The 71,622-nt window shown below is 38.1% G+C and overlaps 3 protein-coding genes and 3 long non-coding RNA genes across 17 annotated transcripts; 4 read left to right on the top strand and 2 right to left on the bottom strand.

Annotated features, from left to right (window-relative positions):
- Positions 1–18,936: 18,936 nt before the first annotated feature.
- On the top strand, positions 18,937–23,689 carry LOC110682996 (mediator of RNA polymerase II transcription subunit 20a-like). 6 transcript variants are annotated; one of them, XM_021859333.1, is made up of 6 exons: positions 18,937–19,174; positions 19,909–20,035; positions 20,176–20,251; positions 20,347–20,520; positions 21,206–21,295; positions 23,019–23,689. In XM_021859333.1, exons 3-6 carry the CDS (start codon positions 20,192–20,194, stop codon positions 23,259–23,261), a joined length of 567 nt encoding a protein of 188 aa, XP_021715025.1. In that variant the 5' UTR covers positions 18,937–19,174; positions 19,909–20,035; positions 20,176–20,191; the 3' UTR covers positions 23,262–23,689. The 6 variants fall into 6 exon arrangements, with proteins under 6 accessions (XP_021715025.1, XP_021715024.1, XP_021715023.1 ...); XM_021859332.1 differs by having other exon boundaries at positions 18,945–19,174; positions 20,109–20,251; XM_021859331.1 differs by having other exon boundaries at positions 18,957–19,174; positions 20,342–20,520.
- Positions 23,690–27,408: 3,719 nt separating this feature from the next.
- Positions 27,409–28,009, top strand: LOC110682950. Its single transcript, XR_002503513.1, has 3 exons — positions 27,409–27,469; positions 27,556–27,606; positions 27,706–28,009. It is a non-coding gene; the product is annotated as an uncharacterized LOC110682950 (long non-coding RNA).
- Positions 28,010–28,164: 155 nt separating this feature from the next.
- On the top strand, positions 28,165–30,585 carry LOC110682995 (DNA-directed RNA polymerase III subunit RPC4-like). The gene is made up of 6 exons (XM_021859327.1): positions 28,165–28,616; positions 28,698–28,750; positions 28,871–28,931; positions 29,149–29,231; positions 29,320–29,553; positions 30,154–30,585. Exons 4-6 carry the CDS (start codon positions 29,199–29,201, stop codon positions 30,220–30,222), a joined length of 336 nt encoding a protein of 111 aa, XP_021715019.1. The 5' UTR covers positions 28,165–28,616; positions 28,698–28,750; positions 28,871–28,931; positions 29,149–29,198; the 3' UTR covers positions 30,223–30,585.
- Positions 30,586–31,196: 611 nt separating this feature from the next.
- LOC110682994 (cytochrome P450 CYP72A219-like) lies at positions 31,197–33,761 on the bottom strand. 2 transcript variants are annotated; one of them, XM_021859325.1, is made up of 5 exons: positions 33,442–33,761; positions 32,696–32,916; positions 32,389–32,633; positions 31,917–32,310; positions 31,197–31,790 (listed from the first exon to the last, which is right to left on the bottom strand). In XM_021859325.1, exons 1-5 carry the CDS (start codon positions 33,713–33,715, stop codon positions 31,311–31,313), a joined length of 1,614 nt encoding a protein of 537 aa, XP_021715017.1. In that variant the 5' UTR covers positions 33,716–33,761; the 3' UTR covers positions 31,197–31,310. The 2 variants fall into 2 exon arrangements, with proteins under 2 accessions (XP_021715017.1, XP_021715018.1); XM_021859326.1 differs by lacking the exon at positions 33,442–33,761 and adding an exon at positions 33,022–33,431 and having other exon boundaries at positions 31,198–31,790.
- A 2,779-nt stretch (positions 33,762–36,540) lies between these two features.
- LOC110682993 lies at positions 36,541–40,179 on the bottom strand. 6 transcript variants are annotated; one of them, XR_002503534.1, is made up of 8 exons: positions 38,871–40,178; positions 38,387–38,468; positions 37,875–37,988; positions 37,719–37,796; positions 37,546–37,620; positions 37,244–37,409; positions 36,934–37,044; positions 36,541–36,783 (listed from the first exon to the last, which is right to left on the bottom strand). It is a non-coding gene; the product is annotated as an uncharacterized LOC110682993 (long non-coding RNA). The 6 variants fall into 6 exon arrangements; XR_002503530.1 differs by having other exon boundaries at positions 37,234–37,409; positions 38,871–40,177; XR_002503531.1 differs by having other exon boundaries at positions 36,934–37,409; positions 37,719–37,799; positions 38,871–40,179.
- Positions 40,180–55,111: 14,932 nt separating this feature from the next.
- Positions 55,112–57,792, top strand: LOC110682992. Its single transcript, XR_002503528.1, has 2 exons — positions 55,112–55,612; positions 57,178–57,792. It is a non-coding gene; the product is annotated as an uncharacterized LOC110682992 (long non-coding RNA).
- The last annotated feature ends 13,830 nt before the right edge of the window (positions 57,793–71,622 follow it).

Genomic DNA, 71,622 nt, shown 5'->3' with positions numbered 1-71,622 from the left:
CACTTAGTAGAAGCCTTCTTGATTCCATTAATCATTCGCCCTCTAAAGAGCTTTAAATAGTACATGCATAGAATCTCTAGTGAACACTGAGATGATAGTAACACAATAATGAGATCTAAGGCCTAGAAAACATAAAGTAAACTCTAGGAAAGCATTAAAAAAAACATCTAATATGTCAAAAGGAGTCGAATTCTAACAATTAGCAAGTAAAATCTTGTAGGCATAATATTCCTATTCCACACAACTATGTGAAATTTTTACCGTAGACGCTTGTAGCCTAAAAGTAGGATCACTTTATTGGTTGAGAAAAATTAAAAAAAAAAAAATCAAAATCAAATTTAGTACAAGTTGTACTCCGTAGTAAAAAATTCATGCTGTTGCACATGAGCTAGTAACCAAAAATGGCATATTGATTAGTTGAATAGGTTTGAAATCTTGAATATAAGCTACTAGTATTTGATTATGATCTTCGAATCTTGCACATTTTAAACAACAATTATCTTGAAGGCCATTATGACATTATTGCTATAACAAGGATCTGGTGTTAGCCTTACTTTATGGCCTAGCTTGTATCTACGTTACTTGCTTACCACTTACGTTGCACTAAACTATAAAACTAGTTTAATTTCAAAACACTAGTTGAAAATAATATGGCAAAATAGTGGTACGTAAGTGGGTTAAGTAGTGTATGGGTGGCGTTTCTCAAACGTATGTTTAATACATTGACGTTTTAAAGGCAGTGAGTAGTATTTGACAAAGTATAGTTGTTAAAATTATACTGTAATATATCTCGAATACTAATACTATCAACCTCTAATACCCTCTAAGATAGGCTCAAACTATCTAAACCATAGTCAAATTGAAGATAAGATGTACAAGTAACTAACAATGAAGATTTTATAGGATTTAAATGCTCTAGGCAAGCATCTAGAGCACAACAACGAAATTGCACTGCGAATTTCTTTCTTTGTTTGTCGCCTGCACAGAATAAGACTCAAAAAGTAACTTTCTGGTCAATATATAGCAATAACACATTTATGCTCCTTTATCTATATGCATTTGCACAATTGTAAGCTTAACTGGATCAGATGCCAAAATATATTTATTTGGAAAAATAGAAACTAATAATTCTACCTTTGCTATTTCTGCACAAAACAATCCCACCTCTTCGAAATTTTGAAATAATCCTACCTTTTACCCCCATCTGCTTAAAACAAGCCCGTTTACTTACAACTTGTAAAAAAAAAAGGAAAAAAAACAAAATTCTATCTCACTTCTCCTACATCCCCACCTTGACCACCTTTTCTATGGAAGAACACCCATACCATCACCGCTCCATAAGCACCACCTCATCAAGACCACCACAGGGAGGTAATTGGGGAAGAGGAAAGAAAACAAGTTTTTATTATTTTAAATTAAACTCTATTTTTTTAATTCTTTATTAAAAAAAAAACAATCAGAAGGTGACACGTGGCAAGTCACCTTTTGAAACAGGTTGTTAATTTCACAAACCGGTTATAAGCTTGTTTTGAGCACATGGGGGTCAAAGGTGAGATTATTTCCAGATTTCGAAAAAGTGGGATTATTTTGAGCAAAAATAGCAAAGGTAGGATTATTAGTTTACATTTTTTCTATTTATTTCAATAATTTGGAAGTTCTCTTTTTTCTTTCACCGCATTACACCAAACATGTTAGATTTTGTGAATCTCCTTAAATGGGAGAGTATTCGACATTCCATTGATCAAATTATATAAACTATAAAGATTACAATATGACTAGTCATTACAAGAATAAATCTTTTTAACGACTCTATTGTACCAAACATGTGTATGTAGGTAGGTGATGTTAAAATTACTATTAGTAAAAAAAAATCTTTGTAGTTTTGAATTGAAGTAATATAACTGCCCTTTAAAATTACAATTATCGTACCAACCGAAAAAATTAAGGGTTAATAATAAGAGGGCACCCAAGTCTCTCACCGTGAGAAACAAAATTGTATATCTCACGGTGCCAAGTCATTGATTTTTGTTAAAGAATTGAAAAATTACTGAAAATTAAATAATACTAGATAAAATCCGTGCGATGCACAGTTTATTTGAATTTTTTAAAACATTTTTTTTTTTGTATTTATGTGCTAAAATTTGTTATATATTTAAATAAATTTCATAATATTAAAATAAAATAATTTATATTTAATTAATTTAAACTTAAAAATCTCATTTGCCAATTTTGCTTACGTGGCATTTGAATGATTTAATTCTAAAAGAAATTAATAATCTTTTATTTAATTGGCTACAACTTAAATTTATAATCCTACATGGCGCGCTAAGAAAATTAAATCCTATGTGGCTCTCTAAAAACTCGGGAAAAAACTCCTCTTTATATATGTATATATATTAGATTTTTTGGTCTGTCAATTAACACCGTTAAGGCAGAAAACCCAGATCTTCATCTTCCTCTTGCTAACCACCATATTCTTCTTCCTCCTATGAACCACCACCACTAAAAATAACCACCATATTCTTCCTCCTACGAACATCACCACTGTAAAGACAACCATCTTCATCTTCGATCTTCTCGCGATCCCACACACCTTCATCTTCCTCCTTACATCGACACCAACGACAATATTCATGGCGGCTTCCCCGCTAAATTAAACGAAAATCGGAGTAATTCAGGGTATGGTTAACCCAAAGGGTAAGTGGTATTTCCCTCTTCCAATAATTTCACCATTGAAGATAAGTTTTCCCTAATTTGTGATTCATCTCCATTAATGGCCAAGCACGAAGCTGACGATCATCCAACTTCTCCGTTTTCTCTTGTTGATAGAGTAAAAGTTGAAAGTTCACAAACACCCTTGGTTTTATTGCCTGAAATGTAGAAATTACCCTAAGATAAACAATTCATGTTTCTCACGAATAGAAACTTGGATTTTCTCTAATAATAACGACGGCTTAATACTCGTAAAACATTAAAACAAAACAAGACAAGTAATAAGAAAATATGGTAGAACACTATAACCACAAAGCTTATGTTTCAAGATACAAATCCTTTGGACTAGACCACATCGATCCAAGGAAGGAGAATTGGTATTCGTGATACGAAAGAACTCCATTACTCCCTCAGGTCGGAAATTTGGTTGGATTCACGCAATGGAGCTTGCCCCAATTTCTCAAGATGAGAAAAATGGCAAAAACATAAATAATGGCAAAAAAAATTTAATATTTTATTATTTTTTCCTTGCTGAGTCATCTTCTTCCTCCTCCTTCCATTTTTATCCTTCCTTCTTCAACCTTTCGAATCATCCATGGAAGACGAACTCCATCACCATAACCAACTCCATTTCCAACACCACCAATACCACAACAAACCCCAACCATAACACCACCATATGCGGCGGCCTCGCCGTCGAATTTAACGAAAAACCCTAAGAAAAATATATAAATTAAGGGTATGGTTAACCCCAAAGAGTAGGATTTTGCCATTGTTTGAAATTGTTCCCTCCATTGTTGAAGAAATATTCGATTTTCATTGTTGAAAACTGCTCAAAATTCATGGTTGAGGAGAGAGAAGTTAAGAGCAGTGGGGTAGTTTTTTTTACCAAAAATGCCAAAATACCCTTTTAAGAAACATACAATGTTTCTCATATTAGGAAACGTGTATTTTCTAATTATTTTTATTTAAGGGTGGTAATTTAAAATAGGAAAAATTAATAAAAATTATCCAAACTATTGACTTCCTTCTCATTTTAATCCCAACTAGGATCTAAATCAGAATAATCCCAACTATATGGGGTTCCTTTTCAAATTAGTTTCAGACTTTTGTTAACCTACTAATTAGGTAAAATGAGCAACATGGCAACATATTATTAGTTACATTATTTAACATTATTATTAAAATAAAATTAAAAAAAAAACCACCACATGCTTTTACACCCAAGCTCCCACCACCACCCTCTCACACCTACCCAACAAACTCTATCCACTAAAACCACCTTTACATCCACTCCAAACAACCAAAAGTATCTTTCCAGCCAATCCCATCAACCAAAATCAACCTTTCGGCCACCCCAGCCATCAATCATCATCAACCACTGAACCACCAACAACAATGACCATCAACCATAGTTTTGGCCCCTGCAAAAACCACACCGACCAACGACCGCAGAACGGGGATAGGAGAGAGGATGAAGGTGATTTGGGAGGGAGGAGAGAGGAACGGGGAGGGGGACAGGGTCGGGGAAGGAGAAGATGAAGTGGAGGCATCGAAGGAGGAGGAGATGCGAATAGGGAATTGGGGATGTATGTGGGGTCAGGGTGGAGATAGCTAGGCTAGTGGTGGGGGTGCCGCAATTGGGAGGGGGGAGGAGGTGGGCTGATGAGGTGGTGGTGGTGGTGTGGCAGTGAGGACGGAGGTGGTGTGGCATACGGGTAGGGAAGAAAGAGATAGGGGGTAGTGGTGGTTGTGGTTATGGAAGTGGCTGAGGTTGTAGGTGAATGATGGGTGATACTATAATTAAATTAAATAATAAAAAGTTAATTGTCTTAAAAAAAAATTAACTGGTATTACAGGTTGTAGGTAAGAGGGACTAATTTGAGAAGGACCCTTAATAGTTAGGAATATTCTGATTTAAATCTTAGTTGGGATTAAAATGGGAAGTGAGTCAATAGTTTGAATTATTTTTGTTAATTTTTCCTTTAAATAAGTGAAAAAAATAGGTGGATATATTGTGTAGAGGGATGATAATACTCCGTATAATAATTTCAGTTTATCAAAAATAATTTTAGTTCAATAAAACTAGAGGTAATCCAAGTTGATCTCCTAGATAAACTTGGATGGTTTACCACATAGCAATTTTGTAATAAACTTACATTGGGTTTCGCAAAAAGACAATAAAAAAAATATTTTTGAACCCATGTATTTGTCTTTGTCTATCTGGCATGGGACAAGATGTTAGATAAAAATAACAAACGATTTATAGATTTTACCATTGTACCCCACAGGGGTTAAGTCAAGGTGAGTTAACACCAAGACCAAAAATAGTAAAATTTAGGAAAAATTTACAACAATAATCTCACATTTTACAAGTCTTCTTAAAATAGTCCCACGTTTCAAAAATCTGGGAATAATCCTACCTTTTAGGAGTATCTTCTCAAAATGGTCCAAGTGACCTTCAACCTAAAGAGTCGGTAATTATTGTTTTTTTAAATTAAATTATCAAAAATAACAATTAAATTAAATTATAAATTGAAAAAAAAAAATACAAAAACCACCACACCACCAGCAAGCTACCCCCTCCCCCACCCCTGTCAACAGCCCCCCTCCCCCATCTAACCCGCCGCCTAGAATTGCCAACCCCCGGCGACCAAGCCCCACCATCGAACAACCCCCTCCATTTTCCCTTACATACCCTCACCACGAAACCCTAATCCCGCAGCCTCCTCCTTCCTTCTCCCACCTGAAACAACCCTAACTCCAACGCGAAACGGCGAGGGGGGGTCGTTCGGGGTGGGGAAAAGGAAGGTGGCTATTTCATGATGGTTTAAGGGACGAAGAGGGTGGTCGGTTTTTTTAGGCTGGGTTGTGTGGCTGTGTCGTGGACTCGTGGTGGGATAAGGGAGGAACGAGGGTGAGGGGGAAAGAGAGGGGGCTCGCCGGCAAGAGTAGTTGCCTATGCGCCGGCAGAGGGTGGGAAAGAAACCACCGGCGCTGGCGTTGGGGTGGGGGACCTGGGTTGCGGTGGGTGGGAGGGGTGGTTGGTTTTTTTTTTTTTTTAAAAAGATTATTTCTTAATTAAGTTTAATTATTTTATTTTCTAATTTTATATATAAAAAAAAAGAATGTTAAGGACCAATTAGAACAAGACACGTGTCAAATCTACCTGATATATTACCAACAAACAAGTTAAGGACTGTTTTAAAAAGATACCTCTAAAAGGTGAGATTATTCGAAAGGTGAGACTATTTTGAGAAGACTTGCAAAAGGTGAGATTATTGTTGTAAATTTTTCCTAAAATTTATAAACTTTGGTAAAATTTTCGATTGCTCATGAGAGAAGGGTTCTAACGGTTCAAACAAAATTGCGATAATCACGACATTGTGGTGGCTGGGATACGGTAGTTTCGCGGCCATCCGATTGGTATACGGTGGTTATTGAAACCCCAACACTTTCATCTCAGGAAAAAAAAAAGCCATCAGAAAATGTTTACCCACACTCCATCATAGTGGATTGAAATTCTATTTAGGAATTAATTTGGAATGCAGCAAACGTCACAAAAGTTTGAATTGACAAATGTCTTAATTACTCATAGATCATATAGGTTTCGCGTTCATTTTCCCCAATTGCATTAAAATTTCCACGACAACCATGACTACAACTCATTTCGCCAATAATTTTAACTAACAGATTTTTACTCAAATAACAGCAGTTGAAACTACATTTCAGAATTAACGACGTCTGTCATTGGGTCAAAAGACAATATTTTGCGTTACCTGCAAACTACATTGGCACCCCTGACTTACAACACGGAAAGACCATTATACCCCTAGATAAACAATCTAGGAGATGAATCGGGGTTGCCTCATAAACCTAAGTTCTGATGAGTATAATCAGTAACTTTTAAAAACCAACTAGGGTGGCGAGCTAACCTTGCTCGTAGAGCTTTTTCAATTGTTGATTACATTAGTGAGGGAAAATATATAAACAAATAATTTAGGAGTATAAATAATGTCCACACATTATTCTAAATAGTTTATTTTTTTAAAAAAAAAATTAGAATAAATCAAAATGCCTTTTGCGTGAATAATGTCCACCTATAAAAGAGGTATTAAAAATTGAATTCCAATCAAAATTGAAAGAGGGAAAATAAGGGACATGCTTATGTGGGATATGCTATGGCTAAATAGTCAATGAAGGCAAAATAAAAGCTTATATACATATTGTTTGGGTCCAATTCTTCTCATCTAATTGGGCCAATTCCAAATAATTCTACTCAAGCCCAGTGCAAGGTTCAACTCTCCAAAAGCATGCTAAGGTCAACAAAAGCCCAGTCAACGTGGTCAGCCCACCTGACTTAAGGACCCAATACTCCTCAATTGAGTTAAGGTATAAAAACCATCAATTACATCATTTTACATTCATGCAACAAAAGCCTCAAGCACTAAAATCTCTTGCATAACATTCTCTCTTAACTGAACTGACTTTAGCATCGGAGGGATCTTTCTCGGCTACCACCCCCGAGGCTAGTTTACGTGTTCTTTGCTGTGCAGGAAATCCTCGGCTCCAGTGTTCTTTGGACCGAGACCAGTCTTCTCCACCTCAAAAGGACCCATTGGAGGTCCCATTGTTTTCATATCGAAACAATTTGGCGTCGTCTGTGGGGAAGATACAAAAAATCAAGCCAAAAATCAATCACTCCTAGCGAAAAACATGACTAAGAGTGGAAAAAGCACTAACAGTGCTAGAAAGAAGGGTGGTTTTACCCCCTTAAGGAAGGACAGAGACATGATCACGGTGAGGGAACATCTACCGATTTCGCCGTCACCGGAGCCATCTTCTCCTTCCTCGAGAGCTCCCAATTCTCAGGAAAGGGAGGCTTCAAGAGACTCTTCCTCGCACCACACTCGACAGCCAACAGTTTCACCTAGGCCGAGTGGGTCTAATGCGAGGAGTCCTCCACCGAACAGCCTGCATTCTCGGTCCCAGCCGAAAGAAACCCCTCTGTCGGGGCCCTCTACGAAGGAAGTGGCTAGGGTCGCGGCGGTGTGCATGGAATTCCTTAAGGCTCAAGAGGGTCAACTCCCACCAACGCCCCCCGAGTCTTCACCTCTTCAACCGAGACACCTGAGAAGGAGAATCGGTCAAGAAAAGGATGGACAAGTTCCATCCTACAAGGAGCTCGAGAACAAGTGGCAGGAGGACACATGGAACACCGATAAGGAAAGGAAGAAGAACCCTCACTTCTTTCACCATTCCGAAACTCAGGACTCGGTGAGTTTCCGAAGCAGCAATACTACCTCCACATACAAGGAGTCTGCTCGCCGAATTGTTCATGAACGCATAGGCTCAAGGGAGGTGGACATGCATAGCTGCCTCACCTTCCCAGAAAAGAGCGGGTCATACCTCAAATTGTCTCGGCCAGAGACGAAAACCACTTCCAACTCTCTAAGAGGGAGAAGCGAGGTCCATTCGGCCAAGCAAAAGGGGAAAGCCGTAATGGTCCCTACAAGCTCTCCCTTCCAAAGTTGGATATTGGAAGAACATGTGCCGACGGTGAAAATACCGGCGCACATTACCTACGATGGTACCTCAGACCCAAAGGATCACATTGCCTCTTACGAGGGGCACATGTATCTCAACCCCAGGTCCGAGACTACCTAGTGCAAGTATTTTCCAACAACCCTCAAAGGTGTTGCACAGTCATGGATCACCAAGGGGGTGAGAGAAGGCTCTATATCTGGTTGGAAAGACCTTTCCAACAAATTTAAGAGCAAGTTTTCTATGGTTAACCGCCGAGAAAAGATAACTACAGAACTGATGAGTCTGCAGCAAGCCGAGGATGAAAGTCTCCGCGATTATCTGACTCGCTTCAGCAATGAGTCGTCCAGAATTACAAGTCTGAACCAAGGCCTTGCCGTATTTGCACTACGGAATGGTCTGCAAGCTGGAAAGTTCCTGGACTTCATGGTCATGCATCCCTCGCAGACCTTGGAGGAACAAGACGAAATCTCAGTACCAATCAGGGGCAGGGAAAGCTAAAGGACAACTGTCTGAGGGCCTAAAATCGAGGAAAGGGAAGGCCAAGGCCTCAGAACCGTCCTCGTCTGCCGAGCCGAAGAAAGAAAGGATCGCCCCCTATGCGGGGAGTTACGATTCTTACACTCCCCTTACTCTTCCTTGTGCTAAAATTTACAGCACGACAAGAGACGAGGGGAGATTCAAGAAGCCTCGGCCGCTGCCACCGTGGCATCAGCAAAAGGGCAAGGACCGATGGTGCGAGTTCCACGAATCTCCTGGACATCGCACCGAGGACTGCCTCCAGCTGAAGGACCAGATCGAAGATCTGGTTCGAACGCTATCTGAAGAAATACCTCGCGGATCGCCGTGAGGAAAAAAAGCCGAGAAAGACTCTCAGCAAGATCTGGATTTTCTTCGAAAAAAAGGACAAGCAGCAAGACAAGGACACCCTTGATATTCTTGCCATTTCCGGGGGAACTTCTCGGAGCGTAGTGAAACGTCACTTAAGGGGTTTAACCCACCAAGTGAATCATGCCAAGTTTCGAGCTCCTCAGTCTCCGATGCTGAACATTCTGTTCATAGCCGAAGAATGTGAGGGGGTGGTGTACCCTCATGATGATCCATTGGTGATAGTAATGGGCATTGCAAACCACAACTTCTGGCAAACCCTCATCGACGACGGCAGTGGGGCGAATATCCTCTTTCGGGGAGCATTCGACCAGCTGAAGTTGGAGGCCAAGCACTTAACTCCGGTACCCTACCCGGTATCCGGATTCAATGGTTCTTCATCATATCCAGATGGGAAGATCCTTCTTCCTGTCACCATCAGCAAAGGTCGAGCAGTGCGGAGCATCATGGTTGAATTCCTAGTCGTGGATGCCCCCTCTGTGTATAACGTGATCATGGGGAGACCCCTCATTCACGACATGCAGGGAGTTGTCTCGACGTACCATCAAACGATGATATATGTTTCGGACGAGGGACACTCCGAAAAAATAAAGGGCAGCCAAAAGGAAGCCCGAAGATGTAACCACCTCAAGCCATCCAAGGGTCGCCGCGACGACCAGGATGATGAGGAGGAAAAAGAGCGGGACCGTTGCGCGAAAAAGCGTAAAGGCTTAAGTGTTTCAGCCCAAGGAAACCCAGCAAAAGAAAAATCTTTGGGGGATGAAAGGGCTAGTTCTTCGACCGAGCCGAAATACTCAGAAGATCAGCAAGAGTCTGGAAAGCCTGATGATATTGTCAGCAGGCCTGAATCCGAAGAGTCCAATGCCAAAGCTTAGGAACTAAATAACCAGACAGAGTCAATAGAGTTGGCAGAAGGAAATTCTAAAAGGTGTGTCAGCATCGGACTGGGACTTGAACCAAACGTTCGTCCTGAACTAATCCAACTCCTTCGGAACAACAAAGATGTGTTCGCATTCTCGGCAGAAGAAATGTCCGAGATTGATCCGAACCTCATCTCTCATAAACTTAATGTCGACCCATCATGTCGGCCCATTAAGCAAAAAAAGCGGAACTACTCCGCCCAAAAGAACCTAGACATCGCAGCCGAAGTCAAAAAACTCTTAGATGCAGGGTTCATCGAACGTTGTCAATATCCGAAATGGATGGCTAATGTGGTGATGATGCAGAAGGCAAATGGAGAATGTGCGTTGACTTCACGGATCTAAATAAGGCATGTCCGAAAGACTTCTATTCCTTGCCGAGGATTGATCATCTAGTCGACTCGACAAGTGGCCATGCCCTGCTTAGCTTCATGGACGCATTTTCTAGGTACCATCAGATCTTCATGCACCCCGATGACCGAGCAAAAACGGCATTCGTTACAAGTTCCGGGGTGTACAATTACAAAATGATGTCCTTCGGATTGAAAAATGCGGGGGCAACATATCAAAGGCTGGTTTATCAGGTATTCGCCGAGCAAAAAGGCCGTAATATGAAAGTCTATGTTGACGATTCTATCGTTAAAAGCAAGGAAGAAAAGTACCATGTTACGGACCTGGCCGAAACCTTCGCCACCCTTTGTAAGCATTAGGTGAAACTGAATCCAAAGAAGTGTGTCTTCGGCGTGAAGTCAAGCAAGTTCCTCGGCTTCATGTTCAGTAACAGGTGGATTGATGTTAATCCCGCCAAAATACAAGCTGCTCTTGATCTCCCCGAGCAGAAGACAAAGAGGGATGTTCAGCGCTTAACTGGCAGAATGGCCGCCTTGTCCAGATTTATCTCTAAAGCCTCGGACAAAGGGCTACCTTTCTTCAAACCGCTCAAACTCCCAAAATCAAAAGAGCTCATCTGGGAAGACGAGCAAAAGCAAGCCTTTTAGCAACTTCGTGAGCACTTGGCTCAACTCCCAACACTGGAAAAACCAGCTGAAGGAGAAACTCTATACTTATATGTGGCGGTTAGTCCGACCACATTAAGTGCGGTGTTGCTAAGGGAAGAAGAAAAATTTCAGCGGCCGATCTATTTTGTCGGCCACACTCTGACAGATGCCGAGACACGCTACCCCCTACTCGAAAAAGTCGCATACGCAGTAGTGGTAGCCGCTTGGAAGTTAAGGCCCTACTTTGATTCCCATCAAATAGTGGTCCTAACTGATCAGCCGCTAGAAAAAGTCCTCGGCAAGGTGGAAAAATATGGTAGACTAATGAAGTGGGCTTTCGAGTTCACCGAGTTCAGTATCAATTATCAGCCGAGGGCAGCTATCAAGGCACAAGCCTTAGCAGATTTCCTAGCCAAGTGTTCTTATCAAGAGAAACTCGACAAAGAATAAAAAAAATTTGGATCGTTTTCACGGATGGATCTTCCACCGTGAATGGTTTAGGGGCAGGGGTCGTCATAGCCTCTTCCGAAGGCAAATCTTTTGAATATGCATTAAAATTCTCTTTCAAAGCTTCAAACAATGAAGCCGAATATGAAGCAGCAATCTCTCGCTTAGAGTTGTGCATAGCACTGGAGGCCGAGCACGTCTGTTTAAAGACAGACTCTCAGCTTGTCGCAAATCATATCCGAGGTGAATATGAGGCCAAAGAGCCCTCAATGATAGCTTACCTCGCAAAGATCAAGACTGTTATTGCGAAGCTGAGAACTTTTGAAGTCGAGTTGATCCCAAGGGGTCAGAACGCACAAGTCGACGCACTCTCCAAACTTGCAAGTTCAACTTTAACTTAGTTGAAGCGATCCGTATATGTGGAGGTGCACCGAGAAAGAAGTGTGGACGAAGCGATTGACATATGCTGCGTTGCACATGAACCAAGCTGGATGGATCCCATCCTGGCTTACAAGCTTCGGGATGAACTTCCCGAAGACCAAAAGTTAGCCTATAAGATAAAAAGAATCAGCTCAAGATTCGTTGTCTTCGGAAGGGAACTTCTGAAAGAGTGCTTTTCAGCCTCACTATTGAAATGCGTGGGTCCAACAGATGCAGATTACGTCCTTCGGAAAATTCATTTCGGCATCTGCGGAAACCACATAGGGGGAAGAACCTTAACTCATAAAGCACTAAGGGCTGGGTACTATTGGCCAACCACGATCACAGATGCAAAGGATCTGGTTCAAAAATGTGAGAAGTGCCAAAAGTTCGCACCAGTTATCTATCGGCCATCTCGAGATCTTCAGCCAATCCTGAATCCTCTTCCATTCGCTCAATGGGAATTGGATATATTGAGACCATTTCCTTATGCTCCTTATCAAAAAAGATGGTTAATAGTCGGTATAGACTACTTCAGCAAATGGATCGAAGCCGAGGTTGCTTCGAACATTACAGAGCAAACTGTCAGGAAATTCATATGGAAAAACATCATCACTCGTTTCGGGATTCCGAAAGTTTTTGTATTTGATCACGGGAGGCAATTTGATAATCTTCCGCTGAAGCGGTACATAGACCAGTTCAGCATTAAACTGGTATATTCTGCAGTTTGTCATCCGCAGAGCAATGGTCAGGCCAAAGCGGCAAATAAGCAAATCCTCAACGCTCTTAAGAAGAGAGTTGAAGACCAAAAGTCCAAGTGGATAGAGGAGCTTCCCGGAACTCTCTGGTCACTTCGGACAACAGAAAAAGAGGCAACGGGGTGTTCACCTTTTGAGTTGGTATATGGATCCGAAGCTGTGCTTTCAGTAAAAATTGGCTCAGAAAGTCTGCGAGTAAATCTCTTCTTAGCCGAGGAAAATGAGCAACTCATGAAAGAATCCCTTGACTTGTTGGATGAGATCAGAGATTCAGCTCGAGATAGAATGGCTACATATAAGCAAAGAATCAGCAAATTTTACAGCCGAAGAGTCCACCAAAGACTTCTCAAAGCTGGAGACCTGGTTCTTCAGAATGCTGCTGCTGTGCAAAAAGGCCGCATTCATGGTAAACTCTTAGCAACTTGGGAGGGGCCCTATGAAATATATGATGAGCTTCAGCCAGGCACGTACCGCCTTTGGGAATTGGATGGTATTGAGCTGAAAAACCATTGGAATGCTGATGTACTCAAAAAATACCATGTGTAAAGCCCCTTGGGGAAGAAATATCTATGTAAGTACATCTTTATTATTAATGAAAGGCCTCTGAGCCACCATTTGTTCAAAATTTAGCAAGTTTCTATTTTTTCTGTCTTCTATGGTTTTTACAAAAATTCAAGGTTTTTCGTTCGGCGCTGACCGAGGTACTGCGTAATGATGCATCGTACTTTGGCAAGTCGTAAAGCCTGCCAAGACGAGGATAAAAGATAAAATCTGAAGTTTTACATAGTGATGCCTTGTACTTCGGATGAATCTGTTCCTCTGGGCAAAGAGGCCATAGACGCATCCGAGACATAGCCTAAAAAATAGGAACTGATAAAGCCCCGAATTATTGCATAGTGATGCCTTGTGCTTCGGGTAAATCAGTTCAGGGTAGTGATTGCATTTCCGAAGCACTGTACTTCAGATAGATCACTTCCTTGGCATCGTGTTTCGAATAGTCGTTCCCTCGGATGAATGGAAAGGGTCACAAGAGTACTGCTCTCAGAGTCTATGACTCTAGAGCAAGAAATCAGAGCTTTTGAAAACAAAAATAGAAGAGAAAAGAAAAATGAGTAGAAATTCCGAAGCTGAAATATTATCCCAGAATGCGCCGGGGAAGTCAAAGTAATTATCCCAGAATCCTGAAGACACCATCTTCAGATTTCTGGGGGGGCAAGAGGCACTCATTTGGCAAGTTCCTAGCCGAAGCTTAGTACTTGGAAAAAAATTTCACAAGTTGAAGCATCTGAGTAGAAAGAGTGAGGTAAAAGGAATGCAAGCAGAGATAGTGCACACTCATATAAAGAAGTTCTCAATCGAGTATATCTCCAAGCCGAAGTTCTACACTTAGAGAAATTTTTAAGAAAATTCAAGAAAAGTAACTAAGAACAGAAATAAACAGGCAGTAAGGGAAGAAAGCTGAGAAACATCTTAATTTCATAAAGTGAGGATTTCAAATGTCAAGAACAAAAAGAAATTCTAGAAGCGGAAGCCGCCCACAAGCGGAAAACACAGCTGCCGAAGAATGTACTTAAACAAAAACAAAGTTTGTACAATGCAAGGCTAGCTGAAGCAAAAGAGTAAGGTAAAAAGCAGTTGTGGCATTAATTCAATTAAGAGCATGTAGATCTGCAAGATTCTGCATACCACTGCCCGAGTCCCTATGCTTCGGCGTTGGTTGGATCAGAGCTGGGAGCTTTCGGGGTCTCGGCAGCAGAAGAGGAGGTAGGGTGAATAGTGTCATTCTCTTTGGCCGCATCCCCATCCTCCTCGGCCTCATCTTCCTCGGCTTCAGCCGTGGCGAGACCAGCAAGGTAGGCATTTTCAGCTGGATGAGCGACCCACATCTTTGGATGGTTTGGGATCGTCGCCCACTCATCAACTTGGTCCCAGTTGATTTCGGGATAGGCATGGAAGGCCAAGCGCCAAGCAACATTGAACCCATTGTCAAAACCTTCTTCATATTGTGCTCGGGTGTAGATGCAGACCTTTAGTAAATCATTAGCAGCCGAGAGATCTGCCTTAGCCATTTCAGCCTCTTCTTTGGCCTTCGCAGTTTCCTCAATCTACGCCGCCAACTGATCCTTTAATTCTTGCCAACTAGACCTCATGGCAGACAGGTCAGAGTCCTTTGCATCTAGATGGTTGACAAGCCGCTGAGTCCCAGCCTCATGATTTGCCCACTCCATCTCAAAATCCTCGGCCATAGCTTGCTGAGCTTCTGCCTCTCTTTTCATCTTCTCCTCAATCCGAGCTTTGAAACTCGGAATGTCAACAACACCATACTCCTGAATCAAGGCATGGCCCTCTTCAATCCAGGGGAAAACGGTCCGCTCAATCCCTTGGCAGAAGTCTCGGAGCTGAGCATCCACCTCCTTCATCCGAGACAGGCTAGCAAAAGATTCCTCTTCTGCCTTCTTGCATTTCAGCTCATATAGCCGAGCTCGATTCTCAGCTTCCTTTGCTTTTTGCCTCAGCTCTTCATTCAGGCCAGCCGCCAGAACATTATTATGAACAGCCTATCAAGTTGGAAAATGCATTAGCCGAGGAAAAAAGATGTAAAAAAAGAAGAAGAAAGAGAGAAAAGGAAAGCAAGCTTAAGGTGAAGGGTTGGTACTTAAGACAAGTGTTTAAGTATAAGTTACCTGCATCAGCAGCTTCTTGTTCTCAGAAAAAGGGTCTGGCAACCTCACCAAAGGTTCGGTCACCCTCGTAGCAGCGCGAATGGACCACCTATCAGCTTTCTCTAGCTCAGAAATGCTGGACAAGTCACCAAAGAGCTTAATGGCTGAGTCTCGGTGAGAGTGCAAGCTGTCCCTAACAGCTTCAGGGACTACTAACATTGGGGTAGCCTATAACCCCATCTCTGTAGATTGAAAGGTCTTGAAAGAGTTCCTAGCAGATGATGGAATGTCAAACGCTCTAGGACCCTCAACTCTTTCATCAGCCTCTTTGAAGTCATTGGGTCTCCCCGACAAAATTTGCACATCATCATCCTCGGAGGGCTGCACAATGAAGGTGTCAACCTCTCTCTGGACTTCAGCTGTAAAATCCTCAGTCGTATGCCGAGGAGACACTGATAAGACAGGGGGAGTCCTCTGTTGCACTTCTTCCTCCTGATGCTCAGGAGGAGGAAGAGTCTTTTCCTTAGCCACCTTGGCCTGGGTCTCGGCCAGCCGAGGTCTCTTATTTGCAGGCTCAGAAACCGGGAATTCTCCCGGATCTACAATGGCTCTCCTCAACCTTCTCCTCCCAAGACCTGCCATCTCTTTTTCTGAAGAGTTGTCAGAAGAAGATGGTTTAGCTTTTTCAGTGTCCTTCTCGTTTTCTTCTTCTTCGTCAGACTGCAGTAGAAAAAGCAAGGGGGGCAAGGGGTGATATCAATATCATCAATAAAAATAAAATAAAAAAAGCAAACTCTCTCAAATCCGAGGCTTGACACTTGGACAATTTTCACAAAAAGGAAAGTCTAAGCAGAAAGAATAAAGCAGCTAAGAAGCAAAACAAAAAACAACAAAAGAGAGAGAAAAGCCTATGAGCTGAAGCTTAATACTTAGGCAAATTTCACAAGGTGAAAGGTCTGGGTAGGTAGAATAAGTTAGCCGAATCTTAGTACTTAGAAAATTTTCAGAATCATTTCACAAGTTGAAGGTTCAAACGAAATTCTAAGTCAAAGGAGAAAAGTTCAAAAGCATTTAAAAAGCTTACTGAACTCCTTAACAGCTCCTTGTCTGAAGCAGTGAGAACATTCGGCCCAGCAACAGATGTTGACTGCTCAGCATTCTACTCGGAGTTAACAGCAAAAACTCCGGCCTTCACAGCAGCTGCAGCGGCAACAATTTGCTCTTCGGGACCCAACAGAAAGAAGGGGTCCCTCTTCAAATACCACGACTTCTGAACAAAATATTCAACTAGTTTAACGATTTCTAGCTGATAAGGGCGCAGCGCAGGAGCCCTGGCAGATGGGGGAGTGATGGCAGGGTCGCGCCTCGTCACTTTCCGAGTTGCGCTAATCCCAAGTCGATTGTATTCCAAGCCGCAATTTCCTTCATGCAACACTAAAAAACCATAAAGAAAGCAAAGGGTTATTTTGCATGAAGAAATAAGGCTTTAATAGAAGAAAAATAAGCTAAGTAAAGACTTTCGGCCCCAGCCGAGGTTCTCACCATCTTGAAACTTTCGGCTGAGGCCAACAGCAGCCAATATCTTCTCTTTGAAGATACTCTGGTAGCAAGGGAGCCAGGTCTCTGGCACCCAGACTGTTCAGCTAGCACCCCTTTCATTTGGCTCTTTCTTGAAGAGTTTCAGCAACTCCTCTCCTCGGCAGAAAATTCATCGGGGCCGAGGATGCTCATTTTCGGATCAGGCATTCTCAAATGCCTCGGCCCCCCGTAATAGTTCAGAATGTCCTCCTCAGCAAGAGCCTGAACCTAAATCCATTGACCCCTCCAGTCCTTGTCCGAAGTATCATTCAGCCAAGTGGTCAAATACCTTCTCCGGGTCTCTATCCTCCACCACCCAGGTCCATGGTGCTCATTGGACTGCTGGTTCGGCACCAATTTGTGCAACTTTCGAAAGACATGGATGCTCGGTTGAAATCCGTAGAAGAGACTGACCCATAAAAATGTCATAACTCTTCGGATGCTGACCGGGGTTAATTGGCACAGAGAAATGTTATACCCGTTCAGCACCTGGATTAAAAGGGGTGGAGGGGAAATCTAAGGCCGAACTGTAGCTGCCTGGTGTATACGCCGAGATAACCAGGTGGAGGCCTGTGATTTCTATCTTCAACTACGGGCATTTGACACCAATACCCGTCTTCCTCCATTATGCCGTAGAAAATTTCTATTTGCTCGGCGAAGTGATAGAGGGAATCCCAATTGACCCACCAGTCATAGGGGGCAACAATCATCAACCCGCAATTTTCGGGCGGATTTTGCCATTCCTCGGCGCCTTCAGGTAAACGTCGAGGCCCATGCCTAGAGCCACTGGCTGAGGTTGTGGCCTCTTCCCAACCTCTGTACGACACTGAGGTCAGGGGAATTGCAGCAATAGGGGGCTCTTGAGGGGAAACCCTGTTTTCTCTTCTTGGAAGCGAAGAGTTGTGGTTGTGGCTGAGAGGGGGCATTCGCTGTAAAGGCTGATTGCGCCGAGCACCCATCTCAGTCATCTGAAGATCCTCCTCATCACTCAAGGATCCCTCTCTCTCAATTCGACTTCTAACCATTCTTTACGAAAAAGTGGATATTGGGAAAAAGAGGAAAATGCTCAAAACAAGAAAATTCCGAACAAGTTTTGGGAAAAGTTACCTTGACTAGACTCGAAATTTGCCGATATTCAAGTTCGCAGCAACAAATTCTAATTTCAGCAGCGGAATTGCAGAGATTAAGAGCGACGAAAAGTTAGGGTTTTTCAGTGAGTTCAATGAACTTAGGAAAATTTGTGTGTTTGTGAGAAAATGATTAAGGAAGGTGGTGAGGGCGCTTTATATGAGGATTTCAAGAATCAAGAATTCTAAAAGCGTTAAACCGCCAAAAACCCCACGAATTCTCAATTAAACACAAAGTGTCACACACGTTCCAAGTTAAGTACCCACTAAACCCTCTATCTTCCCTAATTAATCTCCTTAATGGAAGTTAAACATCATTAATTGCCTAGATTCCTTCAAAATTCAAGTTGTCATTATTTGTCCTCTCAAATTCGCAAGTCAGACCCAACTCGTCATTCAGCCGAATCGGGTCTGGGGGGCAAGTTGTTTGGGTCCAATTCCTCTCATCTAATTGGGCCAAGTCCAAATAATTCAACTCAAGCTCAATGCAAGGTTCAACTCTCCAAAAGCATGCTAAGGTCAACAAAAGACCAGTCAACGTGGTCAGCCCACCTGAATTCAAGGGCCTAATTCTCCTCAATTGAGTCGAGGTATAAAAACCATCAATTACATCATTTTACATTCATGCAACAAAAGCCTCAAACACTAAATCTCTTGCATAACATTCTCTCTCAACTGACTTTAGCATCGGAGGGGCCTTCTTCGGCAACCACCCCCGAGGCTAGTTTACGTGTTCTTTGCTGTGCTGGAAATCCTCGGCTCTAGTATTCTTTGGATCGAGACCAGTCTTCTCCACCTTAAAAGGACCCATTGGAGGTCCCATTGTTTTCATACCGAAACACATATTAATGTGGGTTAATAGGTAATGCACATTTTGAAGGATATACGAAATACGAGTAATTAGCAGCAGCAGCACACTGTTCATAAGAATAGGTAAGAAAATATTTTTCTATCAAAAATACGGGAACAAAACTTAACTGAAAAACTGAAAGAAGAAAAACTTAACTGTGAATGTATTCTCACCTCTCTCAATCTCTCCTCCGTTAAAGCGTATTCCAAGTTCACCAATCTCCATTGAAGGCGCTTCTGAACTATTTCCTCCATTTAAACAACTTTGAGGTAAGATGTTTTTCTTCTTTGTTTTGATTAATCGTTGAATATCACTCTCACAATCTAGGGTTTACGTTAATTTACTATCAGTAAAGTCAATTTAGGGTTTTTCTAAGGTTGATTATTGAACTTTTGGTTATGATCAATGAAGTTACGAAAGATTATAATGAGCAATTTTGTTGATATTCTTGAGCTAGAAGAATTTTATGTGATTTTTGGAGCCTAATTTGATAATTGTGTCAAATTTGGTTGATTATGTGTATCAGGCTTTAATTTATAACCCTTCTATGGTAGAATGGAAGTATGACATTGAACCTATTATTCGCAAGCCTTTTTACAAGACGATGTTTATCATAAACTATTTAATTTTTTGATCTTATTTAGATGTCAATTTAAAGTGATTGATATAATTCCCCCATATTTCTGTTTGTTATCTGATATTGTACTTTGACTTGCCAATTTGCCAGTATCCCCTTATTTTTTGTTGATTTTTGTGGTGTTATCGTCTCCATATTCGTACTTGTGCATCCTAGCCGTCAACCCTCTATTTCCAAGTATACTAAGTGCATTTTTTTGTTTGAAACTTAAAGGGTTTCTTATGCCTCACTCGAAGAGGTTTCAAGTTTGAATTTTGTGATATGGAATAATGGGAATTATGGATAAATGTTGCTACAGATGCAGGATTCGATTGCACCCCTTACCTTTTTTGTTCAATTTATGGATGGTATGAATTGATGTTTTAGAGTTCAGACTTCAGAATTTGGAAGGCAAGTGCAAGAAGCTTGCTCAGTGAAACTGTGGTGCTTGAAGAAAAAACACACGTGATTGCATTTACTTCCATCTATTTGCCTTTACTATGGCTGTGAAATGGTATGCATTCATATACATTTCTATTCATTCCTTTTCTGTTTAAGTTCGGTTGGTCTGAAATCTGCGACTCTAGGGTGCTTCACTGGCACCCCAATGCAGGGAGTACAGTGAACACTCAAATAATGAATGAAATCTCCCAGTGTGTTGAGAACTTGAATGGTGTCAAGGAAGGGAGGTGGAAATCTGTGCTCACCTTCTACAAGCCCATCACTCGAGGTCTATTTGTTATCCCTTTTTTTAATCAGTATTTTTTCATAAAAGTAGATTATCATTTTTTTAATCTAATACCTGTTGATTTTCCATCAGATCAGGCGATGGCAGCTGAATATCCCCGCGATTATCTTGGTTTCTCAATTCCAGAGCAACCCAACAAATACTACTTTATAATTCGTGGCCAGCGGATTGTTCTTGAAGCAGATTTAAGTATACAAACAATTATGGATAAGTTGCAATCATACAAGTCAAGGGTGTCCCTGAATTTTGAGGTTGGCTTCATTTTTCCGTTCCTATTGCTGCTGGAAGTTTGTTTGAAAGAAATACTTATAAAACTTGTGATTGATGGGATTAATGTGTTATTGACCTTATTGTTTTCTACCAAGACTATTCTTGTCATTGGCTAGGTGGAAACGTGGAATTGTAAATTCTAAGGAGAGTTCTAGTATTATTGCTATGGAGAATACTGTGTGAATTTCTATGTCGTGGAAATTGCTATGTAGTGTTTTAGCTGTTTATTTCTCCTTTGATGTATTAAAATTTGCAGGTTTTGTACCTTGGTCAAGGGTCCATGTTTTAATGGCAGGCAGCTCTCTATAGTGATGCCTGAAAATTCGTGTGGTGTTGTTGGGTTGCCAGCTTGAGAAGTTTTTACTTTTAAACTTACAGGAATACAGGATTATATGACCTTGTTACCTGAAATATGGTAGCTTAAATTATCTATTTTCTAAATTATCTATTTTCATAAATATTGCTTCAGTGATAATTGTGCTGTCTGTTTCCTTTGAAATCCATATGTTGTCTAGGCTAATGCAAATTTACTCATGTTGTCGACAGGAGTTTGTTACATATAGAATTCATCTATTTGCTTGATGTGTTGCATAACTGACTGGCTTTTTTCTTCTTTTTAATGGTCTTGACTGCTTCTGAACTTGCTCTTTTACTGCATGTGTGCAGGGAATCCAGTACCAGCTTGGGGACTTCCAAGTGAGAGTGGGAAAGGTTGCTCCTAGTCATTCTGAAACTATGCGAGGAATAGTCATGGAGGTATTTATTGCCATAAAAAATCAATCAATTTATCTGATTTGTTCTTGATAAATCATTATCATTATGCTAACTATGAAATGTAATCATGATAACTTGCTTCCTGTTCATTTCTAGATAAGCTGGTATTGTCTAAGAGGTAGTGCGTGAGATATTGTTTATTAGCCAAATAAACTAAATTCCCCCTCCGTTTTTTCACACAAGTTTCCTTGTGAAATTTTAGGAGAATTGTATAGGATGCTTGAAATATTTTGGTGGTGGGGCTTGTTGGAGAATTAAATATTACTACGTATGAGAAAGTAATAGTGTGTTTAATAACTTAATCAAAAATAAAGAATGTGAGAATAATGAAAATGATGTTGGAGTATGGACCTTGAAGAGAGGAAATAGTTTAAAATGTAGTTGTGGGGACCAAAGAAGAGACACTTATGAAGGTGGGTGTCTTCCCATTTGTATTTGACTGGTTTCCAGATGCAAGATGACCTTTAATCAAGTTTATAAAATGAGCTAATTGGAACAACCTTAATAAGTTTTTCTAGGAAAGTGGCATAAGTTCATCAATTTGATGGTGCCTGGCAATCTGGCATCATACTTTTGGTTCAAAGTGCAATAAGCCAATATGTAAAGCTGGATATTATTGGTAAGGACAGAACCACAGATAGAACGATGTTTCTTCACTGTTAAATGAAATAATGTGACTTTGATCTCCCAAAAGGAGGTCGGAAAGATGAATATTATGTATGTTTCCTAGATGTGAAGTGGGATAAGTAACAATTTTTGCTTAACTGTACTGTACCCCCTTTGCTTGATCACTGCTGAGATGATACTTAATGCTTCAGATACACAACACCAACATAACCACTTTGCCATATTGCAGTACACTATTTTTTTCAGAAACTGAAAGAAGATATTTCTGAAGTTGTGATGAGGTGTCATGCCATTTTAAATACTTTGTAATCATTATTAAGGTACAAAATTTCTTCTATTGAACAACGCACATAATATGAATATTGCTTCTCTACAGTGAGAAAATCTTGTTTGAAATTTCTTCTCTTGATTCTAAAGACAAGTAGGGTAAGCAGAAACAATTGAGTATTTTCTACAGGCACTTGTTATTCAGAATCCTGTCATGTGTGCCATTTCTCTGAACAATTTGAGCTTAATCCTTCTACATCATCCTGGAATATCAGAATGTAATCAACTTATTTAATACTTGAAAATTTCTTTTCTGAATGCCTAGCTTCATTTCTTAAAAGTAAGCTCCTGGTTGTTGAATGTGTAAGTCTGTCCTTCATTATATTTACATGTCCCCCCCCTTCCTCCAGGGTTGTGCATTTTTTTATTGTCTATGTTTCTTTTTTCGAGTTGTCCCTTTTTATTCGCTAAATTACCTGTACAGTTACAAGTTTCGTGGTTTGCTCCACTTCCAAGTCCCACACACTCATTTTTTCCTTGTACTTTCTGAATAAAAGGTGATGGATTAATAGATACAGTAATAAAATCCGGAATGATACTTGCAGTGTGGTTTCATGTACCCCACACTTTATATGTCTTGAAATTATTTAGCCCCCAGTTTATCAATGATTTGTTTGTTTATTGATTGATGAGGAATATGTAGTGGTTTTTAGGTATGTTGATATCTTGTTCTCTGCCATGGGTCAGCTTGCTTGTTTTCTACTGAAAGCTCATTGTTTGACTATCTTCATTTGTTTCTCTGTTTTTACAGGTTGAGTATCTTCCGATTTCTTCTATTGAAAAATCCAGGCAAATCCTTCAGGACTTTGTGGATATTTGGAAAGATACATTGTCAAAGAGGTTGCTACCAGGTCATTTTATTCATATCGAACCCAACTTTGGAGAGTATGGCTTAGGAGATCAGTATACCGCTGAACATACAGCAGTTCAGTATGCCACTGTCATGGCGCAACTGATTGCAACTGTGCAAACAACACAAGCAGTCAGAAATTAAAACCTTCATTATTCTGTACATGTTATATTATAACTTTTGTTGTAGTAGATGTGGTTCCCCACCTTTAGATCCAATTTTCTGTAGCTCGCAGCAGTTCTCACTGTGTTTTTTTTTTTTTTTTTTTTTTTTCATTTTTTTACCTCAAACTTCATGTTTTACTGCTTCTGATGAAACTGTGAAGATATGCAGGCCACTGGAGTTCCGGAGGGAAAAAGAAAAAAATGAGAGGATATGCAATATGATGATTGAAAAAGGGGTTTCTTTCTTGTGCCGATCTCCAGATTGTTGTCATATTAGCTTTTGCATGTATGCTTGTAAGATCATGTATTTTTGTGAATGCTATGAATAATAAATTTATACTAAAGGCGAAACCAGAAATGACACTTGTTATTTTCTGGTTAAAAATTTTCCCGCCTTTGTTTTCTTTCCATGTTTTTTTTTGCCAAATTTTAATGACATCCATTTTGTAACTTACAATAATACTTATTTCTATTTTGACAACGTATTTAATCCAATTATACTCAATTAATTTTGTTTTTACATGTATTCTACTGTATCTATTAGGAAACATTTAGTTACGAAAATACTAATATAGATTAAAAATAAGATATTGTAATGTATTGTAATATCAATCAATCAATAACTTTATATTAAAGGCGAAACTAGAAATGACACTTATCATTTTCTGGTTAAAAATTTTCCCACCTTTGTTTTGTTTCCTTTTTTTTTTTTTTTTTTTTTTTCCAAATTTTAATGACATCCATTTTATAACCTGCAATAATACTTATTTCCATTTTGATAACGTATTTAATCTAATTATACTCCATTATTTTTATTTTTATTTTTAAATATATTACTGTATATACTAGGGAACTTTTAGTTACAAAAATACTAACATAGATTAAAAATAAGGCATTGTAATATATTATTATCCAAGATTATTATAATATTATCAAATTTTTTTCTCCAACTTTTATCATTTGATAATAAAATTTATTTTAATTAAAAAAGAAAAATCATTTTGGTAGCATACTTTGTGTAAATCTTAAAATTATTATATATAACTTTTATAAGAACAACCGAACAAAATCATATATATTGGAAATTTCAATCTAATTACTATAAACATTTATGTGATTATTTAAAAAAAAAAAATTAAAAACCCCTACTACTCACTAAAAATATATTTAAAAAAGTTGATTACGGAATACTAATTATCCTAAAGTAAAATAAATTCAACTAAATTTTCATATAATGCCGATCAAAGTGTGTAACAAAATATAAGGGTAAATGTATATGAGTTTGTATATGGGTACTAAGCTAAGCTAATATTTTCATTCATTTATATAAAACCTTATAGCTTCTAATTTCTATTACTATTTTATACAATCTAATTCAATAACCTTTAGATATTTGGTATAAGTATAAATTAAAATTCAAGTTAATTTGTTACAAATATTATTTTTGGTAAAATTATTGTTGAATTAACAGCATTACTTATAATTTATTTGTTGTAAACTGTAATTATGACCGTACATGGCACGGGAGTTAACCTAGTTTATGATAAAGTGATAATAGCGCAGACCCTTATAATTTTGAACAAAAACATTGCATTTACTGTGTAGGAGACACTAGGAGACTCAAGACCATTTTCTTTGTTGTCATATCATTTGCGAATTTTGGGCTTTCAACCATCAACCAATTTTACAGTTGATTAACTCAAAAAATTCTTCATAAATAAGATTATTACTTCTATATTGAGTATTCAAAATTCGAATATGTTGCTAAAACCCCACTTATATATATATAGGTTAAATGCATAATCCTTTAAAATATTCTGTATTCCTTTTGTTTCAGATTAAATGCAATATGTTGACAGACACTTGGGAAACCTGGGCGAAGTTCTTGGAAAATTGTCTATAAATAGCAAAGGGCCACAACGTAGAAGACATCATCAAATCAACCAATAAAAGCATTTTATTTATTTAAGCTTTCTTAGCACTTTTCTTAATTTACCCCTGACTTAGTAGCCAAGTATAGATTAGATTTAGTTAGTATGTTCTGAACTCCGTTCGAATTCTAATTGTATGAACATGGAGGTAGTTTTCTCCTCATGATTGTAGCCTTGATTTTATCCTTTATTTATTGGAAGGCATGTGCATCTTTATTAAATGTCCATTTCCTTTATTTGATTCAATTCTTATTTAACCAGTTCAAGTAGTGCAATTATTCATTTGTAATTTTTACGTTGACAAGGTTATCAAAATATAATTAGTTTCAGTAGGGGTAGGGCCCCCCCCCTTTTTTTTAAGAGCCACAAGGACAAGCGATAATAATCGATCCCAAGATCACCTGAAACCGAGAGGGAAGTTTTAACCACTTGAGCTATCCCTCACTCTCACTAGAGGCATTCCTCTAATATCCTAAAATAATATATGAAAAACAGTCGAATTCAGGTTTGATTGAGGGATGAAAATTGAGTTGTTTGTGTCTTGATATTGCCCTTGTTTTTAAATACTTACCTCTTTTTTTTTTAGTTGACACGTATTCTTTTTTAGGAAGTTTATTTTTAGTTGACACGTTTTCTTTTTGGGTAAGCTTTATACCTTGCTTTTTTAGTGTACCCTACTTGCTTTATCATTCTCTCTCCTCTCCTTAATATATTTGCCTAAATTGAATGTATCAACTAAATAGAAACGTAGGAAGTATAAAAAAAATTCCAAAGAAATCAAACATATATAAACGATACGAGATTTGGTGCGTGGAAAATGTAAATGATATTTGAGAAAATAGAAGGGTAAAAAGGAAAATTGATACTTACTCCGTTTTTTTTTATAGTTGCAACAGTTTGACTTTTATACAATTCATGTGTTCCACTTTGACTAGCTTGATGATTTATAGCTATACAAAAATATAGTCATGTGAGATTTTGTTAGATTCATCTCGATTTATACTATTTTAATATTAAATGTTTATAAATTTTACATATTGGTAATTACAGATATTAACGATTGAAAGCATGCATCGACAGACGTGAAAAGAAAAGTGTTGTAAGTATAAAGAACAGAGGAAGTATATAAAGAGGCTTACATTTAAATTTATATCACTATAAAGCACGACCCACCCATAAAGGACCCATAATTAGACAATTGTATAAAAATCCGGCCCATTTATTTATTGGACGGATCTGACCCATTTGTAACTGGGGCAGGTTAACCATTGAATTGCAATGTCTCTATCTCTCTCTGATTGCTCCATTGAATTTGAAGCGCACTCAACATCGCACTTGACGTTCTCCACTACAAACTACTTGTTCTCAGCAGCTTCTGAAGTAAGTTGCTAATATATTGAACAACCCTTTAATGTTAGGATTGAAGTATGAAATTAGACCTCTTCTTCGTAATTTGTTTTGGTGTTAAAACTTAGAGATATTTGATACTATAACTATGTTTGTTGGTGAGAGAATTATCTATATGATGAATGGGATTAATTGTTTGAAATTTGAAGTATTTGCAAAGCTAGATAAGTTCTCAAGTTGATAGCATTGTTATTTTCAGCAGCGTAGTATAGTTGATCGGTTTTGTTCAGTTTTAGGGAGTGGAGTGGGTATTGGGTATGGTTTATTTTCATCCAATTCCGCATAGGTTAGGTTGGAGCGTTAGGAGATGATCTTGGGTAGTACATGTAACCAGGTGTATGCTCTAATTTGCACAGTGCCTTATTTGGCTTAGTTTCTTCCCCTTTACAGCTAGGATGAATTGATTAATGAAGGGTGAATTCTTTCGATATATACTGGTTAAATTTCGTTGTACATTATGAGTCGTGTATAACAATGTCAATGGTGGACATCATTCATTATGAATGTATTTGTTTTGGATACATTCTTTGGTCCTTTATACTCAATTGAAACCTTCAATTCCTCTAACGTACATGCAATCTATAAGTATTTGTTATACAGGGAATTCGTCGCTAACCCCATTATGACTAACTCACGGCTTTATCTTTGTAGTAGTTCACAATCGAACTGTGATGAATCCAGCATCGTTTGACCAAAAACCAGCACCACGAAAGGTTTACATCTCATTCTTTCATCAAAAACACGTTTATTGTTCCTAGGCTTTTCTATAATATGTGTCTTTCTCATTGTAGGTGAGATTTCAACCAAAAGCTCCTGTACGCAAAGCAACAAAAGCTGCTGTTACAAAAGCGTATGGTGTTATTGCTTTAGTAGTGTGGTTTTCGGGGGACTAACTCTGCAGTGTATATATAGCCAATTAATGTCTTTTGTTTGCAGTGAAGTGATTGATGATGCTGAAACTGCAAACAGTTAGTGCGACGTTATCAGGTTTTGCTGATATCTATTGAACATCTATTTCCCCATCTTCTGTCATCATTATATGTAAGCAAATTTTTCCTGTTCTAATCTATTGCTTTTCCTTTATAGGATGGCTTTACAGCGAAGCCTAAGACTAATAAAAAATGTGAGTTCTTTTCTGAGTCTTTACTCCTTGCTGCATCTAAGATATGAGCGTCAAGCACATGAGCATTATGATCAAGAATGCTCAAGAGTACCAAAATTACCCATTTTATTGAAGAATCCTAAAAACTAACAAATTTTGTTTGGTCAAGTTAGCATTTATAGTTGTTTACATTCTTTTGACTCAATATATATCCTCATTAGCTTTCTCTCCCCTCTTTTGGTAGGTAAGGAACTAAGGAGTAGGAGTGGACCCCTAATCTTCCAAGGCTTCAATAATGATTAGGTAAATTTTATAAGGGACCATATCCTTTGATAAGTGGGTTAAGCCCAACCCTACCAACCTGCTACTCCTCATCCCCATGTTATAGGAGAGAAATACCACTAGGGATTGAATCATAATCGTAAACGGTTACCATAGCCAAGTAAGCTTAATGTAATCAAGCTATTAGCTTATTAGCTGCCTGCTTATGCATGTTGTCATTGTGTCTCATTAAACAAGGAAAAGGACTGTGGTTAGATGGAAGCTGTTTGAAATACTGCTAATTTTAAGTTTTCTTTTTCTTAACTCTTATTGTTGATTCCTACATGAATGCATGCATATATGTTTGCTATTTGCCTATTTGGAGAGAAAATTCTTGCCTTTTTGAGATGAACGGGATAATTGTGAATTGACATGGTTCTTAGTCAATAATCTTTAAGGATTTTATTTTTTTTTAATTTTTTTCTTTTTTAATTTTTTTTTAATAACACCTGAAGTTTCCTCTTGGTTTCTTGGTATGCAGCAGAGCCTGTTCAGCGAGTTGCATTTGGGTATGGTTCATCAATCCCCAGTAATCAATTCAGTGCCTCCAATGGAAATAATTCTTGGCATCAAGGTATAGTATTTTTGTGAGCAATTACTTTGATGGTTTCACTGCTTAAACTAATATGAATCTAAGAAATTTTTTGTAACCCAGATAAAGCTCGGTTTTCCAACTTGAGAGAGAACAAAGAATACAAAAAACCATGGGTAGGTTTTTTCATTAATGGGTCAAATTGTTCATTACCCTACTCTCATTTAATTTTTTCTGCCTTTTTCCTTTGTGTTGAACTCATTGTACCGTAATTGATTCTTTACATGCTTTCACAGAATTATTACAGGTATTATCCTGTAACTCTTCCAATTCGAAGGCCTTATTCTGGAAATCCAGGTATGTCAAGGCATGTGACATTTTTTTTTTATATTGACTTTGAATATTTGAGTACCATCAATTTGTGGCTCAATGTAATTTGCTTTTAAGTCAAATATAGATGCATAACTCTTCTCTATGTAAAAGCTTTTCTGCTACTGGTTGTTTTGGCAACAGATAAAATTAGAATTTTAATTTCTAATTTTTTTTTTTTTTTTCAACTTGTTCTTGCTTTCAGATATCCTTAATGAAGAAGAATTTGGGCAAGAGTCTACTTTTGACGAAAATATGTCCAACCCAGCGATGGAGCTTGGCCTTATGGTGAGCATTAAAAATAGCTCCACGTGATGTGAATTTATAAAACAATAGAGTTCCAGATTGCATAATGTGTCTGAACTTTTCATGGCAGGAGGAAAATTCTGAGCCTAGGATGATGTTTTTTCAGCTACCAACAACTATCCCGATGATAAAACAAACTTCAGCTGCAAGCCAAGATTCAACCAGCAGCTCAAAAACACCAAGTGGCTCAAACCCCATAGAGAAGGCTGCTGGATTAAAAGATTTACAAGCAGGTATCATGGGAAAATTGCTGATGTACAAAAGTGGTGCTGTGAAGCTTAAGCTTGGAGATGCCCTTTATGATGTAAGTACAAAATTACCAATATTAAATGGCTGTAATGTGAGTCTAACCTTAAACTGGCTACAAAGGTAAAAACTGAGATGGTATATTTTCTTTTCAAGTGGTTGAATCGGTTGTGTTATGCCTTTGACTTCAATTGGATTGTACAACTTGAACGTCCCCTTTGTTGCCTTTACTCTTTACATCATGTATAACATATGATTGCTATAACAACCACTCAATGCACAGGGCTTCTATGGCTTCTACCATTGTTGATTTTCCTGATGTTATACAACAATTGTTTTAGATGTCCACAGAAAACTCATCAGTTGACCAACAAGGACAAAAGAGCAAGTTATTTCATTTAACCTTCTTAAAACAATTCATTACTAAATTGCCCACTAGCAACTCTCATAAATCTGTTCTCATAACTCTCATCAGTATTTGGATTGAACTGTTCTATATTTAAATTAAAATATCTTGGAATGTAAAGTTGCCTACATTTGCTGCATTGTGGTTGTTCTTTTTCTTTGCTCTAGAGAATTCCTTCCTATCCCCATCTAATTTTTCAATAGTTTTCACTGCATTGAGATCCCATTTTTATGGTTTACCTTTATGCTGCAGGCAAGCCTTGGTTCAGATTGTACATTTGCCCAGGATGTTGTGGCTATTAATTCTGCGGAGAAGCATTGATGTGTTGTTGGGGAGCTCAATAAGCGTGCTATTCTAACTCTCGATGTGGACTCTATTTTGGATAAATTTGCTGACTTAGGTTGCTAATGGTTAAGCTTTAAGATACGGAGTACTTAGATCTGATAGTCTACAGAAAAGAGGATATACAGTCTAAACATAAAAGGTCTTTAGAAGTCTGCTTTCCATACCTTATAATTCCTTCAATGATAGTGACCAAAAAAAAAAAGCCTTTTCTTAGAACCTGTCAATGAAAAAGGGAGAGGTTCCTTTTGCTCAATTTTTTTCTTCACATGATTAGTTGCAATTACAAGACAATGGGAAGTGTACTTAACATCATTTAAAGGCCAACTGTGCTTGAAATGATGTAAAATTTTGACATTATTAACAAAATATGATTATTGAATGAATATTTTCAGTTTTTTCATGTGAAGTTTCTTGCTAAAAATTTTGATAGTCCAATTAAGACTCTTATGCTAGACTTGTAAAATGGTTCTGTTCCTTGACTATATAGCAATGTGTAGATGCAGTTAACTTGTTGATACATGTACTATATTACTATGATATCATTGATGTGATTATAGCAAAGTTAATGAGAACAAAGGATGAGTCTTATCACTCATTGAGTCTTCACAAAATGACCATGGGTGTAAACATTTGTGGCCTGTTTCATTCATAATGCTGTATTTCTTTCACTTACTCCTTTATTGGTTGCACTGGTCTTTGTAAACCATGAATGTAATAGGTTTTTTTTTATTTTTTTTATTTTAATATATAAGAAAGAAAAATTTAAATAACAATTAATATTTATCCACTCAATTTCTCACATAACAACTTCCAACATTGTGATCCACTTATCCCCCAAAACTATTCATTAAGTACCATAATTTAATAAATCATACTATATCACAAAAAAAAAAAAAAAAAAAAAAAAAAAAAAAAAAGAAGATACTTTCAAAATCAACTTCGCACATTTGAAAAAAAAGACTTGTATTATTCCGTATAGGATGGGTACACTCTAGTTCCGTAGGTATAAAAGTAAGATTATGACAACATCAAAGCACTAGTATACAATACACATGGTAGGAGATTTATAACAAAGTTGCAGCTTGTTTAATGTTTAAAGTTTTTGAACTATTGAGCATGGTAAGGGGATACATTATAATATGAGCTCCATGCTGTGGTTGAAGCATCATAACAGTGTGGGGAGCATGACTGTAGGATGGGGAGAGCTGAAAGGAGAAGTTCTGTAGAATCATAGATAAAGCCACCTTCGCTTCAACTAGAGCAAAATTTTGACCAACACAAGTCTTTGCACCAAATCCAAAGGGGAAGAACGCGAGTTGATCTTTGGATGCTTTTGAAACTCCCTCAGAAAATCTCTCTGGGTTGAACTCATCCACATCGTCTCCCCAGATATCAAGGTCATGATGGATAAGTAGTGTAGGAAGTGTGACATCAACTCCTGCTGGGATGAAGAAGTCTCCAAGTTTGGTTTCTTTGTAAGTATGTTGGTATTGAGCAATCACAGGGGAGTATAGCCTTAGAACCTCCAGAAGTATCATATTAACCTAAAGTACCAGAGAGGAAAATATTCTTAAACCGCTTTTATATCCTACATATCATAAAGTTTAGAGCATTATTTATTTAAGACATAACTCTTAGAACTGAAATACAATCTGATAAGACAAACTTACTGTCCTGAGGTAAGTAGTTGCTTCGAAATCTATAGAGTTTTTCCCACAAACTCCTATGACTTCTTTTCTCGCTTTCTCTTGCCAATCTGGATGCATAGCTAATATTATCGTAGCCCAATTAAGTAAGCTTGCGGTTGTTTCTTGGCCAGCTAAGTAGAATTGCTTGCACTCTTCAATCACTTCCTCTACGGTTAACCCGCCATATTTCAGAGTTGTAGCATTTTCTGCTTCATTGCTGTGTTGATTAGACTGCAGAAGCAAGCCTAGCAAGTCATCCGCCTTTGATTCTCCTGCTTTGACAGCACTCTCCTTTTTCCTGATCACATCTGTGAGCATTGATGTGATCATCTTGCTCAATTCTTTTCTCCTCCGATTCTTTTTAGTAGGAATATATCTGCAAGAAATTTAATCCTGTTTTATCATGAACTGTTCTCCCCTTACACTAACTTACAGAAGCACTAAAAGGATATACCTGAGACCAGGAATGTACAATGTCTGCATTGCTTCTATCACAAGATTCAAAAGCTCCTTATGAAGCTCAAAAATGTGTCTCCCTTCTGCATAGTTGCTCCCAAACGCTGTTCTCGAAATTACATCTGCTGTCAGATTCTGAAACTCAGGCCAGATGTCAACTTCACAACTTCCCTCAGCACCAGCCAAATTCTTCCATTTCTCGATGAACTCACCACAAGCAGCGGCCATATCAGGTACCATGTTCTATATATGACAGAATCAGACCTCTAAAGCAAAAAATAGGAAGAACAGAATTACGAACAGACCTTTAGCCTCTCTATATGGAAAGCAGGGTTGATGATCCTTCTGTGTTTTGTCCACTTTTCTCCTTCCAAAGTGGTAAGACCCCTAGTTAGGACTAAGAGTTGGGGGTCTATGTATGGCTTTTCAAAATGACCTTCCTTATTACTTAACACTTGTTTCATCATCTCCGCGTCCTTGATAATCAGCCTCGGCGTTGAGCCTGCCCAGCACATGGATACCTTCCCTGTTTTCATAAAACATGTTCAATCCCAATCTTATATTGAACTGTTATTTTACAGCAAATTTCAACTGTTTGCCTCAATTTCTATCTTAGTTCTATTTAACTTACAACAAAAATGGGCAGGTACATAATTTTTGAACTGCATGTACATTTTATCTTTGCTTAGGCCTCTTTCTTACATATATAATCTGAAAGTGGTAGTGTAATAAAATTAGAAAGAGCAAAGAAGTTGATTATCACAAAATTATGGATGAAATGCTAGATTATTACCTGGTCTCTGAAAGGTTGACTCTTTACTTTGCAAGTAATGATATTACAAACATAGAACTTCATAAGTAATGACACAACACAAGACTTAAACAAGGATTCAAATCCACCATATTTCTTTGGATCGTAGAATTGTAAGATCCTAAAATTCGTACGATAGTTGTAACAACTATATTCTCTTGCAAAGACATACTACATATTATATAGTCATTCTTAGAAAGATTAATAAATTGGATAGACACAAGTCACATACTCACGTACCATACTTCTGGGAAATACTATGAGTGAAAGGATCGACACGAGCTGCAATCTGGTGGTTAAGGTTGGCTGGTTTGGACCAAGCATCCTCTACTTGCTTCACCCATTCTTTCATGTCTCCAGTCAAGAAAGTGTAAGAGGTGCCTTTTATACCTTGTTGCTTCAGTTTCTTTTCCAGCCATTTTGGCTTCCACCAAAGTGAATATAAAACTTTAGTAAGAGAATATAGAACCAAAAATATTATAGGGGTGATGAGGATTAGTATTAAAGGATCCATTTTCTGATGAAAATAAACAGTTTGTTGTAGATAGAATTCTGTGTAGAATTTGGTTTGAATTTATAATCTTCAAGATCATGTAATAAAAGTATATTTTAATATTGTAGATTATTTTAACATTAACATAGTCTTGGAGGAGAAGTTAGCTGCTTTGACAAGTTATTTCAAGTCTAGATATGTTTGTAGCTTTTGGTAAGTTTAGGACTTATAATAATTTGTTTATTACTTTGTATGTTAGTGTGTTGAATTTTGACTTTGCTGAGATAGTACACTGTTAAATATTTTTATTGTATGTTGCCTTCAAACAAATTCTTGAAGAACCAGTTGGCTCTTTTGACAAGTTATTATTCCAAATATTCCAATCTTCCTTCCCTTTTTCTTTTAATTTTTTTTTATCTCTATTACCAGGATGGCTACACGAGCGATGCGCGCGCGTCATAGCTAGTAATATTCGGGAAGGTCTTTTAGTTTGGCCTTACATCACAAATTTAGTTGTTAGTAGCATTAATGAAGGGAAATATGTAAACACATATTTTTAGGGGTATAAATGTCCGCACAAAATTCTTAACAGTTTAAAAAAAGAGTTAATTAACATTAATGGGGGCAATTAAGTAAATAAACATTTTAGAGGGTATAATTATCCAAACATTATTCATAAGAGTTATCTCATACTTTTTAAAAGGTAGGAATATAAGTCAAGAGAGAGGCTATGGTATCCCCTTAAAAATACTTTAATACCCCTACATATACTAAAAAGTGGTTAAAAAAAATTCTATAATGTTGATTTTTTTAATTGATTCAAAAAAAAAAAAAAAAAAAAAATCATTCGTTCATAATCATCCATCAATAATTAATTGAATTGATTCCATCAATTAATTATAATCTTTAATCAATTGACCTCATAAGATTATTTATGATTTACTCCATCATCTTTTATTACAATCAACTAATTTCCTAAGTTATTAAATAATTTCATTAATCCCTCGGTTAAAAAAAATTCTATAATGTTGATTTTTTTAATTGATTCAAAAAAAAAAAAAAAAAAATCATTCGTTCATAATCATCCATCAATAATTAATTGAATTGATTCCATCAATTAATTATAATCTTTAATCAATTGACCTCATAAGATTATTTATGATTTACTCCATCATCTTTTATTACAATCAACTAATTTCCTAAGTTATTAAATAATTTCATTAATCCCTCGATCATTAAATTGAACAATTCAATCAACCTATAAAATCAATTCACTATTTTCCTATTATAGTAGAACTAGATTAGTGCCCGTACGATACACGGTAGTAATAGTCTTTTTTTTCCCATAATTAATTTATGATATCATATCACTAATATATAAAGCCGGTCTCGCAGCAGGCCGCGACATTTGACATTCCATTTTTTTGCCAAGTGTCGCGCCATGTAGGCAACAAATAGCTATTATTATGACACATATAATGCTAAGTAAGCGATTTTTGGATAAATTTTTTAAGATAAATGTTATATAGAGTTTTATTATTGATAGAATTCTAATAATTCATATATACAAAATTAATCATAACTTTTTAAATATCCTATAACTCGGTTTTATTTCCATCATAAAATTCGTCTTAAAAAATTCTTTAAAATAAGAACCATTTATAATATATTTAATCACAAACTTTTATACGTAGCTAGCCACGAGACAGCGACAATTAGCATTTCGGTTTTTCGCCAAGTGTTGCGCCACGTAGGAGATAAATAGGTACTATTGTGACACATATGATGCTAAGTAAACGATTTTTAGATAGAATTTTTAAGATAAATTGTTACTAGAGTTTTATTATCGATAATATTTCATATATACAAAATTAATCATAACTTTTAATAAATTTCCTATAATTTAATTTTATTTTTATCATCAAATTCGTTTTAAAAAGTTCTTTAAGATAAGATTCATTTATAATATATTTAATCACAAACTTTTATACGTAGCTGGCCAAACCGTGTCACCAACTATTACAATATCACAGTTGCTTCTTTAGTGCTATAGGGGTTACTTCGTCAGTGTTTTAGTGGTTACTCAATCATGTTATAGATAGGGGTTACTTAGTCAGTGTTAACAGGGGTTACTCGATCAGTTTTATAGGGGCCAGATGGTGTGGTTAGCCGCATACAAAATACATTGTTATTCAATTTATTTAAAAAATATTAGAGAATCAGTAAAATAAGTTTTAATCACTAAAAATAATTTTGGTTTGATAAAAATATTTTTAATTCAGTAGAAATAATCTAAATTCAATAACAATGATTTCAAGTCCATTAACATAGATATCTATTTACAAACAAAACTACAAAAAGTACATTTTTCTATAAATAAGCGATATGATACGTATGTCTAAATATCATGTATTATCAAAAGAGATTACATGATCGTATTACTGAACCTTCAAGCCAAAAAGTTTATCTTAAATTTTATCAACAATCCAGGCATAAACATAGATATCTACTTACAAACAAAACTACAAAAATTACACTATTATATGATATTGTAAGTTTAAATATCCTGCATTATCAAAAGGGATTAGATAACCATATTTCACATTTAAGTAAAAGGTTTATCCTAAAATTTTATAATCAAGCTCGGGAACAAAACTTGTAAATAAAAATGAGGCAACTCATGTGGAATAAATAAATACAATGCATATAAAAAAAGATGAAATAATAAGGCAAAAATTATTAAAACTACAATTGAGGAAAAAAAAAAATTATTTTTGATTAGTTGCGTTGAAAATATTTAAACATATTATACATTATATTACATTAATGATGCGTGTTATTCCCAATAAAACTATACAATTTAGATGTTGAATGGATTTTTATTAATGAATTAATTTAGTTCGCAAAAAAAAAATTAAGTATACAATTTAAATGCCATATTATACCGCTCTACCAATTTCATGAACAGCAGGTTGTAGATTTTTAAAGGGCTGACTTGCTGGGTTTTTTGTTGCACCTTCACTGCCTGTAAGCTGCCCAGTTTATCTTGTAGATATAGGTTCTCCTGTAGGCTACCCAATTTTTTGTTCCTGCAAACACACATAACTTTAGGAAAAACATTAAATATTATTTCCAGTACCATTTATTTATTTTGTGAATCATGTATTTATTTATTTTAATGAAGAACACTAAATTTTATTTTTTCTAGCATCGGATACTATTTAAATGCCATAGTATACCTCTCTATCTACTGTACAACTTCCGCCAGCAGCACTTCCAGCAACAGGAGGAATCTCTGAGGTCTGATTTTCTGGGTTGCCTTTGGTTGTCTCATTTTCTTTTGAATGTTCCTACAAACACACACAATTTTAGGAAATACATTTATTAATATTTCCAGTATCATTTATTAATTTTTTATAACATTATCTTCTGCAATATAGACATATTAATCATATTTAATTTTAGATGATCAAATATAATTTTCTAACATCAAATCTTATTTAAATGCCCTACTATAACTCTTCAGCTATAGGAATTACTGCAGGTTACTTGTAGCATCAGAACTTCCAGCAGCAGCAGCAATTTTATCAACAATGGTAGGTTGAGCTTTTTCTAAGGGCTGACTGGATGGGATGCCTTCGGTTGTTTGATTTTTTGTTGTTTGTTCTGATAGCCTGAATTCCGGGTTTGGGGTTGCCTCCTCTGCATTTTTTTCCTACATATACAAAAAATATGTGTTTTTACATTTCTAAAACTTTTTAAATATGTGCTACAAATACACACACATATTCATATTATTTATAATTATTCTAATATTTGATGCTTTTTAAATCCCCTAGTATGTAATTTACCTCTCTATCTTTAGGAGCACTTGGAACAACAGGAATTTCTTTTGGAAAACCGTGAACATCAGCAGTTTCTAGTTCCTACGGAGAAAATATAATTTGAATTAATACTAGTTCCAGAATCATTTCTCTTTAATTTGAATCTAATGAGGTTTTATAAGGGTAATTAACTTTGTTACCTTTGCTGGTGGTTCAGAAGTATCTTTGTCACCCGCTACATTCTCATTTGTAGAACGAGATGCTCCTCCCGTTTGAGACTGCTATTATCAAAACTAAGTCATTAAACGAGTTACATGCATCAATATCATTAATAAATAGTAAATTGTTCATTTTACCTCTCCTTTGTTGTAGGATTTATCTGTTTCAGCTTCATTAATGGCGGCCTTTCCGCTACTACCCACAGTGCCTACATTAGACACATGTGTAGGTTCCCCTCCCACTTGGTCCTTCTAAAACACAAATACAATTGCTATAATTATTAATAGGGTCATTTTTTATTAAGTAGAATCATATGTGTTTTATTAATAGGTCAATTAGTTAAAAATATATGTTCTGTTGATTTAGAAACCTCATTCTCAGCCATGTCATCTTTGTTTGGGCTTGTTTTATTCTCTTTTGTCAAGTGATGCACCAGTTGATTGATCTCGCAATTTTTAAAATTTTCTCATTCAATTAAGTGAAGTCAAAAGGGACTTGGGGAAGATTTTAACATAACAGAGTAACCATCCTACATCTTAATCCTTGTGAAAGAGTAGCAGGAGTTGCAGAAGTTTTTAAAAAGATTATTTATAGAAATGAGTAAAACAAAATCCAAAATCAAACAAAAAAATAATTACTACGTTTCTACCTCTGAATCCTTTGCCAATCGCCCTGCCAAATTTGTTATCGTATCCCATTGATTATTCGCAGGTTCATTGTCCTATGAAACCCTTGGAAAGGCAAAAATTAAATTGATTATTTACCATATCTAACTTTACTAAGTTAGATCACATTTGTTCAATTAAGGAATACATAAACTAGTTTTTGTTCAATTACCATATCTAACATATACCTAGGGTTTAAGTGGAACTATATTAAAATTGAAAGAACTTCCCTGAAAAAGAATAATCCTTTTTTCTCCAAAACTACATAATTTACAAATGTAATTGGAGTCCCCAGACTCGTTATTGAGTTTAGATTATGTGTAATTTCGTTAATTATCTCAAAATTACTCAATCTCACAATTACTAAATCAAAGTAGTTCAACAACATTACCAACATAATACGAAATTTGAAGCATACATAGAGCAAATTATATAAATAAGCGAAAAACTTAGTTTGTTGTTACTTACTTTTTGGTAGATGACTCAATCGTAGAATTTGGGAAGATGCTTGCTGGTGTTGGACGAATAGAGAAGCGAAGAAGTCTTCATCGGCCGCCGATTTTGTTTTCTTTGAATCCATTGATTACAGAGGAAAGAGAAGAGTTATGGGAAAATGCAAGTGCAATAAAATAAAGTGAAATATTGAAGGCAGGTAGTTTTTTTTTTTTTTTTTTTTTTTTTGTTACTTAATTTTTTTTACTAGAGCGGTTTTCACCCTAAATACAATATTTATAAAAATGACGGTTCTTCTTTTAGTGAAATGTTGAGTCGAATCACAAATTTTCTTATTTTTTATATATATGTATACTCCTTTTATTCCTGAAAGTTGGACTCACTTTACATTTGTACGGTCTCTAATGAACATATTTGATCAAGAATATCTCTGATTATGTATAAGTGAAAGTTATAAGAAGTTGATATTTAGAATATTTATAATAAGGAGAATTTAACAAGATCTCACATGTTTTATTTATTTCTATTGTATAAATTATAAAATATGGTCAAAGTTATTTTAGTTTGACCACATGAATAGTAAGTAAGTCGAACTTTTAGAACGGAGGTAATATATTTTTTGAGGAAATATTACAAGTTCTTCTTTAAAATATTACATATTATATTTTTAACAAAAATTATTAGTAAAAACTTATTTTCAAAAAAACCTATCTTTGTAAACAGCACATCAATGACTATAATTATTTTTCTAAGAATTTTTAAAAATATATATAAAACAAAAAATAAAAATAAAAAAACAAATTGGCCATAGTGAATCGTCTAATCATAGGTATGAGTAAGGGGGATGTAGGCAAAGGATGTAATGATGACTCTATTCTTTAATAAAAGTTTATACTAATACATACTTTTATTAATACATGTCTGCGAATATATCTATAACTTATATACGTTTTATAATTTGTGCAATTTTTCAAATTTAGTAGTCCTAAATGGCTTCTTTTTTTTTTTTTTTTTTTGGGTTCGTAAGATACTTTTGCATATGTTATATTTTTTGTTATCAATTTTTTTAATTGTATCGTAAAATGTTGTGAGTTCTTATATTAGAATAACATTATTTAGGGTTTAGGGTTTATGGATAGGGTTATGTTTAAGCGTTATGTTTAGGTGTCCTATAAATAAGTTTTCATAAGGTCTAATAAGTTAAGATAAGTGAACATCAGGTGAATAGAACACAACCTAAACCATTTGTAATTGATTAAGAGATTTTATGACTTTGGTGTATCATAGTAGTTCTACATACTAAGTTGCTTATACGTAATACGTATTTATTAACATGTAATTATATACAGTCACAAACATCGTTTTTCATGTAATACATCAAATTGATTCTATTGGATGTAACTATTTATATAAATATAGATTTGTTTGATTCATAACATTACGTTACATAGGAGCGACTGAGTACGATTAGGAGAATTGTTGTACATATTACACTAATAATCCTTAACATTGTTTGTATTTCATGTCAATGGGACCTATAAAAATCAGTTTGTATAATTCGTAACTGTAGACACCTGATTGTGTCTCCCCAAAAACCAAACCCAGTGATAAGTACCTTTCACGTCTTTGATTAACGAGTTCGGTAAAAAGTTGAAGAGTCTCGTGAAGTTCCCTTAAGCCTTGACCATATCCTTAATCTTTCTTAAAATGTTTTAATCCTTAAAATCATTCATTTCGTGTCTTTAAACCCAAAATAATTCATTTCATGTCCTTAAAATTATTCATTTTGTGTCCAACTCATAAAAACGTCCAAACCAAATTAGTTTGGTCCATAATCCCGGTCCAATTATTGCTTAGTTGATTGGGGCTTGAAAAAAAGCTTTCCAACGATATATTATAAGCCTAAATCCGACTTAAAATGAATAAGTTATGGCCAAAATACCAAACCGAGCCCAAGCCGAGCCTAGGTCCACCTTATTTATGACCCAATGATCATGTGAGGGTCCAAACACCATATTCTCAATCCTAAATCAATTAGGATTCTTTAGGAACTTCTAGAATTCTCTAGAAGGTTCTAATCTATCCTTTCCGAAAAGGTAAAGATCAAAAGAGTTTGAAGCCGAATAAAACTTCTCTTCTTATAATCATTATCCTGATCAAATTCAAAGACGTTCGGATATATTTAATTTCACAATCATAATCCCATTAGAAGTAAAAATCCGTGCAACTTTGTTATCTTCAGAAATCATCGCAGAACGACAAAACCAACGCGACACATTAGCTTCATCGCTCCGCGATAGACACTGCAGCACCGCGACAAGTCTGTCGCCTCGCGTCAAGAGCAGTTCTATTTCGTTCTAATTTCTGATCGTCCAAACTCTATTTTTTCCTTATAAATAGAGGTCGTTTTTGATTAGGGGATTTTTATCCACCAATCACCGTCTGACAAGTGGACCAACCAGGTTCCGCCACGTGTCCTTCACGAAGGCCAACAGGAGCTTGCCACGTGTCAATCACAGATACGTCCTCTACGGACCACTTTAGACACGCCACGTGTCCACCCATGCCAAATGGGACAACCGGCCATCAAGGCCCAATTCAGTCTAGAGGCCCGATCAGCCCTAGGTTTACCTTAAACCTAGAGAGTTGCACGCTTCTCAAGGCTATAAATACTCGATTAATCCTCATTAGTCACGGGATCGAATAATCAAGAGATCAAGCAGAGAAGAGCAGAGTTATTAACAACCGGCTAATCTCGCTAACAACGCAGATTACCAACTCTAAGCACTCTCACCTAGAGAGATCTCATTACTTTAATTTCTGTATTGATTACTCCTTAATCGGGTACTAACTTGACCGTTGGAGGCGGAGCTCTCAGGAGTCTCCGTTATTTTGCAGGTACAGGCGCCCGGTTCCAGTCTCGGAATTGTAACTCTCCCGCAGGACATCAGAAAACCCCGAAACATTTGGCGCCGTCTGTGGGGAGAGTACTTCAGAGATGGCATCCAAGTCTGTACCGACTCCAGAAGAGAGGCGTCCCCTAGACGACCCTCAAGTTCAGTCGGACCATGATACCGAAAGTGAATTTGAAGTTGAAACTCATACAGCTCCAGACGGGACCCTAAGGGCCCGACGTACCCGTCATACCGAAATGAGGGAACGGGAGTATCTTCAAACAGGAAGCGAGCCAGCAGGCGCACCGCTTGCTCGGCAACAGCCGACTGATGGGTCTGCTCCCATCACAAGGAACGAACTCATGACCTTCATGAGGGACTTCAAGGGAGAGATCCAAGAGTTGATCAACAAAAAACCGCCTGCTTCAGTCAAAGAGCAGTCGGCCAAGAAACCTTCCACTTCACTGAAGAGGAAGCCAGTTCAAGGGCGAGAGATGACTCCCCATCCTAAATCCAAGAAGCGGGAGCCATCTGTTCTTGATTTCACAAAACTCCGTTATCCTACGGGAAATAGGAAACCGGTTCGTCATATTCAGGCGGACGGGTCAAAGCAAACGTTCACAGATGCTCGGCACCTGCTAGAGCAGAAGAAGAGTGACCGATTATCAGAGTCGGCTTCTACTTCAAATTTTCAGGACAGTTTGCGAAATGCCTCAATGAGGCCAACTCAGTCGTACCATGAGAGTCAGTCAGGCGGCACCTCCCGTCAGTCCGGCTTTCATAGTGCCCAGGCGGTACCAAACTTACCATTTGTGCCGCAACAACAGTATTTTATGCAGCCACCTCCATTTGGTGGACCTGCAGCAAAAAACGTCCAACCTATGGACTGGCAGCTACGGCTGCTTAGACTTGGTGAACAGCCGTCGGCCTTCTCCAAGGAAATTACTGAAGCCGCTCAGCCGGCCAAAGTAAAAAATGTTCTAGTAGGCGCCTATGACGGCACTACTAACCCAGAAGACCATCTGATGGCATTCACCAACCTGATGTACCTTCAAGGGTTGGATGATCCCACCTGGTGCAAGTGTTTCCCAGCGACTCTCAAGGGAATCGCACAGCAATGGTTCGGCAACCTGCCGACTGGTTGTGTAAACAACTTCAGGACGCTTGCTTACTTATTTGCCTCCAACTTCGCTATGAACATCCCTGCGAAGAAAACGACCCTTGATTTGGGAACAATTCAGCAGGGTGAAAAGGAGGGGCTTCGTTCCTACATCAGGCGGTTCAACCTGATGAGAATACAGATTCAAGGGTTACCGGATGAGGTAGCTTATACTGACTTTTTTAGAGGTCTCAAAGACGGGTCTACCTTCAAATTTGATTTAGTTCGAAAAAGGGTGGCGACTCTTCAAGAGGCCTTGATTGAAGCAGAAGCCTATATACAGGCGACTGATCTGTGTACGATGAAACAGTCGGACGGGAAGAGGTTCGACAAAAGAGAGGGACGACAGAAACAGTCGTCCAACAAAGATGAAAAAAGAAAAGAGGTCTGGGCGGCTGATTCCTCTAAACAGCCGGCCCAGAAAAAGAAAAAAGAATTCAAACCATACTCCCCAAAGTATGTATTTAACAAGGATAACCAGTTTATCCTAAAAGAAATAAAGGGACGACTCTCAATTGAGAAGCCGCTCCCCATGAAGGGTTCTGCGAGCAACCGGAACCAAGACAAAATATGTGCTTATCATGATGACATTGGTCATCACACCAATGACTGCATCAGTCTCATGCGGTACCTAGACCGCTTGGCTGATCAAGGTGATCTTGACACTTATGTCAAGAAATCTACGGGGAATACTTCCTCAAAAAAGCAGTCAGCCAAAAAGAATCAACAGGCCGACAGTTCCGATACAGATGATGCAGTCGTCTACACCATTGCAGGCGGCTTCTCAGGAGGCGGCCCCACTATTAGGGGCAACAAAGATAATATAAGGCGGTTAGATGTAAATTCCGTTCACCAAGAACAGCCGTCCAAATATACATTTCCTGAGATTGTCATCACTGAAGAGGATCTAGGAGGAATAAGGGGACCGCATGACGACCCTCTCGTTATTGAATGTAAAGTGGCCAACCAGAGAGTTGGCCGAATCCTCATAGATACCGGGAGCTCTTCAGATCTCATCAGCAGCAAATGTCTGTCAAAACTGAAATATCAGACGGACTGCATACATCCGGCCTCCCACCCTTTAATAGGTTTTGGAGGAGGAGTCGTCCACCCACTGGGACGAGTGGATCTACCCATTCGCCTGGGCGAAAAAGGGGAAGGACGACACATGGTAGTCCGGTTCCTAGTGGTAGAGGAACTCTCGGCCTACAACATGATTCTGGGTCGACCAACCCTGAATAATTCCAAGGCTGTTATAATCCCGTCACTTATGCTGCTTAAGTTTGAAAGGGATAATGGAACAGTCGGCTCCCTAAGGGGAGATCAGAGGATGGCCCGAGAGTGCTATCTCTCGGATGTCAAGCCCATTGTTATGGCCACTGGGTCAAGTGGAGAAAAAACAGACCTTGACAATGTCAAGGAGAGTGCGCCTGTTCAAGAAACAGGCGACAGAAAAAGAAAGGCGTCCCAGACAGAGTCCGCAAGAAAGGCAAGAAAATAGCAATCATTGGCAGAGGACCGACCGGATGAGTTCCGCCCTCAGCCGGCTGGTGAGCATGCGGACCTGATATTAGACGACTCCCATCCTGACCGAACAGTCAAAGTAGGGACGACTGCTCTGAGAAACCTTGGTGACGACTTTCACAACCTGTTGAAAGAATACAAGGACATCTTTGCATTTGAAGTCCATGAAATGCCAGGCATTAGTCCTGATCTGGCAGTACACAAACTCGCTGTGGATCCGAAAAAGAAGCCGGTACGACAAAAGAAGCGGAACCATGGTGAAGAAAGAGGTCAGGCGGCAGCCGCCGAAGTCAAAAAATTACTTGATGCAGGGTTCATTCGGCAATGTTACTTCCCAGATTGGGTTGCAAATGTGGTGCTTGTTAAAAAGCCGAATGGCACCTGGCGAATGTGTGTAGACTACACAGACTTGAACAAGGCGTGCCCCAAAGACAGTTACCCTCTGCCTAAAATTGATAACCTGGTCGACTCAACAGCCGGCCATGCCTTGATGAGTTTTATGGACGCCTATTCTGGTTTTCATCAAATTCCTTTATGGAAGAAAGATCAGGAGAAGACGGCCTTCGTCACTGATCAGGGATTATACTGTTACACGGTCATGCCGTTTGGTCTTAAGAATGCCCCGGCTACCTTCCAACGAATGATAAACACAGTGTTCGTTGATCAGATTGGGAGAAACGTCGAGGCATACATTGATGATATGATTGTCAAGACTAAACTTCAGGAAGATCATCTGACGGACCTCCGAGAAACTTTCGCCACACTCAGGCGGCACCATGTCATGCTCAATCCCAAGAAATGTGTATTTGGAGTTGAGTCTGGGAAATTTCTCGGATTCCTTATCAACCAGAGAGGAATAGAGGCGAACCCTGAGAAGGTTCAGGCGGTCATTGACATGCAGTCACCTCGTACCGTCCGAGAGGTTCAGAAGTTAACAGGTTGTCTGGCGGCCTTGGGAAGATTCCTAAGCCGATCAGGCGACAAATGCCTATACTTTTTCCAGGCAAGGTTTGAATGGGGGCCGGATGCTGAGGCCGCCTTCCAGAAATTAAAGGTTCACTTGCATTCCTTGCCGAGGCTGGTCAGCCCTTTGCCCAAAGAAAATCTCTACATGTACCTGGCCGTCTCTGATCATGCGTTAAGCGCGGTGCTCCTTGCTGAAAGGGACGGCTGTCAACTTCCGGTCTACTTTGTCAGTCACGTACTGAAAAATGCCGAGTTGAGGTATCCCCTAGTGGAGAAATTTGGTCTTGCACTCTTCATGGCTGTTAAAAAATTGAAGCCCTACTTTCTGGCACATGCAGTCGTCGTGTATACCGACCAACCGATCAAGCGGCCCCTTACCACCATGGAGTCCTCCGGACGAATGATCAAATGGGCCATAGAAATGCAGAGTCTCGAAGTTACTTTCGAGCCTAGAAAAGCAGTGAAGGGGCAAGCCTTTGCTGACTTTATTGTAGAGATGACTCGTCCTCCTGACTCTCAAGTTCCAGACCAAGTCTGGAAGGTATATGTGGACGGAAGCTCTACTTCAAACGGTTGTGGAGCAGGCGTCGTATGTCAATCTCCAGAGGGCGACAGGTTCGAGTATGCTCTACGCTTCAGTTTCCAGGCTTCAAACAATGAGGCAGAATATGAAGCTTTACTAGCCGGGATCCGCATGTGTAAGGCGGCAGGGGCAAGGAAAATAGACGCCTGTTCTGATTCACAACTGATAGTGAGTCAGTACAATGGCGAATACGAAGCAACACATCCGGCCATGATCAAGTATTTACAGGCGGTCCGACAAGCAGTCGACTCCCTTGAGGATTTCCATCTGATCCAAGTGCCGAGATCAGAAAACAACCAGGCAGATGCACTTTCGAAATTAGCATCATCCGCCTCCTCCGATACTCCTCGAACTGTGTTTTGGGAAGTAATGGAGAAGAGAAGCATCGAGGAAAATCCTATTGGAATTCTAGACAGAAGCTCAACCTGGATGGATTCAATCAGGGCATATCTGACAAACGGTACACTGCCGGATGATCCTCAACAGGCGGCAGCACTGAAAAAACGAGCCTCCTGTTTTGAAATGATACAGGGAGAACTTCACAAGAGGGGGCACCTTCAACCCTTCTTAAAGTGTGTTACTCCTGAAAAGGGACGAGAGATACTAGACGATCTTCACTCTGGTTTCTGTGCTTCCCATATAGGTGGTAGGATGCTTGCTCAAAGGGCAAGGCGGCAGGGCTACTTTTGGCCTACTTTGGAAGCAGATGCAATGGAGATGGTGAAAAAATGTGACAAGTGCCAAAGGTTTGGCAAATTAATTCACCGTCCGGCTACTGACCTCACTACCATTCACAGCCCACTACCGTTTGCTAAGTGGGGCATGGACATTCTGGGTCCATATACGCCTGCTACAGGCGGCAGAAGGTATATACTTGTTGCCGTTGACTACTTCACTAAATGGGTAGAGGCGGAGGCTGTAAAGGGAATCAAGACGAAAGATGTAATTTCATTCATTTGGAAAAACGTCATCACTCGGTTCGGGGTTCCCATGTCTATGGTTTTTGATAATGGTCCCCAATTTGAGACGCCTGTTCTCAAAAGCTGGTTGGGAGACCAAGGAATTGCACATTACTTTGCATCTGTCGGCCGTCCACAAGCAAACGGCCAGGTAGAAGCCTTTAATAAAATCATCTCAGACGGTCTCAAGAAAAAGATTGAACGAGCAGGCGGCCTATGGGCAGATGAACTACCACATGTTCTTTGGGCCATTAGGACGACTGAAAAAGGGGCGACTGGAGAAAGTCCCTTCCTCCTAACTTATGGTGCAGAAGCTGTTCTTCCAATAGAACACTACGAGCCGACTCTTCGAGTAATGCTATATAACGAAGAGGCAAACTGGGAAGCTATGCGCCTGGCATTAGACTCACTTCCTGAAAAGAGGGGCAATGCTGTTTTGCGCCATGAGATCTATCGCCTGAGAATGACTAGATCATACAACAAAAAAGTACACAGGCGTCCACTCAAAGTAGGGGACTTTGTACTTAGAAAAATGGAAGCAGTTGGTAGGGCTAATGAGTCTGGCAAACTAACTCCCAACTGGGAAGGACCCTACCGAATCTATGCGGAAGTCAGGGACGGTACCTACCGTCTGGAAACACCAGACGGACAACCGTTGCCTCGAACCTGGAATGTAGATAACCTTAAAAAATATTTTTTCTGAATGATGTAAAGTAAAGAGCTACTTAATAAAGTTTGCACTTACTATTCAATTTTGTATTACAAGGGGCATGCCGTCTGTACCTTTACAGTCGGCTACTCTCCATTGAGTATTTTTACTCTATCTCCAGAGAGACATGCCGTCTGTACCTTTACAGTCGGCTACTCTCCATTGAGTTTCACTCTTTATCTTTAGAGGGGCATGCCGTCTGTTCCTTTACAGTCGGCTACTCTCCATCGAGTATTTTACTCACAATACTTAGCTAAAAAGATTAGGGCCTGGCCGATCCTGTAACTAACAGGCGGCTACCCTTCTTTTACTTAGCACCTACGTTCACCAAGAACTTACCAAGGCCACCGGCCGAATGATCAGACCAGGCGCCAAGCCACCTGATCAAAACTACAAAACTAATTCGACCTGTCCCAACATCATAGCAGGCGTCCGACGGCATCCCTCCGGATGAAATTCGTCGCAGAGAGCAGCTCCCTTTTGGGTGGAACATTGTTCTATAAACTAATTACACGGCATCTATACGACTGTCCCCAAGGGCAACCACGTAGCCGTTTTTGAGACAAGGATAACTCTATCACTAACCAAACCAGTGGTAGTAGTTGACATCTGAGTCAGATGACCGCCTGTATTACTTGGGATAAATGCAGGGGGTACCTATTGAGTTAATAGCCAACAAACATTGGCGAATCAAGGGGTCTAGCCGGCCTACGCCGCCTGGTACCTCTACTACTCAATCAAGATTGTGACAAAGGCTAAGTAACTCCTATGTTAACTTAATAGTCACTCAAACTTAGTATGGAGCCTAAAAGGTATGAGTCGTCCACTTGTTTTTAATAAACAAAGGCTCTCAACCAATACTCTTGCTAGGTTAACAAATAACGAGTTAAAAGCCAACATTGGCAATAAAGGGAAACAACCGGTACCCGCCGCTTGTTTTCCTACTTAATTCCTTGGCTACTAGGTAATTCTATTTACTTGGTCAAATTGAATAAAGAGTTCGAATACCGATTGATTAAATGGCCGACTGATCATCTATCCTGGAAACAGACAACCAGTCGTCCAGGGGCATAGGCGGCATACTTACTATTTGTACCTGTCTTAACGTTCGGCCATACACAACAGTCGGTCTAGTGAGCAAATTTCAAATACTTAGACAAATTTGAACCAAAACAAAAAATTTGATTAAAAATGAGCCGGCCATAAAAGACCAGCATAATATTCAAAACCCCGGCCCCCTGGCCGGGTAATTACAAAGCAAACGGCACGCAGGCCGTGAAAAGAAAAAATACTTAAAGCTTAAGAAGGGGGCAGTTCAGTATCAGCAGCAGCCGCCTGGTCAGCACTCTTCTTGCTGGACTCGGCCTTAGCTGCACCATCTTTTGATGCCTTACCCCCAAGTGGCACAAGCGCCACAACCGGCTCTTCCTCCTCCAACGCACCGTCCAACGCCTCTTCTTCAGCAGCCGCCAGGATCTGTTGATTATATATTTCCGAACACTGGCGGTACGTTCTTTCCCACGAGGCAAAGTCGGCACTGGGGAACAGTCGTTCCCAGGTCATGCGTTGGATTTGAGCGGAGTCTTCCACCATCTCCCGGACGAGCTCTTGTTTCTCTTGCTCGGCCTTATCCGAGAGCTCTTGGGTAAGACTCTTCTCCTGGTTCACCAGGCGTTCTTTTACGTTATCCAAAGATTTCTCCATGGCTTCGTAAGAGTGCATTTTTTGGCGAAGGGGTTTCAGCTCGGCTTTAAGGTTGGTGACGGTCCCCTCCAGCTCGTCAACCTTCTTTTGGGCCGCCTCTAGCTGAGCCCGAACAGCGGCGGTCGCCTGCGCCTGATAATAAAGAAGATCAATGGTCAGTACTTCATTTTGGGCAATTTGAAACATTGCCTTATCACAGCTGGAGGCGGCCATAGCCTTTGCGGCCTTTACCTCTTTGTTTTTCCGATCAATCGGCTTGCGTAGGCTGTTGACTCGGAGCAGGGCCTAAGTACAAAGAAAAACAGGCGTCAGTTTCCAGATAAAAAGTTAACAGGCGTCCTAGAACTCAAAAGCTCAAAAATATACTAAGTATACCTCAGCAAGGACCCCTGAAATTCCATCAAGGTCAAGGGTGCCGGCACCCTTGACCGCCTCCCTGTCAGATGGAGGAACTACTTTAACCATTGACTTGGCTACCTCAACCAAGTCAAGTCCCTAGGGGCCGGCTGCATTAAGCGAAAGGAAAAAACAAGTTAAACCTAATCAAGAAGGAAGCAAGGGTGAGTTTTTACAAGCAAGTGTCCATACATCTAGGCGGCCCCGCCTGGGTTTTTGAAGAAGTGGCCGGCTGCTTCTCAGCCGCCACTGTTTTCCTGGAAGACCCAGGAGAGCTTGCAACAGTCGTCCTCCGGGCCTTGGGGTCCGGCTGTTGCGAGGAAGAAGCCCTTGGAGTGCCAGACTGAAAACAAAAAGAGTTAGTATATGCATAAGACAACTAAAAGGGGAAGAGTTTTCAAAGCTTACCAAGGGTGCCTCCTTGTTGGGGGAGTCGGCATACGACTGCTTCATTAGCGAGACCCGCAGCATGGCCGCCGCAGTCTTAGATGCTGTTATTTTACTCATGGCGTCGGCTGAAAGAAATAAACAGCAAAGTTAGTAAAAATCCCAAGTAAACAAGGCGTGAAAAAACAGAGTATTCGTCAGGCCGGCTACCTCTAGAGCACCGACTGCTGAGGCCACAGGCGGCCAAGAAGTACTCGTCATAGAGCCACTTGAAGCTCGGGACGCAGTTTAGGGGTACTTGCTCTCGTACCCCTGAAGTAGAGTTCACCCTAGTCTCTACTTTGAAGAGTCCTTTGTCTAGGATCTCTTTTTTAGCCTTTGGGGGAACAGGCGGCATGCTGCGGCCGCCTGCGAGAAGAGGCGGATCCCTATTCCACTTGTTAAAGCGTTTGTTCAGCTCCGTGTCTGAACTCTCGATAATAAGAAAGGTGTTCCGCCAATCCTTCCATTTGTTTGCCTTACCTCTCGTCATGAGGTAACCCCTATGGCTTGTTAATTGATACCAGCCGGTACCTCCCGACTTAGGGGTCCGGCTGAGATAGTTCATGTGGGCGAAAGCCTCAAAACTTGGCTCCACCCCGTTCAGTTCGCACCCGGCCACATAGCCGAGTACGTTTACCCAAGAGTTGGGGGCTAACTGCCATAACCCCAGATCATACCCATCTAAAATCCGCTGAACAGCCGGATGTAATGGGAAGCGCAGTCCAGCTTTGATGGCCGCCACATAGCAGCCAAAGCAGCCGTCACCATAGCTGGTACCAGCCGGCCAGACGACAATATCTTCTGGATCCGGCACAAACAGTAAAAACTCCGGGCCCATTTTGTGGTTAGCAATAAAGCTCGCCACGTTGTCTCGCATGGTTGCAATCCGGCCCCGGGGTACCCTGCAGTAGTAGGGGGCGTTTTCCTCTCTGTAAGAGGCGGACGGCTCTGCCCAATTATCCCCCTTCTCAACTGCATGAGAACTTCTCGCCTCTTGTAGGCGGCTATGTTTTTCTTCTGAGCCAGAAGAACTGTGGCCAGAAGAGCTGGATTCGGACTCGTCCCCTGACGAGTCCGAAGAGGACGACTCCTCCCCTCTCCTAGAGGGGCCCGCCTCCTCTCCCTTAGAAGGAGCAGAAGGAAAATTAGACATGTCCACGGTAAGATGGGAAGGGAACACCTTGGTCCCTCTCTCAGAACTGTCAGCTTGACAGTCGCCTCGTTCTACATCTGGCGCCTGGTCAGATGTTTCACTAAGGAGCACCCTTTGGGAGGAGCCGTCTGAGTTTGATATCATAGCAGTCTTTTTTGTTCTGGCCATCACGTTCTGCATAGACACAGATACAGTCGGACTTTGTATAAAGGGCAAAGATGGGTCCAGAAAAGGGCAGGCGGCACTCCTAGTCCTAGATTCAGCCGTCCCCGGTGACCGGCTGATCACTAACTTAGGGCGTGTCGTGTGCTTCCATGGTGCCATTTCAAAAAATAAAAAGAAAATTAAGAGTAAGAGAACTGAGTTACTTGAACGAGTGACGGTTGATGAAGTCCTGAAAGTTCGGGTCAGTCGGCTTGTCAGAACAGGCGGTAGGCAGAAAAAGTCCAAAATGTCAGAGCAAGTTCAGGGGTCCGAATGTTCTCGCAAAGTTCTCAAATGTGAAAATGACCGAAGTCAGCACTTCCTTTTATAGGCAAAGTGAGAAGGCGAAGGGTCGCTTCCAAATTCAAAATTTGGGCGGGAAAATCTCTCGGCCGTTTGCAAGGTGACACCTGTAACAGGCCGTCGCCTGTCACCGTGCGACACCTGTCACAGGCGACCCGTGACCAGTCACGTGCCACCTGTGAGGGGCAAATGATTAGGGGATTTTTATCCACCAATCACCGTCTGACAAGTGGACCAACCAGGTTCCGCCACGTGTCCTTCACGAAGGCCAACAGGAGCTTGCCACGTGTCAATCACAGATACGTCCTCTACGGACCACTTTAGACACGCCACGTGTCCACCCATGCCAAATGGGACAACCGGCCATCAAGGCCCAATTCAGTCTAGAGGCCCGATCAGCCCTAGGTTTACCTTAAACCTAGAGAGTTGCACGCTTCTCAAGGCTATAAATACTCGATTAATCCTCATTAGTCACGGGATCGAATAATCAAGAGATCAAGCAGAGAAGAGCAGAGTTATTAACAACCGGCTAATCTCGCTAACAACGCAGATTACCAACACTAAGCACTCTCACCTAGAGAGATCTCATTACTTTAATTTCTGTATTGATTACTCCTTAATCGGGTACTAACTTGACCGTTGGAGGCGGAGCTCTCAGGAGTCTCCGTTATTTTGCAGGTACAGGCGCCCGGTTCCAGTCTCGGAATTGTAACTCTCCCGCAGGACATCAGAAAACCCCGAAACAGTTTTCCCCGTTTTCAAATAAGCAAGAACTATCAATTATAAGCTACAACCACCTAGATCCAATCATCATCTTTATCAAATATCCATGTTCTTAGCCTTAGCCTGAACACATCCTTGATACTCCCAAATCATTCACGAGATTCGAATACTCCTAGTCATCCTCGACGTTGCCTTTGACCTCGACCTGAAAGGTTGATGGTTATGAGAGTTTGATCCCAAATCTATATTTCAATTCATATTTGATTTATTTACTTTATTGATTTAATTTTCTTGAAGTTTACTAATGTGTGTATTGTTTTGATAGCAAGAAGGTTGAAGCATCAAAGTGAATAATTCAATCATCCTTATTATTATTCCTTTGATTTTGGAGTAAAAATCATGTTTACAATATAATTTTAATTCCTAATATCATATTTAGGATGCTTTTTATGATCCCTAGGATCATGTTTGGTATGCTTGTTATGATTTCTAGTACCATGTTTAGGATAACGCTTCGATCTTATTATTAGTAACATGCTAAGATTTGTGATTAATCCGTTTAGTATCATGCCTAGGATCTTACTATTAACAATGTTTTGATGATGTTCTTTGATGATTATTGTTGTATTAATCATATGTTACTTGATTATTCATGATTTATTGATACTGCTTGATCACGCCCCCTTTTTGCAGGTTTAAAGAGAATTTGTACTTGAAATCACGCCTAATAAGATAATTTGATTTAGGCTTAATATGATTTTAATTCAAGTGATCACCAATAATATATTTGATTGTGCATTAATAATCAACCAGTTAACATAGATTAAACATGTTTAGGATTAACTTGATGTATGTATGTTGATCGAAAAGCGCACATGAATATCATAAGAATTGAGTAAAGGACTATTTAGGACGGGTTCAATTTCTTTTAGCACTACAAAAATAATGAGAATAGGCAACACCTAAAATTGCAACACTAAAACAACTATTACCCTAGGTAACCTAAGGCAACAATTTTTAAATGTTACCATGAACCAAAATAATAATACTAGATCCTTGTGTAACAATTAAAAAAGTGTTGCTATAGACCATTAAAGGCAACAATCACCTAAAATGTTGCTTTTCTCTTGTCTAAGGCAATATTTTTAGGAAATGTTGCTGGAAAAGATAAAAACAACATAATTGTTGATTAGGGGATTTTGCTCCCACCAATCGGAATGCGCCACGTGGGCCAATCAGGTCCTGCCAAGTGTTCCCCAGTTGGACCTCTCAGGGTTGCCACGTGGCACACGCTTATTCGTCCGCCTTGGACCTATTATGTCATGACACGTGGCATACTCCATGCCTAATGGAGAAGTCGGCCACCCAGGCCCAACTTCCGAGGGAAGCCCAATCAGCCCAAGGTTAACCTAAACCTAGATTGACACGTTTCCCGAGGTTATAAATACCTCCCTTAATCCTCATTAAGGGAGATTACGCAGATTACACACATTAAACTCTCTCACCTAGAGAGACCCAATCACTTTAAATTCCGCATTAATTACTCCTTAATCAAGTACTAACTTGACCGTCGGAGGCGGATCTCCAATCATCCGGAGCATCCGTTTGTTTTGCAGGTACAGGCGTCCGGTTCCAGTCTCGGAATTGTAACTCTCCCGCAGGACATCAGAAAACCCCGAAACAATTGTTAGGTTTATGTTGATCATCTATGACATCATATCATTGAATACACAACATAAGCGATGTGTTGCTAATTATATTTCGTATGATGTTTTTATCTAATTAAATGTTTTAAAAGAAAATTATGGGTTGCTCTATTATTTTTCTTATGTAACTTATAAATAATATTTTTTTTTCCAGGTAACTTTAAAGGCAAGTGAAGAAAAATTTATATCCTAATTTCACTTATAAAATAGAGATAAGTGAAAATCAGATGAATAGAATGTACCTTACATCATTTTGATCTAAAAAATGCATGGCAGAATAAATACAATAGAGGTATAAAAAAATAATTAGGTTGTGCCGGGGTTAAGTATATAATTAATTTTGTGCCCAAACCTACAAAATGAGGTCGGGCTTGTTTGTTTGTTTTTTTTTTTTTTTTTTTTTTTGTTTGAGACCGGGGTTTGGTCGATCTAAAAATATGTTTTTACGGTTGGATTGGCTAACGGACTAGGGTATTTTTGATCACCTCTAGAATTATATAACTCGAAAACAATTTTATTGGTTAAAAAACTTAGTTTATTTTTACAACTATTTTATTATATTTGTTTCTGATTTTTATCAATTAAAATTATTTCTAATACTCTATTGTCATGTATTTATTAAATATTAATCTCTTGGTTGATGTTGTATGTTTTTTTATTTTTTTATTTATGAACCAATCTTTCTTTAAAAAAAATCCAATTTATTTGAGTCTTCCCAAGTGTACGCATGCCGCAAATAGTCATACATCACTCCCTCCGTATTTGAATAAGTGAAATAATTTGATGTTTTGCACTATTCATCTAATTCACTTTGACTAATTTTTGTGCTTTATGTATAAGAATAAAAATACTTTTGTGGGTAATTTTTGGAATTGTCTCAATAAATAGTTTATTAATTTTCAGCTGTCACTAGTAGAAATACACAAATGTGCACCGATATTTGAAAATCGGTGCATAAAACATAAGTCTAGACCCAAAAAAACTAAAAATTGGCTTAAATCAAATTAGAAACGGTGCCCTTAATCCCAAAAACTCGCTTCACTTCTCTTAGATCCCTAACCCTCTTTCCCATTATCTCTGATCTCTCTCGCTCTCTCTCTCTTTCTCTTTCTCTTTCATTCTCCCCTTCCACCGCCGCCCCGCCACCGGCGACGGCCACTCTATCTCTCTATTTCTTACTCCACTTCTCATTCCCTCTCCTCTGCTCGTGGTCCTCATTTTCTCACTCCTCGTTTCTCTCTGCTTACCTCAAAGTCTCCAGATCGATCTACTTGGCGCAATGAATTGAAGTGCTGGTTATTCATCATCTTCAAGAGGCATGTCGATTCTTAATTTTCATACCCTTGTAATGCCTTTTCTTTATTTCTTTCATTATTTAGGGGTTTCTTACTTTTTTAGATTGATTTTTGTTTTAGGGTTATTCTGTTTCTAGATATTTTCTCTACTTAATTTGGTAGGATATTGACGATTGCAGTTCATTGATTGTTTATTTGACTGTGAAGTTGACATTTAATTGCTGAATTTGTTCCTGGGTGTGCAAGATTTTGGGGTTTTTTTTTTTTACAAATTCGGTGGTGGGTGTTTAATGATTTAGGGTTTTATTTATGAAATTGTTGATGGGTGTGTTTGTTTTCTTAATTATATCTGGTGGGTATTGACAATTCAGAACTATATCCTGGTGAAATCTTCTCTATTGTGTTGAAATTCTGTTGATTTTTGTTAATTAATTGTTGGTTTGCTTGATATACGGAGTTCGAATTGCTTGTAGTTGTAGGCTTGTAGCAAGGTTTCTGCTTATAAAGTTGTGTTTTGTCTACCCAATTTTAGTGATTTTGGAGTTGCGCTTAGTTGTTTGATTGCGTTATAATATATTAAATTTAAGGTTTTTTATTTTAATTTTTTGTGATTTGAGGAAATTGTTATGTGTTTATGCTTGGTTGAAGAGTATTGATTGACATTCTGTTCTCTAATACTCAATTTTTCAATGCAATACTATTATAAGAGATTAATTTTAACTATTGACAATGTTCTTGATTATTCTTGGTCATTCTTGTTAGAACTCAATAGCTATTAAAAGAGGCATATCCTATACTAGTCTCTTGCTCACATTCAGGGTATACATGTTGGTGTATAGGCTTTCATTTTATGGTGTTTTTAGCTTACAAGTTAAAATTGTTGTTACTAACTTATTACTCATTCTTACTGCCCGAAGTAATTTGCTAAATATTCGCATTATTGGTGACTTGGTACCTACCTGATGTTGCTTCTTTCATATTTTTACCGTAGAAATACTTTGATTTGTGATATTATACTATACATAGAAGTTCTTTTAATGCATTGGATCTGAACCCTTAGCTCATAGACTTGCTAAATATGGTGGTGCGAATATACTTGTCGAATTGGCTAGTCAAGTTTTGGGGATCTTCTAAATCAATTTCATTATAGTGGGGATGATTACTTTAGGATTTAATATGATATGTCAGAAGATACAATAACATTTCACCAAATTGCTTATCTTTCTTTTTCTTTTATCAATTTATTCAAACATTGTCAAAAAATTGTTTTTACATCTTTGGACTCTTTAAGATTGCATTTGGTGTTACTTAAATGTTTGAGCTTTTGAGAATGAGGGAATGCTCTTTATATCAGTTGTTTGAGTTTCAGCTGTATCAGCTGTTTGACTTATTGCTGGAGTGATGGGTCAAATACTCTTTTGCTTGTTTCCTTCTACAAGTTTATTGAAACGGTCATGTGTAGCAAGAAATGTGTAGCTATATCAGTTGTTTGTGTAGCAACTAATTATTATGTAGCATATTCCTTCTTGCTTCTTCAGAAAACTGCATATTGGTCAATGAATATGAACTACAACAGATTTTATTTCTTTGATGTTGGAACTACTGCTTATTATAGCTGCAAGGTTAACAATCCTTAAGCAAGAACCGAGATTTATCGCAGGACTTGGGAGTATTCTCCTTCCATTTGCTGCTGAAGAATAATGTGAGTTTGCCAATGTCTGCTTATTTTCTAATTCCACCATTTATCAATTTGAGAATTTCTGTCTTTGCTTTCTTTTCGATTTAAATACTTTTTGGGGGATATTTATTCCTAAAAATTTCATATGCCATACTGTCGGAAAATGGTGTAATGTTTGTGGAATGGAGGGAAGAATTTGTGTCTCAAGAGAGAGGCAGCAGGATTGTTCAGCTTCTGGTGTAATTTTGTGCAGCAGCATCATCATATAATTACTAATCATTAGAGAGCAGCAGGCACAACAGCAACACCAACATCATCATCACCAGAAGCAAAGGATGTACTCAAGCTCGCTGAAGAATGTCAAAGCTCTACGGTCTTGTTCGTCAAAAGATCAGGGAATCAAGTTGCTCATAGGCTTAGCAAAGTTAGAGTTGAAATTTTAATGGTTTCATGTTTGGCTAGAGGATGGGGTACCCAATGATTTACATGGGTTGTTTGTAATGACCTTGATTTTTGACTTTGTTTAATAAAATCGTTAAAATCGTTTCGATTTGTTTTGTGTTACTTTTAATTTGGTTATGTTTATCCTATTTAAATTGAGGTATATATATAAACAAAAATAAAAAAAATTATCCTATTATTTCTAACAAATATAACAAGTGAAAGGTTTTTGTATATTATCACATAAGGAGATAGTTTTGAATTGTTTCCTAGGGTTGCAACAATTTTTACTTGTTGCCTTGTACAATTGTTGCCTTAGCTAACATTTTACCTTGCCTTTAAAAACTGTTGCCTTTGAATAAAAATGTGTTGCCTTATGAATAGACAACAGGGGCATAAACTACGCCTCATATGCGTTGCCTTAGCTACAAGGCAACACTTTTTTTATATTAGGCAATGGTTTTTCACTGTTCCCTTTGCTTAATTTTGTTGTAGTGTAGGTTGGATTCGTACCATCATCCCCGAACATCCAGTCATGGTTCTGGACCACTATGGAGTTAGCGATCTCCGTGATCGTGAATGGGGTGTAACCTTCGCACCCGTGAACAGTTTACAAGTTTCTAAAACTTATAGGCGACTCTTTTTCTCTAGCTTCTTTTCCTTGGAGCACCGCCATGCTTAAAAACATGAACCACAATAGGGCAGAGTTGGAAAATTCCACTATAAGAAAACAGCTGGATTCCTGCGGAATTTTCCCGTCGGAAACATAGGAAAATCCGTCGGAATCAAGCCTTCCGACGGAATTCCGTCGGAAGTAGTCTGTAGCAACACCCTTTGTCGGAAATTCGACCTTTTCCGGCAGAAATTCCGTCGGAAGAGGTGATTCCGACGGATCTAATTCTGTCGGCGACGTTTTTCACTTTAATTGAAATTCCGTCGCAATTTTCCGACGGAAATTTCCGTCGGAGGTGGATTGGTTTCCGACTGAATTTTTCGTCGGAAAAGTCAATTTAAAAAAAAAAAAAAAAAAAAAGCAGCCCCCCACCCCACACCCACACCCAGCGCCACCCCTTCCAACCCACCACACCACCCCACCCCCCTGCCCCCCCACCCTAACCACACACCCAGCGCCACCCCTTCCCACCCACCAGACCACCCCACCCCCCTGCCCCCCCACCCTAACCACACACCCAGCGCCACCCCTTCCCACCCACCAAACCACCCCACCCTAACCACTAACCCCCACGCACACCTTAACCACCCCACCCCTTAACCCAAACCCACCCTAACCACGCCACCCCTAACCCAGACCCACACTCACCCTAACCCCCTTACCTAGACCCACCCTAAACCCTTTACCCAGACCCACACCCACCCTAACCACGCCACCCCTATCCCAGACCCAGACCCACCCTAACCCCTTTACCCAGACCCACTGTAATACCCCGTATTTTTGAAAGGCATTTTCTAAATTAAAGAGTATTTAGTCTCGTATTTTTGACGTATTTTCTAACTTAAGAGTATTTTAGTTTTGGAGCCAAAATGATATTTGAATTTTGGCGCCTAAATCATTTATTTTAATTAAATGAATAAACTAAAAATTTTATGAATAGTATTTTGATTAAATAAATAATAAAAAAAACTATATTAATTAATAAAATTAGAGGCATTTTCGAATATAAAAATCTGATTTTTCATAAACATATTTTCGGATTTTTCCAATAAAATCCAATTTTACTTAATATCTTGCTAAACTAATTATTTTCATGAAATAAAATTAATTTCCTAAAACTAAATAAATATCATTTTCGAATTCTTACAATTAAAAATCTGATTTTACTCTAAGTAAAAGTATTTTCATAAAATAAAATCAATTCCTAAACTAATGAAATACATTTTCGGATTTTATATTAAAAATCTGATTTTTATTAATTATTTGCTAAATTAATTATTTTTATGAAATAAAATGATTTCCAAAATTTATCAAATAATATTTTAAACTTTATATAATAAAAATCTGATTTTTATACTTAGTATTGTCCAAATTCGGCCACCCTAATAATCTAGCAAGAAAAATTGATTTTATTCTTATTAAATCTTTAGTTTTTGACTCTGATTTTTATACCTTAGTATTGTCCAAATTCGGCCACCCTAGTAATCTAGCAAGAAAAATTGATTTTATTCTTATTAAATCTTTAGTTTTTGACAAATAAATTTTTTATAAAATCCCTAAACTAACATGATAGGTCCGAAAATATTGAGTAATATTGCTCAATATTTTCGGCCATTCATGGTTTTTCTAAAAAGATTTTAAATTATTTTATTAAAAATAAAATCTTTTAATTTCTTTACTTCCATTCTTAAACCTAAAAATATTTTATTCTATGTCATCCTTGCACTCCAAGCTTAAAAACTACCAAATGGAATTTCATGATCAAAAACTTCCATAAATTATAAACCCTAAAATGCCATAAACTCATCCCCTAAACACCTATAAATACCCCTTTCATACACCCCAAAAATCACACCAAAAACCTCAAGAATTCTCTTCTTCTTCCCCTTGTTCTCACGATTTCTCCTCTCCTTCCCCTCAAAATTTCCGGCCACCACCTCCGGCGACCACCTGCTGCTGGCAGCCACCAGCAGCCACCCTTGCTCCTCCCTTGCATTGGTTCCTCCACCTTCCTTCAATCCCTCCTTTTCTCTTAAACTTATTAACCATTTTCTAAATATTATTTCTTATACAAATTAATTTTTATAAAAACAGAAAATTCTTTAAATTATAAATAGAAAATTATTTTATATAATGATAATTAATTCATGCACATATAGGGTAGTTTAATTAAATTGTTGTGTTTATTTGATAACCTTATATAATTAAGGTTATAATTATGTGTAGGGTGTTCGTGATTTAGAGAAGTAGTTGTGAATCGCTCGTGATTGATCAAGGTACGTTATGTGGTTTGATACCTTCGAAAGTTGATTATGGAACTACATGTTTTATGATCGTATGAAATTATAATTTATTCCGTATAAAATTTTAATTGTGAAGCTATAATTTATGTTCCGTATAAAACTATGATTTATTATGAGTCTATAAATTATTATGTTCCGTACCAAATCATATTTTATTACATTCCGTATGAAATCATGTTTTATGTTTCGTATAAATTTATGATATTATGTTCCGTACCTAAATTATGAAATCATGACGGATTGAATTAAATGATTTGGATTTAAATCAAAAGGACCTTAAATTGTGATTGGAAAATTATTGGAAATGATTTACAAGTTTGTTGTTATGTAAGTGTGATGGATTTTTAAAGACGAGTTTTTAAACAAATCAATCGATATGTTGAATCCCACTTAGGGAATGGTTTAGAGAAGACTATGGACTTTGCATGACCTAGTCTTTCCTCAAGTTTGGCCTTTGATTATAAAGTAAACCACTTGGGGGGTGTGCACACTTAGTGAGGAATTGGTTTGGAATGAATCGATTGAGTTTTAAATTGTATTAAAAGAATTGGATTGAAAAAGTTCTATTTGAATACGACATTGGTATTTCTTTTATTAATTAAACGAAAATGATTTAAATTACGTTTTACTTATCTTACACATGACTTACTTAGCATACTTTGCTAATACGTGCTTTTGTTTTGGCTTTGCCCTGTTTATCATTTACGGTAAGTAGGTGAATTTTTCAGGTGGAAATTAATTGATGCATACGGGAGTCCGCGGGAATTTCACCTAGCTAGGAAAAGTTTGAGTCATTTTTGTGTCACGAATTATGAACGAATTTTATTATGGTTATTTAATAAAGAATAAAGTTTTCCGCTGCAAAAGTATTTTTGTATAAGCCTTGCGTTATACGCGGCGGTAACACGCCCAAACCTATCTCTACGGTATTTATACGTATTTTTCTACAATTTACGTAGAAAGAGATTTGGGGGTGTTACACCCACCCCACCCCTTTACCCAAACCCACCCTAACCCTGAACCGACCTAACCCAAGAATTACCACATCCACCAACCACCACCACCCAAACCCACCAAACCCCCCTAACCCAAACCCACCAAACCCCCTAACCCAAAATCCATCCACAACCGCCCACAATCACAACCACCACACGAAACGTGTGAAAAATTAAAAAAAAAAACAAAAAAACATACCTTAAATGGTGAATTTTGCTTCGAATGTCACACGAATTTGGTTTAATACGGCCAAATTCGATCATGAAACCTCTAGATCTAGAGGTTTCATGGTCGAATTTGGCCGTATTACCATGGAACGCCGGCGAGAAGGAAGAAAGGAGATGGAGAAGTACGGTGAAACGACGACAATGGCTGTGGTGGTGTTGTGTAGCGGCGGTTGGTGCGTGGGTATTGTTAGTGAGAAAGGAGAAGGTGAAGAGAGGAGAAGAGAGGAGAAGTGAGAATGGCGGAGGAGAGAGAAGGAGGGAGGAGTTTAAAGAGAAAGATTAGAGGAAAGAAGAGAGGAGAGGAGAGAATAAGAGAAAAGAGACACGCATAGAGAAGGGGAGAGGAGAGAGAAAAGAGAAGAGATGTTAGGGTTTTTTTTTATATTCCTTTTTTCCGACGGAATATTTCGTCGGAAGATTCCGACGGATTTTAAATCCGTCGGAAATGTTAACATTCCGACGGAATATTCCGTCGTAAAATTCCGAGGGATTTTTATTCCGCCGGGAATGTAATTTTCCGACGGAATATTCCGTCGGAAAGCCTTATATTCCAACGGATTTTAATTCCGCCGGAAATTTCCGACGAAAAAAAAATCCATCGGAACTTCTTACGTTTCCGACGGAATTATGTGTCCGTCGGAAATCGACCTATTTCTAGTAGTGTTCCCTACGGTGACATTAATTTACAAAGGACCTATCACAATTTTTCTTTTTTTAAATTACGAGCTAGGAAACACGCGCACGTTTCGTGTGTCTTATATAATTTCTCTATACGACTCAATTATCCTCTTGTTCCTGAAATATTATCTATCTTATTCTAAACAAATTAAAATGTGAAAGGGGTAAATTGGAAAAATAAAATTCATAACTCATAACCACTTTCACTTTATATATTACCATAGATGAAGATAAACACACTTAAAATAAATTAATAATAGAAAAACACAAAAGAAAAATCTATGAAATTATTTAAAACACATTTATGATATTACAAAATAATACTCCTTCCGTCCCTTAATTAAAAGCCTATTTCTAATATTTATTACTCACATAATAAAGAGAAATAGGCTTCTAATTTAGGGACGGAGAAAGTATTTATTAACTGTACCATTATCTCGTCTATCTATATACTCACGTCTTTCTAGACTTATAGTGAGTTGTCTAATCAATGTCTTTTGACATGTACTCATGACGTCACTTACTTTAAAGATCTACAAAAAATGTTCTTTTTATTGGGTTTTCAATTCTAAATATATCATGGTGATGCTTGGAAATTTTTCAAACCTGTAGAACACACCATCATTTTACTTGTATTATATGTGACTCCATATTATTAGTAGTTTTATATTAGGGTTTTCTAATATTTTCTTTTTTTTTTATTACCTTATCTATTCCAAATTAATTTCCTAAAGAGTCAAATCAAAGGTTGAGAAGGAGGTTGTAGGCATAGTGAGTAATGATGACGCCCCTATTTAGTAAAATTATAAACACTTAAATATTTATCGATTTTATTAAAATATATCTGATATGAATATTATTATAATCTATTTACGTTGTATATCCTTTGCGTTCAATATTACATATTTAGCATTCTTAAAATTGTACGCTTGTACTCCATCCATTTCATAATGTTAGTCCCATATATTATTTTGGGCGTTTCAAAAAGATCTACCCATATTGAATATATTCCTTTTTTATTATATTTTTTTTATTATTCCATTAAAATACCTAATTTATCCTACAATTCTATTTGGATATTTATGATTAATTCAACTTCAGTCAATAAATTCATTCCCAATTTACTTTATTTTTAACGGCCCTCTCTGATCCAGAATTTTCCTCCTTTCTCTTTCTTCAACCTTCCACCATTTTTCCATTTTTTGAAGAACCCTAGCTTTCTCTCTCCTCAATCCGAAACTTTCTCTCTTCTCAATCCCATGGCAAATTCAATTTTATTGGTCTTTGTCGCAAGATCTAACAAACACGTATGTTAAAATTGTGAGATTTTCAGTTTCTCTCTCCTCTGAAATTGGGTTTCGATTTTTACTTCAAATCTTCCTCTTTGTTCAATTTTTGCGAATTACTCCGTACTTTGTTTGATTGGATTGCGAATTTTTGCGAAGTACTTTGTTCGAGTTCTATACATCTCGCTTATTCAAAACTTAGTTCTGCAAATTACGGAGTACTTTGTTCGAGTTTTGTACTTTGTTCGACTTCAAAGCCTATTCGACAATGTCCCCTATTCATGGTGATACTCCCTAAGAAAATTTTCTAACTTTTAAATTCTAATCCCATTAGTGGATTAATGACATGGCAGTAATTGAATATTCTGACATTAGTGGATTGATGACATGTCACTTGATTAATATTCTTCACAAAAAAAAAACATTTAATAAGAAAAAATTAATTAAAGTAGTTTTGTACTTTAATGTAAGATTCCAAATATTATTCTTTTTCTTATTTTATGTGATTGATTTTATATGAGACTAACAAGGTGAAACGGAGGGAGTATATATTACTTAATTTTATTAAAACATGTCTGATACCATTATTAAATAATCTACATACGTTGTATAATCTGTCCAATATTACAAATTTAGCGTAATTTTTTTAATAAAGACCGTTACATTATTATTTATGTCGTTACATTTGTTTCCCAGCAATTCAATTGTATCGTACAACATTGGTATTTGCTACGAAGTACATTACAATAATAGGGTTATGGGATAAGGTTTAGGGTTTAGGGTTTGGATTTTGGGTTTATGGTTTGAGTTTACTTGACTAGAATCCATAATGCCCAAAAACAAATTTAATTTGACATTATATTAAAGCAAAATAATATTAAATACAAATTTATAATTCGTAACATTAATTCTATTGGATGTCACCCTTCACATAAATATTAATTTGTATAATTCGTAACTTCTATTTACAAAGGATTGAGTACAATTTACAGAGTCTTTTGTACTAAACTTAGAATTTATTTATTTTTTTTTGGGGGGGGGGACTTAGAATTAATTTGTCCCATTGATGCTACCTTTACGTGAAAAACGAAATATGTTTAATTCATGTACGTTAAATTTTGCATGGACAATGACAATTTTTTTTATAATAAACATGATCATATTTGTTTTGCAATAAAACAATATGCTTTGCAATGACACATATTTTTTAATATTTCTGTTTTTTACTTTTTAATAATTATATAAAAAAAACCATTAAATTGTAATAAATTTAAAATTAACTTTAGTGAGTTGTCTAAATACTCAGGTCATTATTCTAGGCTTTTAATGAATTGGCTAATCAATGTCGATTGACATGTATCATGGCGTCACTTATTTTGAGGTCAACAAAAAAAGGTTGTTGTATTGGTTTTAAGATTCTTAAAATATCATTTAGATGCTAGAAAAATCTGAAATTATCTAAAATTATTATCTAAAATTGGGATAACATTCTTGTGCAGAAAGGGTAAGTTACATAATAATAACATATATAAATTCAAATTCAAATTCAAATGAATTTTAAAAACCAATTTTTTTTTTAACACCAATATTCAAAAACTACTCACTATATAACTAACCACCAATATTCAAAAACTACCCACTAATAAAACCACCACTCCCAAAAATAATCGTGCACACCCCTTATCTCTTCCAATTTTTATTTTTATTTTTAAAAAAAATATTCTATTTGTACATAATTTAGTTGTGTTTGAGGGACTCTAACTCCTATTTAAGGGCATCTAATTCGTTTTCATCCAATATACCCACCACCTTTGACACTTCCCAACCATAAATCTCCTTTTAGAAAGATGGAAATCAAACTCATTGACAAAGAAGGAAATGAACAAAAAGAAGTCCAAGTATGTGTGTTTTAGAAGATTGTATGGGATAGGTTAATATATATAGAAGATTTGATTTGTAGTACTTGTGAAGTGTTATAATAATGTGATTTTTTGTTTTCTTCCCTTTGGCAGGATCTTGATCGCAAGGGGAAAAGACTCTTAGAGAATGAAAAGGGCTCAACATCTTCTCCAATAAAAAAAAAATTAGGGTATATACTTTAAATTATTTACATTTGTTTACATTAGTTTGCATGATTTTACAGTTTTTACTTATGTCATACAAATTATTCAATCTTTCCTAGTTTTCTTATATTATGTTCCACAGGAACACGATGAATCTTATGATTTTGATTGGAGAGCATACAGGCAGCGGCTGAATGACTTAGTCTACCCTTATAGATATCAAAAGAAATGTGAATGCATCTAGCGTGAAAGGGTTTTGGAAAGGGATGATCCAAAGTGGGCAAGTCCAATGTTACCAAAGCCGCTCTACTTTCAACTTTGGGACTGGCAAAATATTAAACCTATGGATCCTAATAAATGGAAGATGAATCTTATATGGGAAAACAATTATTTGATGGAGCAAATTTGGTATCACATGTCTGAAAAGAGGTTGGCTAACGCCATGCTTGTTTGTCGTGAATGGGGAAGGGTTATTCCATACTTCGTGAACGATAGCCCCGTTTGCCGCAAATGGACTTGGTTTGTTGATGATCCTATGGAGCGCAAGATCAAAAGGCCCTTTTCTCGATTTCCATTAAATTTGATGTTTGGTTATGCACCTCATGCATGTCCTTAAGTTTAGTACAAGTTCACTCCTTTATGTTTTACTAAGATGTCTATGATATTTGTCTTAGTGATGAAGTACAGTTTGTTTAAGTTATGTATGAAATTAAGTTTGGTTATGTATCACCTTTTGTTTATGAAGTTATGAAATGTGATGGACACTGGACACAATATTTAACATTAAACGTTGTTAATATTATGATAAGTACTCAATCGTTATTATTATTTTATGACAATAGTTTTTTTCTTTTTCGTTTTTTCCTTTAAAACCAAGTTTTTTAAAGTATATAATATTAATAATTAAAATCATTTAATACATGTAAATCTAGTTTCAAAATATATATATTTTTATATGGTATAATTGTATTGCTTTTATGGGGAATTTGAACAGTTCAATTTTTTTTTTTTCTAGAGGGAATGAAAAGGTTTAAATTTCCAAATGCTAAATACATTTCAATCTTTTTAAAGAAATTAGGAAGAGTTGTGTCTTTTTTAACAAAAATACAAAATCATAATATTTTTTACTTTTTTTTTTCTCCTATCAAAATAACATAATGGAAAAAGACTTGAAAGTTACAAAATTCTCTGCCAGTTCTGAAAATTTTGGTGCTTTGGATATGTTATATGAAGAACATATTTTCCCATATATGTCTGATATTTCGGATTTGTTACGGATACAAATGGTTAGCAAACACCAGTTAGTTAAGGCTGGTTTGAGGGTAAACGAAAACAAAGATATCAATTGGAGTGAAATAGAGATGATGTTCTGCAAGTCAGATTAATCGTGCCCCTTCGTTCATCTCACTATTAAGGAATTAAATGGGTGTGACAATTGTAGGTGGTTTGGGATATGGCACAATGGCAAGTTCAGCAAGGCAAAAGCATGCTACATTAACCACCATGGCGTTAAGAATCGACACAGCGAGTAGGAATGGCAACGGATCGGATTCGGGTCATATGCGGCTAAATCCGAATCCGATCTGTTGAGTAAACGGACCCTGAACTCGGATCCGAATCCGAGTATGAATCCGGTCCGTTTATTGACCTCCGAAATGATCCTTTTTTTTTTTTTTTTAATGTGTGATATACCTATAATTGCTTGTATTGTCATACCGAGTAAAGTATAAACATAACATATTTAAATTATGAACTAAGTTACATAACAAAATTTTGCTATAAAACAAGCAAGCAATTGTCCCAAGTTATAAAGCATATGCTCATACTCTCGGACTCGGAGTCGAATTGGAATTGGTCGGACTTCGCGTAGGGTCCAAGTCCGATCCGCCTCCTATTTGGATTTGGACCTAATTTATCGGATTCGGAGTAATTTTAAACGGATTCGGATTGAATTTTTTTTCTTCGATTCGAATCGGATTCGAATCGAACTCGTATTGAATTGCCATCCCTAACAGTGAGGAACAAAGTCGGCCATGGATGAAAATGCTGAAGCTTTGGGATAAAACTAATTGATCTAGACGATATTGGAAAATTAGTGAAATGACAAAACTTGATTTATAGAGCATGTACAAGGTCAAGTCTTGTCATATAATATTGTATTGTGCGATAGAAATGTTGTTGCCTAAGTTATCCTTTTATTGTCTCCAATATTATTTTCTCAATATATTAAAAAGTCATTTATTTAAAGTAAAATTAACGTGTGATATTAGCTTTTAAATATAATTTTGTATTGTAATATTGAAGACTGACGACCAATGGTAACTTTTTACGATGCCAAAATGATATTTTTGATGCTATAAAATAATTTATGATGCATTGTAAAGTAATTTCTTAAATAGTTTGGAGATAAAGTTTTCTGATACAAGAAAAATATTTTTCTGATCATGTTAACATATATATTAATAGTCCACAAAAAAGAATAATAATATTCGTAGTCCAAAGAATAATAATAGTATTCGTAGTCCAAAAAAATAATATTACAAAAATAATAATAAAAATCATTTAAATTAAAAAGAAAATAAGAAAAAATATTCATATGGATAATAAATAGCATAGGTAATTATAAGGTCTTCATTCTAGAAATTGTTCTATTTCCAATGAGGGAAATTAAAACGTCATATGGAATCAAAATACATAATTATCTGAATACATTGAACAATACGTGTATATTTATACTAACATTTCAATATATTGAACAATATTCTGATACTATTCAAATATATAATTATTTTACCTGCCAAAACGTTAACTTTTTACAATCTTTGGCGAAAAAAAAAAAAAAAACTATATAAGAGGCACTGAGTCCCTCTACATTGTCATTAAGCGATAACAATACTCTTTATAGTTTTGGTTACATTTTTCCTCATATTATAAAATTTGTTTAGGGGTTTTTGTGTCTCAGTTCTTCCATGGCGAAACGCAACCGATGCAAAGGTAATAACGGATTTCAAATTAAACGGATTTTTCACCATAAACCCCTGAGTTATTTTTTTTATTCACCATACACCCAAAAAAAATTTCAAATTCATCGGGATACACATGAGTTTTTAAAAAATAAGACCAATTAAGGGTAAATTTGCCACGTGGCAACCTATGATTGGTTGTCATTTAAACTATCTAAATTTTAAAATAATTATTAATTAATTATCAAAAAAATAGAAAGAAAAAAAACCACCCACCATAACCCAGCCCCAGTCACCGCCTTGTCCCCGCCAAATCCCAGCCGGCGCCGAATCTGCCAAAACCACCGCGCCGGCGTAACCTTGACCCCGACACCCTATCGGTCGGCGCCCTTTCGAAACCCCTGAACCACCCACTCCTAATCGAAAACCCCCTCTGATTAGGGGATTTTTCCCCACCAATCACCATCTGACAAGTGGACCAATCAGGTTCCGCCATGTGTCCGTCACATGGGCCAATAGGAGCCTGCCACGTGTCAAGCAATGATCCGTCCACTATGGACCAATTACGACACGACACGTGTCCTTCCCATGACACCTGGGATAACCGGTCACCTAGGCCCAACTTCCGTGGGAAGCCCAATCAGCCCAAGGTTAACCTAAACCTAGATTGGCACGTTTCCCGAGGTTATAAATACCTCCCTTAATCCTCATTAAGGGAGATTACGCAGATTACACACATTAAACTCTCTCACCTAGAGAGACCCAATCACTTTAATTTCCGCATTAATTACTCCTTAATCAAGTACTAACTTGACCGTCGGAGGCGGATCTCCAATCATCCGGAGCATCCGTTTGTTTTGCAGGTACAGGCGCCCGGTTCCAGTCTCGGAATTGTAACTCTCCCGCAGGACATCAGAAAACCCCAAAACATCTTGGCGCCGTCTGTGGGGAGAGTACTTCTGAGATGGCATCCACGTTTGTAACGGCTCCTGAAGAGAGACGTCCCCTGGACGACCCTCTAGTTCAGTCGGACCACGATACTGAGAATGAATTTGAAGTTGAAGCTCACACAGCTTCAGACGGGACCCTAAGGGCCCGACGTACCCGTCATACCGAAAGGAGGGAACGGGAACATCTTCATACAGGAAGCGAGCTAGCAGGCGCACCGCCTGTTCGGCAGCAGCCGACTGATTGGTCTGCTCCCATCACAAGGAACGAACTCATGACCTTCATGAGGGACTTCAAGGGAGAAATTCAAGAGTTGATCAACAAGAAGCCGCCTGCTCTGGACAAGGAGCAGTCGGCTAAGAAACCCTCCACTTCACGGAAGAGGAAGCCAATTCAAGGGCGAGATGCGACCCCTCATCCTAAATCTAGGAAGTGGGAGCCACCTGCCCTTGATTTCACAAAATACCGTTTTCCTACTCCAGGAAATAGGAAACCTGTTCGTCATATTCAGGCGGACGGGTCGAGGAAAACATACACAGACGCTCGGCTACTGCTGGAGCAGAAGAAGAGTGACCGATTGTCAGAGTCGGCCTCTACTTCAAACTTCCAAGACAGTCTGCGAAATACCTCGATGAGGCATACTCAGTCGTATCATGAGAGTCAGTCAGGCGGCACCTCCCGTCAGCCCGGCTATCATAGCGACCAGGCGGTACCAAACTTACCGTTTGTACCGCAACAACATTATTTTTTACAGCCACCTCCGTTTGGTGGACATGCAGCAAAAAATGTCCAACCTATGGACTGGCAGCTACGGTTGCTTAGACTTGGTGAACAACCGTCGGACTTCTCCAAGGAAATTACTGAAGCCGCTCAGCCGGCCAAAGTGAAAAATGTATTAGTAGGCGCCTATGACGGCACTACTAACCCAGAAGACCATCTGATGGCATTCACCAACCTGATGTACCTTCAAGGGTTGGATGATCCCACTTAGTGCAAGTGTTTCCCAGCGACTCTCAAAGGAATCGCACAACAATGGTTCGGCAACCTGCCGACTGGTTGTGTAAATAACTTCAAGACGCTTGCTTACTTATTCACCTCCAACTTCGCCATGAACATCCCTGCGAAGAAGACGACCCTTGATTTAGGAACAATTCAGCAGGGCGAGAAGGAAGGGCTTCGTTCTTACATCAGGCGGTTTAACCTGATGAGAATACAGATTCAAGGGTTACCGGATGAAGTAGCCTATACTGACTTTTTCAGAGGTCTCAAAGACGGGTCGACCTTCAAATTTGATTTGGTCCGAAAGAGGGTGGCGACTCTTCAAGAGGCCTTGATTGAAGCGGAAGCTTATATTTAGGCGACTGATCTTTGTAGTACGGTAAAACAGTCAGACGGGAGAAGGTCCGACAAAAGAGAAGGACGACAGAAACAGTCGTCAAACAAAGACGAGAAGAGAAAAGAGGTCTGGGCGGCTGATTCCTCTAAACAGCCGGCCCAGAAAAAGAAAAAAGAATTCAAACCATACTCCCCAAAGTATGCGTTTAACAAGGATAGCCAATTTATCCTAAAGGAAATCAAGGGACGGATCTCAATTGAGAAGCCGGTCCCCATGAAGGGTTCTGCAAACAACCGAAACCAAGAAAAATTCTGTGATTATCATGAAGATGTTGGTCATCACACCAATGAATGCATCAGTCTCATGCGGTATCTGGACCGCCTGGCTGAGCAAGGTGATCTTGACACTTATGTCAAGAAATCTACGGGGAACACTTCCTCGAAAAAGCAGTCGGCCAAAAAGAATCAA

This window comes from Chenopodium quinoa, unplaced genomic scaffold (assembly GCF_001683475.1).
Source record: "Chenopodium quinoa cultivar QQ74 unplaced genomic scaffold, ASM168347v1, whole genome shotgun sequence".
NCBI lineage: Eukaryota > Viridiplantae > Streptophyta > Magnoliopsida > Caryophyllales > Amaranthaceae > Chenopodium > Chenopodium quinoa.
Note: the sequence above shows the minus strand (reverse complement) of the source record. Positions and strands in the feature narration are given on the sequence as shown.

Bases quoted from the DNA above. Each gene is read 5' to 3' on its own strand.
- LOC110682996 (XM_021859330.1), top strand. The intron at 20,252-20,341 runs GTCTATTTGTTA...ATTTTCCATCAG, and splicing joins CTACAAGCCCATCACTCGAG to ATCAGGCGATGGCAGCTGAA. The intron at 21,296-23,018 runs GTATTTATTGCC...CTGTTTTTACAG, and splicing joins TGCGAGGAATAGTCATGGAG to GTTGAGTATCTTCCGATTTC.
- LOC110682995 (XM_021859327.1), top strand. From the start codon at position 29,199: ATGTCCAACCCAGCGATGGAGCTTGGCCTTATG. The intron at 29,232-29,319 runs GTGAGCATTAAA...TTTTCATGGCAG, and splicing joins CGATGGAGCTTGGCCTTATG to GAGGAAAATTCTGAGCCTAG. The intron at 29,554-30,153 runs GTAAGTACAAAA...TTTATGCTGCAG, and splicing joins TTGGAGATGCCCTTTATGAT to GCAAGCCTTGGTTCAGATTG.
- LOC110682994 (XM_021859325.1), bottom strand. From the start codon at position 33,715: ATGGATCCTTTAATACTAATCCTCATCACCCCTATAATATTTTTGGTT. The intron at 32,634-32,695 runs GTCTGTTCGTAA...TGTCATATATAG, and splicing joins TCCATATAGAGAGGCTAAAG to AACATGGTACCTGATATGGC. The intron at 32,311-32,388 runs GTATATCCTTTT...AATTTCTTGCAG, and splicing joins TTGTACATTCCTGGTCTCAG to ATATATTCCTACTAAAAAGA.